Source organism: Triticum urartu, chromosome 3A (assembly GCF_056163025.1).
Source record: "Triticum urartu cultivar PI428250 chromosome 3A, HENAU_Tu73, whole genome shotgun sequence".
In the NCBI taxonomy this organism is placed as follows: domain Eukaryota; kingdom Viridiplantae; phylum Streptophyta; class Magnoliopsida; order Poales; family Poaceae; genus Triticum; species Triticum urartu.
In genome coordinates this window covers 409,623,265-409,695,353 of record NC_141875.1, presented here as the reverse complement: position 1 = coordinate 409,695,353, position 72,089 = coordinate 409,623,265, and the positions used below count along the sequence as shown (strand labels likewise).

Here is a 72,089-nt window from a genome sequence, read left to right as displayed (position 1 = left end):
AGCAAGACATTAATAGCACGATTCATGGTCCTACTAATAAATAGCATCGATTACATCGAAGTTGAACGACTGTCCGAACCAAAGAGACATACAAGTTCATTAAAGTTTAATTACAACATGAGCCAATCGATGTTTCAGAACTACACATAGCATCACTACTTTCGACTCGACTCAAGGGACCGGAGCGTGGATGAAGCCGCCATCTCTCGTGATGGTCATGAAATCGCGGGCGTTGTCAGCCTGCATTTGTAGCGTTGTGTCTATCTCACTGTTGGACGGTTGATATCTGACGTTGAACTGCCCCGAGGTACGAAGGACATCTTGATGGATGATTTCTGCAAACTCCGACTGGATGTGAAAGAATTCTTGTCTGATGTCCGCGTCCTGGATTGCCGACAAGCTCGCGGCCCAATCTTTGAGATTATTTGGTAGCAGAAGGTGATTATGGTCCCGTACGATCCGCCGCATGTGATGGAGGGCGTAGTAGGCATCCTTCTGACCGCCAGGCGGCTGCTTGACGCAGCAGAACATCGTATTGTGGGCAAACACGTGCTTGTCGTACCTATGAACTGGCCTGGTGAAGGTGCCTCCAGATTTGGCGTAGCCGAGCAGAACATCATCAAGAACTTTCTTGATATTTGTGTAGTCTTTCTTCGACTGACGGTCCGAGTCGAAATAGGTGGCCATGGAATATTTCGGGCTTAAGAGGAAGAGTGTGCAATGTGTGTCACTGCACAAAACACGGAATGTTAGAAAAAAACGATCGAAATCTAAGAAATCATATGTTACGGGGCGGTGAGGGGATGACTTACTCGGGAAAGTAAGGCACGAGGAAGTTATCCTTATCTGGGTTTGCCAGAATGACGCCTTCGAGGTAAGAACTCACAACTTGCCGGTCCCCAGCGCTGCCCAAGATCTTGGCACGCATGTAGAAGGGGTCGACTATCACGATGTCCGGGGTCTTGTCTCTAATGATCCGCATCTCCGTACTCAGCGAAAATAGTCGAACGAAGGTGTAGTGCAACGGATGAAGGTTAAACATAGCGAAGATGTCATCAAACCGCAAGACGATCGTACCCCCGATGGAGTTATCCACAAAGCCCTTGCCCTCTAGCACCTTGGCCACGAAAACTGGGTATGCCACATCATTCTCGGAGAGACGCCGCTTCTCCAAAGAAAGAACACTGTCATGCAGACTCCGCATAGCACCGGTTGCAGCATTGAACATATTAGTCGGTAGCATCAGCCTACCCGCCACATGCACCCTCCTCGAGATATCCTTAGGTGAAGGTGGCCCGTCCTGAGCACGAATCGTACTCGGTGTCGGCTGGCTCGCACCCTTGTTACTCTTTCTTTTCCGTCCCTTCTTCTTCTGCTGTAATGGGACCGAGTTCTGCTCACAGACCGCCTTCTTGAGTGTGTTGGGGCTGATAATATTTTGCACCTCGGCTATCTGAGGCTCGGTGAAGTCGGCAGCTGGAGGCGTCTCCTGAGAACTGAACGCCAAACGACGCCTGATGCAATTGGGTTTCTCCACGGTACTAGCTAGATCGCGATCGTCTTTTGTAGGGTTGGGTTCTTGAGAAGGAGGCCCCAAGAATTCGTCATCGTACCCATGTTCGGCAAAGTACTTATCGACGTTGGTAAATGTACCGTCGTCGTTGTCATCATTGTTCGGATCCTGTGCCATATGCATGTTCGGATCCTGTGCCATAGGGATGTCCGGCATGTCCGGTAGCGTTGCGGCGGTCTTGCCATGGCTTGGCGCCGGCACGACTAGCGGTGTTGTCTTTGGGGTGGTGTCCCCCGCCTCCAAATGAATCTGGCTCTTCGGCCAAAGCGGGGGCCAGCTTAGGCAGGCGCTGAGGGTCATCACATCATCTTCGTCGGCCCCGGCGGGTCGAATCGGAGGTAACAACTCGTCGCAGCCTGGCAGCACCCGAACCAGTTGAACCCTATACACGGTGGGTGGCATCGGATTACCGTGGAACACGGGGTTGCCCGATTGAACGATTCTGCCCTTGGCGACATCGACCAACTCTGTCACAGCCCTAGAATTTGTTTGTAATTAGTTGCATTTGAGAGCATCATGCATCATGTTTAAATTCTGAAAGTTGAATTGAGGTTAGTTGAAGACCTCAGAAGTCACTTCAGAAATAATCAACATTAAAATCTTTTCAAATGGGTCCAAGAAAATGTTCATGTTTCTCTTTGAAAATATTGGCCAGAACTAAAATTCAAACCAATATTTTCAGGAGCTCATAAATATTTATTTTGGGCATTTGGAATTGATTCAATAATTATTTGCATTGGATTTATATTTGATATATTTCAAATATGATCCAATAATTCTGGAAATTGTTGTGGGAATTAATATTAATGTCACTAGTCCATACAACAATTTACGGAAGCTCAGAAAATGATTTGGGTAAAATCAAATCAAAACATATTTAAAGAAAATAGGAAACATAAAATAAAAGAGAAGGAATCGTACCTGGCCTCGCCTGTGCAGCCCACCAACTGGCCCAACATGGGGCAAAGCCAGCCCAGCCCACCAGGGGCTCCTCCTGTCGTCTTCCCCCCCTCGCCCCAAAGTTGTTGCTGTCGTCGCGAGAGAGCGCCCACGCAGGTCGCAGGCTCCAGCTCCTGCTTGCCACCTCCTGCCTCTCCCTCGCGCCTGGAGACGCCCAGAGACCCCTGACCTCTCTCCCCCTCGCCCGCAACCTCTCCCCTCTCCTCTGCTCTCTCTCCCTTGGCCGACCGAACAAGCCGGAGCGCACCGACGCCGTTCACCGCGGCCACAACCACTCCCTCGCTCCCTCTCCGTGATCCCGAGCTCCGCATCTTCACCCTCCTCGTCCACGCCGAGCCAAACAACCGGGGGAGCACCGCATCGCCGTCCCGGACGTCTTCTTCAACCTCGGTGCCGGAGATCCCCACCGCTTGTTTCGTCACCATCAGGCCGTCCCCGAGCCTGCTGAGACCGCCGCCCGACTCCCTATGAGCTCCGCGTCGTTACCCATTCTTCCCCGCGTCGTTTCCTTGCCGTAGCGCCGTTCCCCGCCATGACCGAAGCTCACCGCCGCCTGGCTTTGTCGCCGCCGTGGCCTAAGCTCAAACCACCCGTGCCCTTGCACCGCACCGCACTCCTGGTGCCTCTAGTAGGCCGCCTAACCCCTCTACTCGCTCGCCTGCTTGCTGCAGCCCCGCGCCCGCCTCTAGCCGAGCTCCGGCCACCGCCAGGGTTGCCGTGGCCATCGTCTCTGGCCACCCCGCAGCCTCCCGCATGATCCCCTAGATGCACGCGAGGATGGGCATCGCTCTGGCACCTCCAGCGCATCGAGCCGACCCCTGTATCACCGTCCCGAGCAACTCCGACAATCCTCCGCCGTCGGGATTGGTCGCCGGCGTTCAACTCCGGCGTACTGATTTGGTAATGTCATTAGTGGCTAATGACCCACTAAGTAACCCCCTGGCTCACTGACATGCGGGCACCACTGCCTAACTAACCAGCTAACAAAAATAGTTAAGTTTAATCTAAACACAATGGCCCCACTCGTCGGCGTTGACCTCGCTGACGTGGCCGTTGACCGGACCCACCTGTCTGTGACACTAAGTGTCTCAGGGTCACTGACCAGTGGGTCCCACTAGTCAGGTTTGACCTGGGCGGCGCCTGTTGACCTGTTGAGGCCAGCATGACATAATGCTGACGCTATAAATCATTTTCTGGATTTAAGTTTATTCAGGAAATTCCAGACAATGCCCAAAACTTCTAAAAATCATAGAAAATTATCTATAACTCCAAATGAAATAATTTATATATGAAAAATTATCAGAAAAATTCAAGGAATCCATCTGTACCATTTTCATGCATGTTTGAACAATGTTTGTCCTCTGTTTTGGACAAAACAAATAAAGGGAATTTAAATAATCATATATGGAGTTGGAATTTGAATCATGTATTCAAACCAACTTCATTTAAATAATAGCTAGATGCATTAGCTCAAATCACAGCATATTGCCATGTCATGATCATGCATCATATTGTGGCATTGCATTGATTGTGTTCTTTCACAGTTGCCGGTGTTTGTCCCCTCTCGATAGATGTGGTTCCGACGATGTGATCGATGACACCGATGAAGAACTATACTATCTTCAGAAGTGCCAGGCAAGCAAAACCCCCTTGTTCATTCCAATACAATCCCACTCTCTCGCTCCTGCTCTCTTTTACTGCATTAGGACAACAACGATTCAACTGTTACATGCTGCGGTAGTTGAACCCCTTTCCTTTGCATGACCTGTCATTGCCACAGTAAATAGATGAAACCCACTAGCATGAGTTGGAGTTGTTTGAGCCCTGGTGTGCCTACTCATTCATGCTTGTTTGTCATGCCTTCTATTGCTTAGAGTTGATTCAGGTATGATTCATCGGGGATGAGCTAGAGGTGTGAGAACATGTCCTACTGTTGTGAGTTAAGCGTGTGAACACGATTTGGTGAAGGTATCGGTGAGAGGCCATGTAGGAGTACATGGTGGGTTGTCTCATTGAAGCCATCCTTAGGAACTGAGTTTTGTGTTTGTGATCCATGAACAGCTACTACCACGCATTGGAATGCTTAAGTGCCCCTCTCGACTTATTAATCAACCTGATCTCTGTCCAGGAGTTGCAACTAGTTTCTGGTGTTTGTAGGTTGTGTTAGTAGTCTACCAAGTGGCACCCGGTACAGGTGGGCTTGGGACAGACTAGGCACAGTGGCACGGTGTACCAAGTGGCACCCGGATGGTGGGCTTGGGAACCCTGCTCACATCGTTTGGGGCCGTGAGCGACACCCCGGCCGGATCTCCTTGCGGATGGAACCCGAATAGGCGATAAACCTGGACTAGAGACTTGTTGGTTAGTCAGGTCATGGCCAACTCCCTCGTGAGGCTTCCGCTTGAAGGTTGCCGAGATACACAATGTGTACATGGTGGTAAGTGGCGAGAGCGTGTGTGAAGACGTACACCCCTGCAGGGTTATCATTATCTATTCGAATAGCCGGATTCCTTGGATATGGAAACTTGGACCCCTTGCATAGTTCATAAACAAGTGAAAGTGGATACTTTAAAATGTGCAAGATAAGCGTGAGTGCTATGGATGGCGTTCTCATAGGGAGACGGGAGCGGATCCATAGTGGTGTATTGATATGGTGAATTTGTGGACTCGTGTGCGCCACCTCAAAAGAGTTGCTTGTAGTCGTAGTTCAGGTTAGCCACTGAGTCAAAGCTGGCTTGCTGCAGTTAAACTCCACTGCCCCTTTGTTGATACCGATGCATATGTAGTTAGTTCTGATGTAAGTCTTGCTGGGTACATTTGTACTCACGTTTGCTTAATTTATGTTTTGCAGAGAGACTTCAGTCTCGCTAGTAGTTCCATGTGGACTTCGACGTTTAGCTTGTTACCTCAGCTACGATCTTGTGCCCTCGGCAGGATCTGGTAGATAGTCAGGCTTCTCGTCCTTTTTCATTTGTAGAAGTCTGTACACAGAAATTTTAAGCTTCCGCATGTGCTTTGACTTGTATGCTCTGAATGTTGGGTCATGAGACCCATGTTTGTATTATCTGGCTCTTCGGAGCCAAATGGATAAATACTTGAGTCGTAGAGTTATGTTATGATGCCTTGTTGTATTTACACATATCGAGCATATTGTGTGTATGATTGAAATGCTTGGTATGTGTGGGATCCGACAACCTAGTTGTTTATCCTTGGTATCCTCTCTTATGGGGAAATGTGGTCTTGTGCTTCCATGAGCCATAGTAGTCCGCTACAGCCCGGTTCACCGGAGTCCTGCTAGCCCAGCACTACTGCTCCGGAACACTTGACTGGCCGGCATGTGATTCACTTCGTTCCTGTGTCTGTCCCTTCGGGGAAATGTCACACGGTGACATCCGGAGTCCTACCTAGCCCGCTATAGGCCGGGTTCCCGGAGTCCTGTTAGCCCAGTGCTACAGCCCGGATTCACACGCTGCTGACCGACATGCTCGATGTTGATTCATGTATGCATGTCCCTGTAAGTTAGTGCCACTTTGGGTTCACGACTAGTCATGTCGGCCCAGGTTCTGTGTCATATGGATGCTAGCGACACTATCATATACGTGAGCCAAAAGGCGCAAACGGCCCCGGGCCATGGTAAGGCGACACCCGTGGGAATACCGTGCGTGAGGCCGCAAAGTGATATGAGGTGTTACAGGCTAGATCGGTGTGACTTAGAATCGGGGTCCTGACAGCTTTGGTATCAGAGCCTGATTGCCTGTAGGATTACCAAGCCAAGCTGGTCGAAGTCGTGTCTAGAAATGCTTTAGTTATGTAAGGGAATTGATTGTGGAAGGGAACGTAAGGCTCTTTTTACTCCTTTACCCTATGGCCTTCTAATCTGAGTCATCCTCTTCTCTTCTACGGGGATTAAGAACTAGGCTTCTCATCTTTCTATCAGGATCACGTGTTACTAATCCGTAGGCTCTTAGGATTGTTGGGTTCCAGCCTCAGTTCAGTTCCTAGTACTTCCATATGTTCATAGCTGGCCACAGAACCTTGATATTGTGATGTTGAGTGGTTATGCCACCCTTTTTGCAGGATGTCTCAAATAATTTTGAGCATTTACAGCCGTTATGTTGTCCGAGTCATCCCAGGCTTCTAAATAGTCTGATGCACTTGCAAATCTTTCCTCCATGTTCCCGTTGTATTTTGGGCCAGATTAAGCACACTAATCGGTGAGTTGAGGTACCCTGTTGCCTCGGCATATATGTTGGAGCTATTATTATGACCCTAGGTATTTTAGGGAGTCACCTAGTAATCTAGCCATGTTTTGTGTTCCCGGTGTGATGATTCTGGCCACCATTCTTGAAAGCATCCCGTGATGCCATTTAGTAGTAGGTATTCTACTCCTGGGTTCTTGACCCAAGATGCACTATACTTACCTCATGTTGACATTGTTGCTAGTTACTTTAGGATATTAGTAACCTCTTGATAGTCCTCGAGGTCCGTGGTATATCGTTCTTCCAATACCATGAGCCAATATGGCAGAAGTTCTTTTGAACCAAAAGATCACAACAAGAGTGCTCTTGATGAGTTCTCCATTTTATTGTGAATCTGCCAGTTCTACCTTTCTGCATGGGTTATTTGGAAGAAACCTGTTGAACTTGGTTCGACATATTAATCTATGCATCCACAACTCAGAAATATATATGTCCTCTTGAGTTGTCCCTCTTCTTTTGTATTCCGACCATCGTCTATCAATTGATAGTCAAGAGTAATTGTGCATCCGTGTTATCGATGCCTATTATTCTTGTGGTCCATTAAGCCATTCTATTTCAGAATGACTAGGAGAAACAAACTCCAGTACCTTGTCCATATCTAGGATTGGGTCAAAGCAATTGCATTCCGCAGATCAAAATGCCAATCCATCTTTTATTCTGTTCTACCCTGGAATATTACCCTCTTTATGTCAAGAAAGTCATAGGAATTGCACACCATCCTATGAATTCTTGGTGCAGCGATACTTCTCGCCATCATTATTCATTCCTCGGTCTCTCTGTTGTGGTGACCGGAATGCCGACAAGTGAACCGTGATGTGTGAAAGCAATATTCCTAGCAACTCTGTTGCTTGGTAGTTAATGGACAATACTCTCATTCTTAGCGTGCTGGTTATTAAATCATCATCCTAAGATTGATCGTGCTACCTAGTCCATATTTCCGGGTGCACTCATCGACCAATGAGTTAGGACTGTGACAATCCCTCGCTGCTTGATCATATCGTCTTGCCCTGAAAAGCAAGATTGTTCTCGAGCTTAATAACATATCGGTGGTTCGTGATTTTCCGAATATCTTCTCGGAAGTATTACCAGGTGTTCCCTGATCGCTATGTTGAGTTCGTGATCGTGATGGTTTTTCTCTAAACCATCCATTCTCCAAGAATCTGTGTTGGATACCCCGAGCTAGTTGGTTAAGCTAAACAACAACTTGGAGAGTTGGAAGATGGAAGCTTGTCCGACTTAGTTCATCACTAAGGGATATCCTTGTGTGTGTGTGTGTGTGTGTGTTTGTGTGTGTTGAAGAAAGATGATATCTTCATCGACTTATCCCCGTGATCAGTTGTTGAACCTATTGTCTTGTCCAAACCTTGATTTGAGTGTGGGCTATCGTCAAATCAAGTTAGGACCAACGATATTCGTAATGTTGTCTTACTCGTGGTTGATCCCTCGAGCATACACCATTATATCTTTTGGGTCTGATAAATGCTATCACATTGTTCACATAATGGTGGAAGTCCAGTAATATGGAAATTCCGATGAGTTGCTATTGAGCCCATTGACAACATTTCATCTTGTCCATGATTCGTGTTGAACATCCAGCTAGTATCGGAAACTTCTATAAGCATTATCTTCATGCCCCGTTCATGAAGCATATGCTTGGATGAAAATTCTTGTGCAATTGATGCAAGTTGCCGCCATGAAGTTGAGAAGACTTGTTTTACCTCCTATGGAATCATTTCGAGTCAGCCACGCACGTGCAAAGTATTCTGTGGTTTGTTAGACTGATCATCTTCATTCCATATGAATTCCGTAGCACACTAAGCCACTGATTGATTTGTTCAAGGATAATAAGTTCTAAGTGCTAGTCCTGAAGGTACCAGACGGATTTGTACAAGATTACGTTATCCTCGATGATGGTTCCCAACCAGAACTCGGTAGTGTTTTATTATAAGACTACCATGTGGTCATGCTTGTCTAGGACAGTGTGTTCACAGGTGTGTAGCAGAACCAGCTCATATTTTGGAGCTTGCTATCGTAGTTCATTTCCCGAGAATCTCGCAACGTTATCTCGTCGATTTGTGTTGCAACCTTCCATTCTTCTTTCCAGACCTGATGAGTCTGGATTATTCTGACACCAGCCAGATCTAAATCTCAGGCAGATATGATGGTTGGAACATTTCCTAGGAACTATAATACTGGTCTCTCTGTAACCCGGTAAAGTGGATGTCGTGGCCGACACACCCAGCCGGAAGATCTATCATTGTAGTATCTTGATTGAGGAAGTTGGCCACCTCCCCATAAGGATTTCGTAATCTTTACTCTAGTAGTTGTTCCTTATGGATTTTTGTGCTCTCGAAGTCTGAACTTTACTTGATGGCCATGTTGATGCTTTTAAGCATTAACCGTGGTACCTAGTACATCAAGGAGAACATTAGAAGCGGAGTGCTAAATGTCTCTCAGTCGATCATCCAGATTTGCTCCTTTGGCATTGCTAAGGAAAAATCTGAGAAAGTGATGTCCTCCTTGCATCTACATCCTCCATCACTGTTCCTTATGGTAGTAGGATGTGTTGCCAGGATCCTCGGCATGGATGTTGGTAAAACCTTGATGAATACAGAAATGCTCAAGTTCTTGAGAGCACGCTCAGTCACTGGGTTATATCCTCGGTATAAATTGGAATGTGCCTTCCGTTGCCGAGTTGTCCTATAACCCTAGTTTCCTCTCCAAACTAAGTATGCCATTCTTTCGAATTCATTCAAACGATCAATTGTGATTTTCCTTAGGCTGGTATAGAGAGTTTCAATGATCTATATATCAAAAGTAATTCTTTTTGCCACTTAAGGGAATAATTCTACGAGTCACCTTCCCCGAGGTGTCCCGTTATGGAATCATGGCAATTATCTCCTCACTACCTTGAAAACCATGCACTATCCTACTCCAGCATGGAATTGTCGCCTACCAATTTGAACCTTTGTCATATGTTTCTCATCCATCATCTCTGATGTGTGTTTTGCATCTTAGCTCAATGGATGTTTCTACATCTCATTCCGTGAGTTGATCTTGTGTTCATTAAGATGGATGATCCATTCTTGTGAGGTTGTCTTGCTCTCTTGTCGCCATGTTGGATGAAGTTCTCGAGGGTAAGGATGTCATGATCAAAGATGATGATCGAATAAACGTTCTTATGAAGTGCTACCTGGATCGTGAAGATTGTGTTAATTCGCTTTTCCCCCTTCATCTTACCCTACGCTTGAATCTCGGGATGAGATTCTTGTTTAGTGGGGGTGAGTTGTCACAACCCTAGAATTTGTTTGTAATTAGTTGCATTTGAGAGCATCATGCATCATGTTTAAATTCTGAAAGTTGAATTGAGGTTAATTGAAACCCTCAGAAGTCACTTCAAAAATAATCAACATTAAAATCTTTTCAAATGGGTCCAAGAAAATGTTCATGTTTATCTTTGAAAATATTGGCCAGAACTAAAATTCGAACCAATATTTTCAGGAGCTCATAAATATTTATTTTGCGCATTTGGAATTAATTCAATAATTATTTGCATTGGATTTATATTTGATATATTTCAAATATGATCCAATAATTCTGGAAATTGTTGTGGGGATTTATATTAATGTCACTAGTCCATACAACAATTTACGGAAGCTCAGAAAATGATTTGGGTAAAATCAAATCAAAACAGATTTAAAGAAAATAGGAAACAGAAAATAAAAGAGAGAGAAGGAATCGTACCTGGCCTCACCTGTGCAGCCCACCAACTGGCCCAACACTGGGCAAAGCCAGCCCAGCCCACCAGGGGCTCCTCCTGTCGTCTTCCTCCCCTCGCCCCAAAGCTGCTGTTGTCGCAGCGAGAGAGCGCCCACGCAAGCCGCAGACTCCAGCTCCTGCTTGCCACCTCCTGCCTCTCCCTCACGCCTGAAGATGCCCAGAGACCCCTGACCTCTCTCCCCCTCGCCCGCAACCTCTCCCTTCTCCTCTGCTCTCTCTCCCTTGGCCGACCGAACAAGCGGGAGCACCGCATCGCCGTCCCGGACGTCTTCTTCAACCTCGGTGCCGGAGATCCCCGTCGCTTGTTTCGTCACCATCAGGTCGTCCCCGAGCCCGCTGAGACCGCCGTCCGACTCCCTATGAGCTCCGCCGTCGTTACTCACGCTTCCCCGCGTCGTTTCCTTGCCGTAGCGACGTTCCCCGCCATGACCGAAGCTCACCGCCGCCTGGCTTTGTCGCCGCCATGGCCTAAGCTCAAACCACCTACGCCCTTGCACCGCACCGCGCTCCTGGTGCCTCCAGGAGGCCGCCTAGCCCCTCTACTCGCTCGCCTGCTTGCTGCAGCCCCGCGCCCGCATCTAGCCGAGCTCCGGCCACCGCCAGGGTTGCCGTGGACATCGTCTTCGGCCACCCCGCAGCCTCCCGCATGATCCCCTGGATGCGCGCGAGGATGGGCGTCGCTCTGGCACCTCCAGCGCATTGAGCCGACCCCTGTATCACCGTCCCGAGCAACTCCGGCGATCCTCCACCGTCGGGTTTGGTCACCGGCGTTCAACTCCGGCGTACTGACGTGGCAATGTCATTAGTGTCTAATGACCCACTAACTAACCGCCTGGCTCGCTGACATGCGGGCCCCACTGCCTAACTAACCAGCTAACAAAAATAGTTAAGTTTAATCTAAACACAGTGGCCCCACGCGTCGGCGTTGACCTCGCTGACGTGGCCGTTGACCGGACCCACCTGTCTGTGACACTAAGTGTCTCAGGGTCACTGACCAGTGGGTCCCACTGGTCAGGTTTAACCTGGGCGGCGCCTGTTGACCTGCTGAGGTCAGCATGATGTAATGCTGACGCTATAAATCATTTTCTGGATTTAAGTTTATTCAGGAAATTCCAGACAATGCCCAAAACTTCTAAAAATCATAGAAAATTATCTATAACTCCAAATGAAATAATTTATATATGAAAAATTATCAGAAAAATTCAAGGAATCCATCTGTACCATTTTCATGCATGTTTGAACAATGTTTGTCCTCTGTTTTGGACAAAACAAATAAAGGGCATTTAAATAATCATATATGGAGTTGGAATTTGAATCATGTATTCAAACCAACTTCATTTAAATAATAGCTAGATGCATTAGCTCAAATCACAGCATATTTCCATGTCATGATCATGCATCATATTGTGGCATTGCATTGATTGTGTTCTTTCTCAGTTGCCGGTGTTTGTCCCCTCTCGATAGATGTGGTTCCGACGATGTGATCGATGACACCGATGAAGAACTATACTATCTTCAGAAGTGCCAGGCAAGCAAAACCCCCTTGTTCATTCCAATACAATCCCACTCTCTCGCTCCTGCTCTCTTTTACTGCATTAGGACAACAACGATTCAACTGTTACATGCTGCGGTAGTTGAACCCCTTTCCTTTGCATGACCTGTCATTGCCACAGTAAATAGATGAAACCCACTAGCATGAGTAGGAGTTGTTTGAGCCCTGGTGTGCCTACTCATTCATGCTTGTTCGTCATGCCTTCTATTGCTTAGAGTTGATTCAGGTATGATTCATCGGGGATGAGCTAGAGGTGTGAGAACATGTCCTACTGTTGTGAGTTAAGCGTGTGAACACGATTTGGTGAAGGTATCGGTGAGAGGCCATGTAGGAGTACATGGTGGGTTGTCTCATTGAAGCCATCCTTAGGAACTGAGTTTTGTGTTTGTGATCCATGAACAGCTACTACCACGCATTGGAATGCTTAAGAGCCCCTCTCGACTTATTAATCAACCTAATCTCTGTCCAGGAGTTGGAACTAGTTTCTGGTGTTTGTAGGTTGTGTTAGTAGTCTACCAAGTGGCACCCGGTACAGGTGGGCTTGGGACAGACTAGGCACAGTGGCACGGTGTACCAAGTGGCACCCGGATGGTGGGCTTGGGAACCCTGCTCACATCGTTTGGGGCCGTAAGCGACACCCCGGCCGGATCTCCTTGCGGATGGAACCCGAATAGGCGATAAACCTGGACTAGAGACTTGTTGGTTAGTCAGGTCATGGCCAACTCCCTCGCGAGGCTTCCGCTTGAAGGTTGCTGAGATACACAATGTGTACATGGTGGTAAGTGGCGAGAGCGTGTGTGAAGACGTACACCCCTGCAGGGTTATCATTATCTATTCGAATAGCCGGATTCCTTGGATATGGAAACTTGGACCCCTTGCATAGTTCATAAACAAGTGAAAGTGGATACTTTAAAATGTGCAAGATAAGCGTGAGTGCTATGGATGGCGTTCTCATAGGGAGACGGGAGCGGATCCATAGTGGTGTATTAATATGGTGAATTTGTGGACTCGTGTGCGCCACCTCAAAAGAGTTGCTTGTAGTCGTAGTTCAGGTTAGCCACTGAGACAAAGCTGGATTGCTGCAGTTAAACTCCACTACCCCTTTGTTGATACCGATGCATATGTAGTTAGTTCTGATGTAAGTCTTGCTGGGTACATTTGTACTCACGTTTGCTTAATTTATGTTTTGCAGAGAGACTTCAGTCTCGCTAGTAGTTCCATGTGGACTTCGACGTTTAGCTTGTTACCTCAGCTACGATCTTGTGCCCTCGGCAGGATCTGGTAGATAGTCAGGCTTCTCGTCCTTTTTAATTTTAGAAGTCTGTACACAGAAATGTTAAGCTTCCGCATGTGCTTTGACTTGTATGCTCTGAATGTTGGGTCATGAGACCCATGTTTGTATTATCTGGCTCTTCGGAGCCAAATGGATAAATACTTGAGTCGTAGAGTTATGTTGTGATGCCTTGTTGTATTTACACATATCGAGCATATTGTGTGTATGATTGAAATGCTTGGTATGTGTGGGATCCGACAACCTAGTTGTTTATCCTTGGTATCCTCTCTTATGGGGAAATGTGGTCTTGTGCTTCCATGAGCCATAGTAGTCCGCTACAGCCCGGTTCACCGGAGTCCTGCTAGCCCAGCACTACTGCTCCGGAACACTTGACTGGCCGGCATGTGATTCACTTCGTTCCTGTGTCTGTCCCTTCGGGGAAATGTCACACGGTGACATCCGGAGTCCTACCTAGCCCGCTACAGGCCGGGTTCCCGGAGTCCTGTTAGCCCAGTGCTACAGCCCGGATGCACACGCTGCTGACCGACATGCTCGATGTTGATTCATGTATTCTTGTCCCCGTAAGTTAGTGCCACTTTGGGTTCACGACTAGTCATGTCGCCCCGGGTTCTCTGTCATATGGATGCTAGCGACACTATCATATACGTGAGCCAAAAGGCGCAAACGGCCCTGGGCCATGGTAAGGCGACACCCGTGGGAATACCGTGCGTGAGGCCGCAAAGTGATATGAGGTGTTACAGGCTAGATCAGTGTGACTTAGAATCGGGGTCCTGACAAACTCGTCGTTCACGAAGTGCAGGAGAGTGCACGGAACATCGGCGGCACCCTGCGAAAACATGTAGGGCGTCAGGGATGCCCAGTCAAAGGCAAGGAGATGAAGTCCTCGGCCGAGAGGCTTAATTAGTTACCGTGATGGCGTTGAGCTCGGCTAATGTCGAGGCACTGCCAATAGCGGGCGTGCAATTGACGGAGTGTCCGCTTGCTGCCGAGGTGTCGGCCAGCGTACACCCGGGTGCATTAAGCTCCAATGCCCGTGCCGGCGTCGGAGACACCAATACCGCCTCCGCGGGAGACACCAATGGCGCCGCATGCGTGTTGTGCGAGTTGCTGGCCGTGAAGCTGGGAATCAGGGCGGCCCCTGTTGGCCGCCCGCAATCCACGTCGTTAGCCCATGAATCAAGGTAGGCATAATGCCGGTGAGCGTCGATCCCAGTTGTTGTTGCACTTGCTCTTGGACAATCTCCGGAATCCGCGCCACTTGTGCCTTGAGTTCTTGAACCTCGCGCGACTGGCATTCCGAGCTGGTCTTTCTCTCCTTTCACCCACCAGCGTTATAGTATGACGACCATTTTGTGGACAAGCCTTTGCCGGCCACATGACCAGCTGACGACGGTTTACTGAGCTTATCCTTGTTTTTCATTATGTTCAACGCCCTATTTAGAGTGCTGTCCCAAGGGGTGCTCTGAGCCGACCCCACGCTACTGCTTTCAGTCTCCTGCGAAAGGAATGTGAACCATTTAGAAATTTGGCTTCATTAATTAGAATGCAACCATATAGAGCTAATTACGCGGGGGTGTATTTCTTACCGGAACAAGCTCAAGCGCCCTGGTCTTTGGATCCGTGGTAAGCTCCTTTGTTACCGGGTCCTCCTTGTACCGGGCCCTGACATAGTTCCTAGTCTTCTTGTCACGGTATTTCTCGAAGCGGGGCGGTAGGCCTTGCTCGGCACGCTCCGCGTCCTCCTTGTCCCATATAGGCTCCACCACTCTATAGCCGCCGGGACCGAGTTTGTGTTCCCCTAAGTTCAACTCCCGCATTTGTTTCCCCCACTGACTTGATTCGGAGGTTGCGCTACTCTCGCACTTGATCTTGAACTCCTTGTAGTCATCTTCGCTGATCGAAGGATTTTTCGCCTTGATCTTCTCATAACTATCACCTTTGTCAATCATTCTCTTCACCGCGCTTCTCCAAGTAGACAGGGCCGTGCTCATCCTCGTGAGAGCGGCACTGTTCACTTTATTCCCTGAGAGGCGTGTGTTTTCAAATTCAGCGGGGAACTTGTATCATTCATGCAGCTTCGTGAAGAGGAGGTTGAGCAAATTCCCTCGGTCCTTATGCCTTAGGTTCTCGGTGTTGATTGAGATGGTGCTCCGGAGAATGCACCCGAGCTGAACCGAGTACCCCTTGACTATTTGTTTGGGCGCCGTTGGATGCCCGTCGGTGTTCACTTCAGTAAATTCCTCCTTGACGGTGCAGAGCATGTTCGGGCGCCGGTCCTTCCGCTGCCTCTTTGGTTGGCTACCATCTGTGCGTGCGCTGCCATCATCAGTGGTGGCATCCTCGGTGGCACCATCAGTGGTGGCATCCTCGGCGGCACCATCAGTGGTGTCATCCCCGACGCCACTAGGGGTTGTGTAGTCAGGATCGGTGTCTTCCGCGGCGCCCTCATAGCGGTGAGGTTCTTCCTCCATCTCCTGGGACAGCTCCCAGAATTGCTTGCCGCCCGAACCGCCGGCCTCATCGTTGTGGGCCATGTTTTGCTCTAAATAGGAAAAAAGTTTGGCCAAAAAGTTGGTTATTGTTAAGGAACAAGATCATGGTCTCATCATTTAGGTTTTGTCGACACCGAGGCATCTTAAAAGCTAAGCTTTTATCATTTAGGGTTTGTCGATGCCGAGGCACCCTAAAAGCCTAAGCTTTCATCATTTAGGTTTTTATCGACACCGAGGCACCCTAAAAGCCAAGGTTTTATAATTTAGGGTTTGTCGATGCTGAGACCCATGCATAACACAAGAGGCAGTTGATCCTACTTAATTAAGTACTAAGATACCCCGGCCCATGCATTAGTAGCAAGTACCCCATAAGTCCGATTTTTAGCAAAGTCATGCTAAAATTCAAGGAAAATTTCAGCATGACCTTTGCTGAAAATAGGATATATGGAGTACCCGAATTTGCCGGAAAGGAAGTTAATCGACATTCCGGCAAACTCAAGGGCCTCTCGGGGTACCTGCAAAATCATCACAACACGATGGTCAGAGACAAACCCCAGCAAACTAGCACCACAATGTGCCTCTACTTTCATATGGATGAAAAGGCCACAGGCCATATGGTCCTCTGCTTTCATATGGACAAAAATCAAGTACCTCAGCAGCAATGCCAGACCAAGACTTTCCTGGAAAATATGACAGTAACATGTGAGCAGTGGGAAAGGGAAACAAGTCAGGGAAGACGCTGGCCAGCCAGCCAGCACAGTAACATGTAACAGCCAAAATGAACAGTCCATAAAATCCCAACCGCAATCTCTAACGGTTGATTTGCATCATATGTATTGTTAATCAAGCTAGCATATTATAGACAGACAGAGAAGCAATTACAGACAAGCTTTGATCATCATATTGGTTGGTGATGACTCATCAAGCTAGCATATTAATCTCTGAACATATGTATTGATCATCAGAGGAAACAAGATTGAGAAACTGGTGATGACTCATCAAGCTAGCAAGCTGGCTAGTATTGTTAATTAGCTAGTGTTGTTAATTACTCTAGTTAGTTAGGGAGGGAGGGGGCTAATTATAAGCAGTAGCAGATGCATACATTTCTTTCTTTTTTCTTTTTGGAAGGGAATATATGTGTTGTTATCACCAACTTGAATCTTAAAACTTCTGGATCAGAGTTGATGACCAGCCTCATAGGATTATTGTTTGTGTGCATACATGCAGAGTATCAGCTCAAAGGTCTCTGTTTAACAGTGATAAGTCAACGACAAGGAACATCAAGCTTATAATAAAATCTCTTAGAACCTTATGAGAGTATGTACATATACAGATTTTGTTTACTAACTTGGCACATGTCAAGTCTCACTTGCAGGTGCACATTTTTTTCTTTCAAAGCACACCTCTTTGTTTCAGCTATCTATATATCTTGTTCTATGCTGCATTTTTAATTCCTGGTGTTAACAAGTGTTTGTCAAAAGGGAAAACAAAGTTCATGGCAGTGTAGCTAGCTTCCCATGCATCCCTCTTATCAACTAGTTCCTTTCCCTAATCTTTCTAATTCTCGTAGTTCACAAACTTCACAAGTTGACATATCACATAAATATGTTTCTATACAATATTAGAATTGGTAAACAGAGAGAAGAAGAGAGAGTTCATATTACGAACGTCCTGTTCAGCAGCGGAGGGAGTCGACCATCAGTCGTCCTGTCTGGAGTGTGGAGTGGAGGGAGGCAACCGGAGGAACGGCTGGAGTAGCTAAAATTTACCTGATATGTTCCATGAATGTGGAAGAACTATGAGGAAAGAACTTGAAAAAAAGAACTATGAGTAGAGAGGAAGAGGTGGGAAATGGAGGCGGGGTGAGTTGGATGGGGCACCTGCGGGCGTAGAAGACGGGTGCGTCGTCGGGGACGAAGACGTCAACGCTGTGGATGTTGCCGCCGCGGGAGGCGATGCAGTCGGAGATCCGGGACAGTGAACTGCGCGCGGAGGCCAGGGGAGTCGAGTCAGTCAGGGGGAGGGGGCTTACGGGCGGAAGAGGATGGGCGGAGGAGGAGGGGGGCTTATGGGCGGCGGTGGGACGGTTGCGGGTCGGCGGCGGTCGTCGTCCTGCACCCCATGCGGTCGTCGGCGGCGAGATGGTTGGGGGCCGCGGCGGGATGGTTGGGGGCTGCGGCGGCTTGCTGTCCGGTGGGCGGCGGAGGAGCTGTAGTGGTGGGGGCGTGGGGGCGGTGGCGCACGTAGGGGTGGCGGCGTCGTGGGTCGTCGGGGCAGCGGCGCGCAGGGGCTGAGAGATGTGAGATGGGATCGGCCGGGGATTGGGGCCGAGATTTTAGTCAGGGGAGGTATAGCAATGGTGCACCACCTAGCGGTGCGCCATAAGTAAGTTTTTTTAGATAGCAATGGCGTACCCCCCCAGCGGTGCGCCATAAGTAACTTTTTTTGCATAGCAATGGCACACCAGCCAGCGGTGCGCCATAAGTAATTTTTTAATTATTTTTTGTTGCTTTCATTAAATTTGTTATTTGGAAATATCATCCAATTTGTTATTTGAAAATATAATCAAATTTGTTTTTTTGGATTTTTAGTTGCATTCATTTGTGACGGTGGAGCGGGGGAGGGTGCGGGGGGTCATCAGCGGCGGTGGAGCGGGGGAGGGTGCGGGGTGTCGGCGGCGGCGGTGGAGCGGGCCGGGGGAGGGTGTGGGGGGTCGGCGGCGGCGGTAGAGCGGGGGGAGGGTGCGGTGGGTCATCGGCGGTGGTGGAGCGGGGGAGGGTGCGGTGGGTCATCGTCGGCGGTGGAGCGGGGGAGGGTGCGGGGGGGCGTCAGCGGCGGTGGAGCGGGGGAGGGTGCGGGGGGGCGTCGGCGGTGATGGAGCGGGGGAGGGTGCGGGGGGTGCTCGGCGGCGAGGGGGATCTCGCAAGGGGGATAGCGATCGAGATTGAGGGGGATCAAGATCGAGTGTCCTCATGAATATTCAATATTTTTTCATATTGAATATGAAAAAATATCATCAAATTTGAAAAATATTCATGAATTCAATAAGTGCTCATGAAATTTAAAAATATTCATGATATCAAAAAGTGCCCATGAAATACAATTGAGAAATGAAGACTACGATTTAAATACAATCGATCTTAGCTAGCTATCTGTTCACAATCTTCTTGCCCTTCTTTTTCGCAAATGGAGTTCTTCTGTGGAACGGACGTCCTTTAGGTAGGGTGGTCCTGCTTCTTCTTTTGGTGTATGCTGCTACTTCATCGTCGTCGTCATGTTCCATCCTCGGGTCGCCGTACTTGTCGAAGTCTTGCTCATTGGCGACTCCATCCATTCCGATGATCTTCCTTTTGCCTCTCCTCACGACAACACGACTGGACTTTGACGGGTTGGTAATGAAGAAGCATTGGTCCACTTGGGAAGCCAGTACCCATGGCTCATTTTTCGCGGTGACATTTGCGCCCGCAGTCTTGGATTTGGCTTCGGGTATAACCATGGTGGTGAAATACCGGTCTTCTTTTAGGACGCTCTTGGCCCATCTGACACAGAACACCGGGACCTTCTCTCCAGCGTAGCTCAGCTCCCGGATCTCCTCGATCCTTCTATAGTATCTGTCCTTGTCATTACCGGTGTAGGATTCCATCGTTACCCCGGAGTTCTGATAACCATCGCTCTTCATGTCCTTGTCCTCGGTGTAGAATGTGTAGCCATTGATATCGTACGCCTCATAGGTCTTCAGGTTGTGCTCGGCGCCCTGTGACTAGGCGAATATGAGTTGTTCTTCCACGGAAGAATCCTCATGTAAAGGGTACGACAGAAGCTTCTGCTTGAACCAACGCGTGAAACATGAGTTGTGCTCTTTGATTATATCTCTGTCCGTCCTCTGTTGGCCTCGGCCATTGTACGTCTTCTCAATAAAGGTTTTGTGCTCTACCACCCAAGGATCGACCATGTCTATGTGTTGTAGCGCGACTAGATTTGCTCTTTCAAAGTCGGCGAGTCGACCCTCGAAGTCGAGATGCATTTCGCGGCGACCCTCACGGTGACCCCATCCAGCGAGCCTGCTGAGGTGCCTGTTGACGGGCAGACCAACGGGGTTCTCGATGCCTAGATAATTCATGCAGTAGGAGATGCACTCTTCGGTCAGAAAGCCCCTGGCTATGCTTCCCTCTGGACGTGACATGTTGCGAACGTATCCTTTGATGACACCATTCATCCTTTCGAACGGCATCATGCTGTGCAGGAACGTCGGCCTGAGTTGGATGATATCCTCCATGATATGGACCAGTAGATGCACCATAACATCGAAGAATGCGGGCGGGGAGTACATCTCAAGCTCGCATAGTATCACCACGATCTCTTCATGTAGCCTTCTGAGTTGCCTCACGCCAACCGACTTCTGAGAGATGACGTCGAAAAAGTTGCATAGGCCAAATAGCGTTTCACGGACGTGCGCGTCCATGATCCCACGGATTGCAACTAGAAGTATCTGCGTCATCAGCACATGACAGTCGTGAGACTTCATCCCGCTGAACTTCTGCTTCGCTGGGTCTAGGTATCTGCTTATCTTCCCCGTGTAACCGTAAGGAAGTTTTACTCCTACGAGACAGGTGAAAAACTGCTCGATCTCCTCCTGACTTAGAGTGAAGCACGCGGGAGGGTAGTCATTTCTGGTATTCTTGTCCTTTTTGCCTTTGCGACGACTTTCTGTGTCCTGCTTCGCCTCATCATCATCATCATTAGCATGAAGCTCCTCCCTGATGCCCATTGATTTCAAGTCTGCCCTTGCTTTCGGCCCATCTCTGGTCCTCTCTGGCATGTTGAGCAGGGCACCAAGCAGACTCTCGCATACGTTCTTCGTGATATGCATGACATCAAGGCTGTGAGGCACACGGTGGATCTTCCAGTACGGCAAGTCCCAGAAAACAGACCTCGTTTTCCATACCTTCAGCAACGGCTGTGGCACCTTTCGCTTCTTTCCCGGCTCTGGCGCCTTTTGCTTCTTTCCCGGCAGTGGGCAATCTTTCCAATTTTTCAACAGCTCGTCTATTTACTCGCCGCTCCTCGTACGTGGGCGTCTTCGGGGTTCGGTTTCACCATCGAACAGATCCTTGCATTTTCTCCACGGGTCATCGTCGCGAAGCCACCTTCGATGTCCCATGAACATGGTTTTCGAAGACCCGGGATCACTATCTAGCTGGCGATACGTTGTGTCATCCATGCACCTAATGCATCCAGAAAATCCGTGGACCACCTGCCCCGCGAGATATCCGTAACCGAGATAGTCGTGCACCGTCGTGAGTAGTGCGGCTCTCATAGGGAAATATTCTTTCTCTGCGGCGTCCCATGTATTGGCTGTCATTTTCCACAACATGTCTAGCTCCTCTTTCAGCAGCCCAAGATGCAGATTGATGTCGTTCCCTGGTTGTTTCGGCCCTTCAATTAGCATACTCATGTGAATGTACTTCCTCTTCATGCACAACCAGGGGGGAATGTTGTACATCCACACAAACACAGGCCAGGTGTTATGTGTGCTTCTCTGGCTGCCAAATAGATTGACTCCATCGGTGCTCACGCCCAGCACGATGTTCCTTGGATCGTTCCCAAATTCTGGGTCTTCGAAGTTCAACGCATGCCACTGGCTCGCATCCTTAGGGTGACTCAGCATCTTGTCTTTTTATTTATCTCCGGATCATTTCCATCATCTTCTCGCTTCTTCTCCTCCCTATCCGCGTGCCAACGTAGGAGCTTTGCTACCTTAGGGTCCATGAAATACCGCTGCAAATGAGGAGTGATCAGAAAGTACCACACCACTTTTCGAGGAGCTTTCTTCCTCTTCTTGTATCGAGTGACACTGCACACCGGACATATGGTAGACTCCGCGTGCTCGTCCCGATAAATGATGCAATTGTTAATGCACACATGGTGTTTCACGTGCGGTAAATCCAGAGGACACACGATTTTCTTCGCCTCCTCGAAACTGGTTGGGCACTTGTTCCCCTTGGGAAGACATTCGTGCCAGAATGACATGTTCTCGTCGAAGCATGCGTCGGTCATTTTGTGTTTTACCTTCATCTCTAGAGCCATGAGCGTTACTTTCAGGCGGGTATCCTCGGGCCTGCATCCTTCATACAATGGAGTAACCGCGTCTATCTCCAGTTGATCCAGCTTGGCTTTCTCTCGGGCGGCAGCTCTTGCATTATCCATCTGCTTGAGAAGCAGCTCTTGAATATGACGGTCCTGCACCCATCCTCCATCGTCGTCTGCTCCGGCATCTTCATCTTCATGATCATGCCCTTCGTCTTGATCTTCCTCATCATCATGTCCGGCATCTTCTACATGATGACTGTGTACAGCATCACCGTCGTGATCATGTCCTGGAGATTCTTCGTCTTCTCGCCCGCCCTCGCCGCGGTGTTTGTCTTGCTGCACTTCCTCATTTCTTGCCCGACCCCCATGGACGACTTCATAGTCATCTTCATCACCTTGCCACCGATAGCCATCCATGAAACCACGCAAGAGTAGGTGGTCCCGCACCTGCCCGGAATCCGGGTCCGCAATAAGGCTCTTCAGCTTGCATCTTCAACACGGACATCTTATCTCTGTCTCGTTCTTTGAAGCATCTCGGCCTTCGCGGAGCTCAAAAACCTATTCACGATGCCTTCGGTCATCGTGCGGACCATGGTCGCCTGCGGGGTAGAGCAAAACGATATTGTAGAACCAAGAAAAAATTTGGCATGACTTTCCCTAAAAATAGGACCAAAAAGAATGCATAGTGCCAAAATTCTCGCCGAAACGGAAATGAATCAACATTCCGGCAAAATATTGGCAACTATCGCATTTCAAATACCGATACCTGCAAACACAAACATATATGCAACACCACAAACATATGCAACACCACAAACATACATAGATCTAGCTAGGCCATAAAAAGTGCATGTGCACGTTGTTGGAGGGAGAAAAAAAGTAGATCTACAACATAAAGATAGCTTTCCCCTTACTTACCTATCAAAAAAGGTAATTTAACCACTTAATTTGGATGAATCTATGGTGCAAATGAGGTGAGGAGGAGGAGGCAGCCGACACAAGCTTGGAGGAGGAGGTGGAGAGAATGAAGTGGGGAAAGTGAGTGTGTAGGTGTGGCTGTCCAAAATATCTAGCTGGTCCTAGGTTACTAATGGCGCACCACCCACAAATGCGCCATTAGTAACCCTGGTTACTGACGGCGCACCAGCTTGAGATGCGCCATTAGTATTTTTGCAATATATATATATATATAGGGTGGGTCTATTCTAATAACACCCTTAAGACCCTTATTCTGCTAACAAAATCTGTTATTCTGATAACACCACCACTACCCCACTTCCTCCTCACGCTCGTGCCCAACCTCCTCACCCTCCACCCACGAGCCGCCCCACCGTCCCACCTTCTTCCGGCGTGCTCCCAGCACACCCGAGCCCCCGACCCACCCTCCCACCTTCTCCGGCGTGGCGCCCCACCCGAGCTGCCGCCCCACCCTCCCCACCTTCTCCGGCATAGTGCATCCACCGAGCCGCCGCGCCACCTTCCCCGGCCGCTACGCCACCCCGGCTCCTTGCCGCCCCATATCCTTCCCCACCGCACAACCACCTCCCGTCCCAGATCCATGGTCGCCGCGCCACACCGACCAACTACCAACCGCGCCGCCACGCCCCTCCCACTCTCCAGCATGGCCAGATCCCATCCAAATCCTCCCCTTCCAAAGAAAACCACAGCCACCCCCAGATCCCCACCGCGATTCCCCTTCTGCTGCTTCCACCTTCTCCTTCCGGCCACCCCTGCCGCCGCACCGGCCACTCCCCAGTGCCGCCGGCTCCTATCCTCACGCCGCCGCCTTCCCGCGCACCGTCGCCTCCGGGATCCGCTCCAGCCTGGTCGCTGCTGGATGGCATCGCCATCACATGATGCAGGGAGCTCGGGAAGTCGATGGTCTTCCTCTACTAGATCCCCTCCAACAAGTTCCCCTGCCTCCCCTCCCCTCCGACGAGCTCTCCTGCATCCCCTCCCCCCATGTGAGCTGCCTTGTGTTGGGGAACGTAGTAATTTCAAAATTTTCCTACGCACACGCAAGATCATGGTGATGCATAGCAACGAGGGGAGAGTGTGATCTACATACCTTGTAGATCGACAACGGAAGCGTTTGGTTGATGTAGTCGTACGTCTTCACGGCCCGACTGATCAAGCACCGAAACTACGGCACCTCCGAGTTTTAGCACACGTTCAGTTCGATGACGATCCCCGGACTCCGATCCAGCAAAGTGTCGGGGAAGAGTTCCGTCAGCACGACGGCGTGGCGACGATCTTGATGAACTACTGCTGCAGGGCTTCGCCTAAGTACCGCTACAATATTATCGAGGACTATGGTGGCTGGGGGCGCCGCACACGGCTAAGAATAAGATCACGTGGATCAACTTGTGTGTCTCTGGGGTGCCCCCGCCTCCGTATATAAAGGACTAAAGGGAGGGGGTGCGGCCGGCCAAGGAGGGCGCGCCAGGAGAGTCCTACTCCCTCTGGGAGTAGGATTCCCCCCCCCCCCCAATCCTAGTTGGAATAGGATTCATGGAGGGGGGAAGAGAGAGAGAGGGGCCGGCCCCCTCTCCTTGTCCTATTCGGACCAAGGGAGGGGAGGGGCGCGCGGCCCATGTAGGGCTGCCTCTTCTCTTTTCCACTAAGGCCCATCATGGCCCATATAGCTCCCGGGGGGTTCCGGTAACCTCCCGGTACTCCGGTAAAATCCCGATTTCACCCGGAACACTTCCGATATCCAAACATAGGCTTCCAATATATCAATCTTTATGTCTCGACCATTTCGAGACTCCTCGTCATGTCCGTGATCACATCCGGGACTCCGAACAAACTTCGGTACATCAAAATGCATAAACTCATAATATAACTGTCATCGTAACCTTAAGCGTGCGGACCCTACGGGTTCGAGAACAATGTAGACATGACCGAGACATGTCTCCGGTCAATAACCAATAGCAGAACCTGGATGCTCATATTGGCTCCTACATATTCTACGAAGATCTTTATCGGTCAGACCGCATAACAACATACGTTGTTCCCTTTGTCATCGGTATGTTACTTGCCCGAGATTCGATCGTCGGTATTCCAAATACCTAGTTCAATCTCGTTACCGGCAAGTCTCTTTACTCGTTCTGTAATACATCATCCCGCAACTAACTCATTAGTTGCAATGCTTGCAAGGCTTAAGTGATGTGCATTACCGAGAGGGCCCAAAGATACCTCTCCGACAATCGGAGTGACAAATCCTAATCTCGAAATACGCCAACCCAACATGTACCTTTGGAGACACCTGTAGAGATCCTTTATAATCACCCAGTTACGTTGTGATGTTTGGTAGCACACAAAGTGTTCCTCTGGTAAACGGGAGTTGCATAATCTCATAGTCATAGGAACATGTATAAGTCATGAAGAAAGCAATAGCAACATACTAAACGATCGGGTGCTAAGCTAGTGGAATGGGTCATGTCAATCAGATCATTCACTTAATGATGTGATCCCCTTAATCAAATAAAAACTACTTGTTCATGGTTAGGAAACATAACCATCTTTGATTAACGAGCTAGTCAAGTAGAGGCATACTAGTGACACTTTGTTTGTCTATGTATTCACACATGTATTATGTTTCCGGTTAATACAATTCTAGCATGAATAATAAACATTTACCATGATATAAGGAAATAAATAATAACTTTATTATTGCCTCTAGGGCATATTTCCTTCAGTCTCCCACTTGCACTAGAGTCAATAATCTAGATTACACAGTAATGATTCTAACACCCATGGAGCTTTGGTGATGATCATGTTTTGCTCGTGGAAGAGGCTTAGTCAACGGGTCTGCAACATTCAGATCCATATGTATCTTGCAAATCTCTATGTCTCCCACCTGGACTAGATCCCGGATGGAATTGAAGTGTCTCTTGATGTGCTTGGTTCTCTTGTGAAATCTGGATTCCTTTGCCAAGGCAATTGCACCAGTATTGTCATAAAAGATTTTCATTGGACCCGATGCACTAGGTATGACACCTAGATCAGATATGAACTCCTTCATCCAGACTCCTTCATTTGCCGCTTCCGAAGCAGCTATGTACTCCGCTTCACATGTAGATCCCGCTACAACGCTTTGTTTAGAACTGCACCAACTGACAGCTCCACCGTTTAATGTAAACACGTATCCGGTTTGCGATTTAGAACCGTCCGGATCAGTGTCAAAGCTTGCATCAACGTAACCTTTTACGATGAGCTCTTTGTCACCTCCATATATGAGAAACATATCCTTAGTCCTATTCAGGTATTTCAGGATGTTCTTGACCGCTGTCCAGTGATCCACTCCTGGATTACTTTGGTACCTCCCTGCTAGACTTATAGCAAGGCACAAATCAGGTCTGGTACACAGCATTGCATACATGATAGATCCTATGGCTGATGCATAGGGAACATCTTTCATATTCTCTCTATCTTCTGCAGTGGTCGGGCATTGAGTCTTACTCAACTTCACACCTTGCAACACAGGTAAGAACCCTTTCTTTGCTTGATCCATTTTGAACATTTTCAAAACTTTGTCAAGGTATGTGGTTTGTGAAAGTCCAATTAAGCGTCTTGATCTATCTCTATAGATCTTAATGCCTAATATGTAAGCAGCTTCACCGAGGTCTTTCATTGAAAAACTCTTATTCAAATATCCCTTTATGCTATCCAGAAATTCTACATCATTTCCAATTAGTAATATGTCATCCACATATAATATCAGAAATGCTACAGAGCTCCCACTCACTTTCTTGTAAATACAGGCTTCTCCAAAAGTCTGTATAAAACCAAATGCTTTGATCACACTATCAAAACGTTTATTCCAACTCCGAGAGGCTTGCACCAGTCCATAAATGGATCGCTGGAGCTTGCACACTTTGTTAGCTCCCTTTGGATCGACAAAACCTTCTGGTTGCGTCATATACAACTCTTCTTCCAGAAATCCATTCAGGAATGCAGTTTTGACATCCATCTGCCAAATTTCATAATCATAAAATGCGGCAATTGCTAACATGATTCGGACAGGCTTAAGCATCACTACGGGTGAGAAGGTCTCATCGTAGTCAATCCCTTGAACTTGCCGAAAACCTTTTGCGACAAGTCGAGCTTTGTAGACAGTAATATTACCGTCAGCGTCAGTCTTCTTCTTAAAGATCCATTTATTCTCAATTGCTTGCCGATCATCGGGCAAGCTCAACCAAAGTCCATACTTTGTTCTCATACATGGATCCCATCTCAGATTTCATGGCTTCAAGCCACTTTGCGGAATCTGGGCTCACCATCGCTTCTTCATAGTTCGTAGGTTCATCATGATCTAGTAGCATGACTTCCAGAACGGGATTACCGTACCACTCTGGTGTGGATCTTACTCTGGTTGATCTACGAGGTTCAGTAGTATCTTGTTCTGAAGTTTCATGATCATCATCATTAGCTTCCTCACTAACTGGTGTAGGTGTCACAGAAATAGTTTTCTGTGATGTACTACTTTCCAATAAGGGAGCAGGTACAGTTACCTCGTCAAGTTCTACTTTTCTCCCACTCACTTCTTTCGAGAGAAACTCCTTCTCCATAAAGTTTCCGAATTTAGCAACAAAAGTCTTGCCTTCGGATCTGTGATAGAAGGTGTATCCAATAGTCTCCTTTGGATATCATATGAAGACACATTTCTCCGACTTGGGTTCGAGCTTATCAGGTTGAAACTTTTTCACATAAGCATCACAGCCCCAAACTTTCAGAAATGACAACTTTGGTTTCTTGCCAAACCACAGTTCATAAGGCGTCGTCTCAACGGATTTTGATGGTGCCCTATTTAACGTGAATGCGGCCGTCTCTAGAGCGTATCCCCAAAAAGATAGCGGTAAATCAGTAAGAGACATCATAGATCGCACCATATCTAGTAAAGTATGATTATGACGTTTGGACACACCATTACGTTGTGGTGTTCCGGGTGGCGTGAGTTGCGAAACTATTCCACAATTTTTCAAATGTACACCAAACTCGTAACTCAAATATTCTCCTCCATGATCAGATCGTAGAAACTTTATTTTCTTGTTACGATGATTTTCAACTTCACTCTGAAATTCTTTAAACTTTTCAAATGTTTCAGACTTATGTTTCATTAAGTAGATATACCCATATCTGCTCAAATCATCTGTGAAGGTGAGAAAATAATGATATCCGCCACGAACCTCAATATTCATCGGACCACATACATCTGTATGTATGATTTCCAACAAATCTGTTGCTCTCTCCATAGTACCGGAGAACGGGGTTTTAGTCATCTTGCCCATGAGGCACGGTTCGCAAGTACCAAGCGATTCATAATCAAGTGGTTCCAAAAGCCCATCAGTATGGAGTTTCTTCATGTGCTTTACACCGATATGACCTAAACGGCAGTGCCACAAATAAGTTGCACTATCATTATCAACTCTGCATCTTTTGGTTTCAACATTATGAATATGTGTGTTACTACTATCGAGATTCAACAAGAATAGACCACTCTTCAAGGGTGCATGACCATAAAAGATATTACTCATATAAATAGAACAACCATTATTCTCTGATTTAAATGAATAACCGTCTTGCATCAAACAAGATCCAGATATAATGTTCATGCTTAACGCTGGCACCAAATAACAATTATTTAGGTCTAATATTAATCCCGAAGGTAGATGTAGAGGTAGCGTGCCGACTGCGATCACATCGACTTTGGAACCGTTTCCCACGCGCATCGTCACCTCGTCCTTAGTCAATCTTCGCTTAATCCATAGTCCCTGTTTCGAGTTGCAAATATTAGCAACAGAACCAGTATCAAATACCCAGGTGCTACTGCGAGCATTAGTAAGGTACACATCAATAACATGTATATCACATATACCTTTGTTCACCTTGCCATCCTTCTTATCCGCCAAATACTTGGGGCAGTTCCGCTTCCAGTGACCAGTCTGCTTGCAATAGAAGCACTCAGTTTCAGGCTTAGGTCCAGGTTTGGGTTTCTTCTCTTGAGTAGCAACTTGCTTGCCGTTCTTTTTGAAGTTCCCCTTCTTCTTCCCTTTGCCCTTTTTCTTGAAACTAGTGGTCTTGTTGACCATCAACACTTGATGCTCCTTCTTGATTTCTACCTCCGCAGCTTTCAGCATTGCGAAGAGCTCGGGAATAGTCTTATTCATCCCTTGCATATTATAGTTCATCACGAAGCTCTTGTAGCTTGGTGGCAGTGATTGGAGAATTCTGTCAATTACGCAATCATCTGGAAGATTAACTCCCAATTGAATCAAGTGATTATTATACCCAGACATTTTGAGTATATGCTCACTGACAGAACTATTCTCCTCCATCTTGCAGCTATAGAACTTATTGGAGACTTTATATCTCTCAATCCGGGCATTTGCTTGAAATATTAACTTCAACTCCTGGAACATCTCATATGCTCCATGACGTTCAAAACGTCGTTGAAGTCCCGATTCTAAGCCGTAAAGCATGGCACACTGGACTATTGAGTAGTCATCAGCTTTGCTCTGCCAGACGTTCATAACATCCGGTGTTGCTCCTGCAGTAGGCCTGGCACCCAGCGGTGCTTCCAGGACGTAATTCTTCTGTGCAGCAATGAGGATAATCCTCAAGTTACGGACCCAGTCCGTGTAATTGCTACCATCATCTTTCAACTTTGCTTTCTCAAGGAATGCATTAAAATTCAACGGAACAACAGCACGAGCCTTCTATCTACAAACAAGCATAAACAAGCAAGATACTTATCAGGTACTAAGTTTCATGATAAATTTAAGTTCAGTTAATTTACTTAAAGAACTCCCACTTAGATAGACATCCCTCTAATCCTCTAAGTGATTACGTGATCCAAATCAACTAAACCATGTCCGATCATCACGTGAGATGGAGTAGTTTCATTGGTGAACATCATTATGTTGATCATATCTACTATATGATTCACGCTCGACCTTTCGGTCTCCGTGTTCCGAGGCCATATCTGTATATGCTTGGCTCGTCAAGTATAACCTGAGTATTCCGCGTGTGCAACTGTTTTGCACCCGTTGTATTTGAACGTAGAGCCTATCACACCCGATCATCACGTGGTGTCTCAGCACGAAGAACTTTCACAACGGTGCATACTCAGGGAGAACACTACTTGATAATTTAGTGAGAGATCATCTTATAATGCTACCTTCAATCAAAGCAAGATAAGATGCATAAAAGATAAACATCACATGCAATCAATATAAGTGATATGATATGGCCATCATCATCTTGTGCTTGTGATCTCCATCTCCGAAGCACCGTCGTGATCACCATCATCACCGGCGCGACACCTTGATCTCCATCGTAGCATCGTTGTCGTCTTGCCGAGCTTTGTGCTTCCACGACTATCGCTACCGTTTAGTGATAAAGTAAAGCATTACAGCGTGATTGCATTGCATACAATAAAGCGACAACCATATGGCTCCTGCCAGTTGCCTATAACTCGGTTACAAAACATGATCATCTCATACAATAAAATTTAGCATCATGTCTTGACCATATCACATCACAACATGCCCTACAAAAACAAGTTAGACGTCCTCCACTTTGTTGTTGCAAGTTTTACGTGGCTGCTACGGGCTTAAGCAAGAACCAATCTTACCTACGCATCAAAACCACAACGATAGTTTGTCAAGCTGGTGTTGTTTTAACCTTCGCAAGGACCGGGCGTAGCCACACTCGATTCAACTAAAGTTGGAGAAACTGTCACCCGCAAGCCACCTATGTGCAAAGCACGTCGGGAGAACCGGTCTCGCGTAAGCGTACGCGTAATGTCGGTCCGGGCCGCTTCGTCCAACAATACCGCCGAACCAAAGTATGACATGCTGGTAAGTAGTATGACTTATATCGCCCACAACTCACTTGTGTTCTACTCGTGCATATAACATCAACATATAAAACCTAGGCTCGGATGCCACTATTGGGGAACGTAGTAATTTCAAAATTTTCCTACGCACATGCAAGATCATGGTGATGCATAGCAACGAGGGGAGAGTGTGATCTACATACCTTGTAGATCGACAACGGAAGCATTTGGTTGATGTAGTCGTACGTCTTCACGGCCTGACCGATCAAGCACCGAAACTATGGCACCTCCGAGTTTTAGCACACGTTCAGTTCGATGACGATCCCCGGACTCCGATCTAGCAAAGTGTCGGCGAAGAGTTCCGTCAGCATGACGGCGTGGCGGCGATCTTGATGAACTACTGCTGCAGGGCTTCACCTAAGCACCGCTACAATATTATCGAGGACTATGGTGGCTGGGGGCGCCGCACACGGCTAAGAATAAGATCACGTGGATCAACTTGTGTGTCTCTGGGGTGCCCCCGCCTCCGTATATAAAGGACTAAAGGGAGGGGGTGCGGCTGGCCAAAGAGGGCGCGCCAGGAGAGTCCTACTCCCTCTGGGAGTAGGATTCCCCCCCCCCCAATCCTAGTTGGAATAGGATTCGTGGAGGGGGGAAGAGAGAGAGAGGGGCCGGCCCCCTCTCCTTATCCTATTCGGACCAAGGGAGGGGAGGGGCGCGCGGCCCATGTAGGGCTGCCTCTTCTCTTTTCCACTAAGGCCCATCATGGCCCATATAGCTCCCGGGGGGTTCCGGTAACCTCCCGGTACTCCGGTAAAATCCCGATTTCACCCGGAACACTTCCGATATCCAAACATAGGCTTCCAATATATCAATCTTTATGTCTCGACCATTTCAAGACTCCTCGTCATGTCTGTGATCACATCCGGGACTCCGAACAAACTTCGGTACATCAAAATGCATAAACTCATAATATAACTGTCATCGTAACCTTAAGCGTGCGGACCCTACGGGTTCGAGAACAATGTAGACATGAACGAGACATGTCTCCGGTCAATAACCAATAGCGTAACCTGGATGCTCATATTGGCTCCTACATATTCTACGAAGATCTTTATCGGTCAGACCGCATAACAACATACGTTGTTCCCTTTGTCATCGGTATGTTACTTGCCCGAGATTCGATCGTCGGTATTCCAAATACCTAGTTCAATCTCGTTACCGGCAAGTCTCTTTACTCGTTCTGTAATACATCATCCCGCAACTAACTCATTAGTTGCAATGCTTGCAAGGCTTAAGTGATGTGCATTACCGAGAGGGCCCAGAGCTACCTCTCCGAAAATCGGAGTGACAAATCCTAATCTCGAAATACGCCAACCCAACATGTACCTTTGGAGACACCTGTAGAGCTCCTTTATAATCACCCAGTTATGTTGTGACGTTTGGTAGCACACAAAGTGTTCCTCTGGTAAACGGGAGTTGCATAATCTCATAGTCATAGGAACATGTATAAGTCATGAAGAAAGCAATAGCAACATACTAAACGATCGGTTGCTAAGCTAGTGGAATGGGTCATGTCAATCAGATCATTCACTTAATGATGTGATCCCGTTAATCAAATAACAACTACTTGTTCATGGTTAGGAAACATAACCATCTTTGATTAACGAGCTAGTCAAGTAGAGGCATACTAGTGACACTTTGTTTGTCTATGTATTCACACATGTATTATGTTTCCGGTTAATACAATTCTAGCATGAATAATAAACATTTATCATGATATAAGGAAATAAATAATAACTTTATTATTGCCTCTAGGGCATATTTCCTTCACCTTGAAGGCGGCCGAGGCTCCCGATGCAGTTCGATTGGTGGTGTGGTGCGGTGTGTGCGGCTTGCAGCTCGGAGAGAGCGGGCATGCAGTTCGTTTGCCCATCTGCAGTGTGGTTTGCTTGGTTCGACCACCACGAGCTGCTCTTCACTAGCAAAAAGACTCCGACCAGCAAAAAATTCTTCATCGTCCAGCGCGGGATGCAGCCCATCAGGGCGGCGATGTGCAGCCCACGACAAGCCCCAATGCAGTGCAGTATGTTATCTGAGAAAAGGCCCAAACCTCACTCCGTTTTTGTTGTTGCTATAGTTCACTTTTTTTTATTTTTGATAGGGAAAATCAAACCCACAGCAGTTTACTATTCATGTTCTTTGGTTCAGTTTGCCAACTTTTTGCAGGAGAGGAAAAACATCAAAAAAGAGAGAAAAGGGTATTTTGCTCCTGGCGATCAGTGCGGTGCTCCTGATGCAGTTTGACAGCTCACAAAAGCAGTCCACAACACCAGCATCATGTTTGAGAAAAGTTCTTTTTTTTGCAGATTTTGGATGAGCATCTGCCATGCGGTTCCAGTGCAGATGATGTTCCGGCGCGGTCCACTGATTTTTTGCTTGCAGTGTAGTGTCGTGAAATTATACTCGTCCTCCCCCGTCATCCTTACCACTTTATACTTAGTCCAATGCTTGCAGTGTGGTGTGGATTTTTTTTTGTATAAATATTATAGGGACTCATTTGATTGCAGCGAAACATGGTGATGTTCAGGCATGAGCATGCGGTTTCGACCATGTGGACATGCAGTGCAAAAATGGTGTTTTCTGTGTTTGATGATTTTATGTATAAAAGTTATATGGACTCATTTGAAAATTGTTTACCAAAGAAGTTCATTTCGAATTGTGTTGCGTCTCATTTCCCTCGACCATGCGGTTCACTTCTTCGCACGTGTACAGCTCGCCAATGTGGAAACCCAGAACTCCAAACAGAAAAAAGAAAGAAGGAAACAAAGTGCAAACATGTGTTAAACGAAAAATTGTAGAGAAATGACAAAAAAGTAATGCCGTTCACTTGACCATTTGATGCAGTGCGGTTTTCTAACTGAAGCAGCGTGGTCAGGTGTCTAATGTTGTTCATCTTCTAAGTGACCATTTGATGCAGTGCGGTTTTCCAACTGAAGTAGTCCAGTCGGGTGTCTGATGTTGTTCATCTTGTAATTGCAAAGAAAAAATGTTACCGAAACGACAAATAAAGTAATGCGGTTCACTTCTCCATATTTTTGGGGTTCACTTACGCCCGATGTGAAGTCCCGTCCACTTCCTTGCATGAGAAAATTTACGTGTAAATAGAAGAAATCAAGCAGTTCACTTGCCCATCTGATGGGGTGTGGTTTCCTGTCCGAAGCAGTATGTTTTTCTGTCCGATGCGGTTCACTCGTCAATATTAGTGTCGCGAAAAATAGAGTGTCCGCGTTTTCGTATTTTTAAAATTGCTCTTAAACCATAAGGAATTAGAGAGAGTGTTCTACATGAAAAAGTTGCGTCTCGGCGATATCTTTCCAATGGCATATCATTTGAATCATTTCGACAACTGGTTTGTAAAAATTTCGCGAAAAACGGCCGCTGCCTCTCGTCGTCCGCCGCATGATTTTCAAAATTAACTTAAAACTGTAAGGAATCTCAAAACCATTTCTACATATGAAAGTTGCGCCTTGTCCATATCTTTCCAACGACGTATTACACGCCTCGTTTCGACAAACGGTTCAAAAACTAGAGCAAAAACAGTACCAAAAAATTGAAAAAAATTCAAAAAAACAGAATTTCGCGATTTAGTATATTTGAAACTGTTCTTAAACCGTAACGAATTAGAGAAAATAATAGTTATGAAAAAGATGCGCCTCAACGATATCTTTCCAACAGCGTATCATTTACTTTATTCCGATCAGCGGTTTTGAAAAAATCATGAAAATACGATCGCTGCCACTCGTCATCCGCCGCACCCTTTTTGAAACTGCTCTTAAACCGAGAGGAATCTCGAAAAGTGTTCAACATGGCGAAGTTGCGTCTAATCCATAGCTTTCCAACGGTATATCATATGACTTGTTCCGATAAACGGTTAGAAACTAGAGCAAAAACAGTACCGAAAAAACACTGCGTACAGTTTTTTACGACACGAAGTTCACTAGTCTCTGTAATGCAGTGCTCTAGCTAAAGAAAGTTCAGTGCCCTCACGTTGAGCATGCAGTGCGGAAGTGTTATCAGAATAGTTATTCTGATAATATTATCAGAATAGACGGGCTGTATATACATAAACACTATTCTGATCACAACATGAACTTCCCGAGTAACGCGACCGACCTTCCCCGAGTACTAGGTTGAACTTCAGCTAAAAGGTGTCCAAATGGGGATTGCGATATACCGTTGGATAGCTATGGACATCAGTATCATGACCCAAGTTAAATTTTTGGCAAAATGTAAGCGGTTTAAGAGCAGTTTTGAAAACCGTTTTTTCTTCATACAAAAAACGTGAATTGTATTTTCGATCGCATTTTTAAACTGTTTATCGGAATGAGGCAAATAATATGGCGTTGGAAAGCTGCTGCAAAACCGCTCCTTCCACATGTTGAAAGTTTTCTCTAATTCCCTATGGTTAAAGAGTAATTTGGAAAATCGTAAAATTTCGTAAACCGAACACCCGAGTTCGTATTTTTGATGTCATTTCTAAACGGCTAATCCAATTGAGGCAAATAATATGGCGTTGGAAAGCTTATGAAAATGCGCTACGTTTTTATGTTCAAAGTTTTTTCTAATTTTGAATGGTTTAAAAGTAATTTAGAAAATGGTACAAGTTCCACCAAGTTCGTATTTTCGAGCTAATTTTTTAACCGTACGTCCAAATGCAGCAAATGATATGGCGTTGGAAATCTTGAAGAAATGCGAAACTTTTTTGTATATATTGTTTCTCCTAATTCATTACGGTTTTATGTCAGTTTTGAAAATGGTTAAAAACGTATTTTTGCCATAATTTCTACAAACTTTATCGGAATGGGGCAAATAATATACCGCTGAATAGCTACGGAAAATGCGAAACTTTTTCATGTTGATGGTTTTCTCTGAATCCTGGCCGTTTTCAAGTAATTTCGAAAATGGTGAGATCATTCGTTCTGCCTTTATCGCGAAACAAATTCTTTGAAAATGCACCGCGTGAAGAACCTGAACTTCTCGGCATGTCTACTTGAACTTCACTCTGTTTTTCACGTGTTTTTTTGCTTGTAGCTCTCCATCCACTGCTCGTAGCTCTCCATCCACTCACCGGAATTGAGCAAGTGATATACCAATGGAAAGCTGCTGTAAACACGCAACTTTCCCGTGTTGATCATTTTTTCATACTCGCGGCGATTTTAAAAGTTTTTCATCTGATATTCATTCAGTGTAGTAGGTGAACTTCCTGCTGTTTTTACGTTGAACTTCTGTGACATATTTTTCATTTGTAATTTTCTCATCCATTTGTCAAGTGTTACACAAATGGTATTTCTTTTGTATAAACCTCTCTCACAATATTTTTTAAAATTTCTCCGAAGGAGGACTTGAACTTATATCAACACACTTTTAGTCTTTGCTTTTTTATTCTTTTTAATACAAAATACACACCGTGTAGTACGTGAACTTCTGGCAGTTATCAATCTGAACTTCTCTCGGTTACATGAAAATATATGAGTTTTTTATGAATTTTTAATATGATTTTTAATCCTTTTTTATGAAATTTTGAAGCGCTCTATTTTTAATAGTTTAACTTCTTGTTATTTTATTTTTGAACTTCTTGTTTTCATTCTTTAATAATGAGGAAAATCAGAGTTTTCTATAATCATCGAACTTCTCCGTCTTTTTAATATGGACTTCCTGGTTTTTTCTTAATCTTTTTTATGAAATTTTGAAGCGCTCTATTCTTAAAAGTTGAACTTCTTGTTTTTTATTTTTTGAACTTCTTATTTCCATTCTTTAATAATGAAGAAAATCTCAGTTTTCTATAATCATTGAACTTCTCCATCTTTTTAATATGGACTTCCAACTTTTTTCTTAATCTTTTTTATGAAACTTTGAAGCACTCAATTTTTTTTAAAAAGTTGACTTCTTGTTATTTAATTTTTGAACTTCTTATTTTCCATTCTTTAAGAACAAGGGAAATCTGAGTTTTCTATAATCATCGTACTTCTCCATCTTTCTAATTTGGACTTCCTGGTTTATTTCTTTTAGTAACGGAAAAAACCTACTTTTTGATAAACATCGAGATTCTTCATTAAATTTAAACTTCTAGGTTTATTTTAATAGAACTTCTTCATTATTTCGAATAGAACTTGTTGGGTCTTATTCTTAAGTAACCGAAAAAATTGAGTTTTCAAATAAAGATAAAACTGCTCCGCTTTTTAAAAATTGAACTTCTTGGTTTTATTATTTAGTAACAAGAAAAAACTGAGTTTTTAATATGCATTAAACTATTTCATTTTTTAAAATTGAACTTCTTGGTTTTTATCTTTAGTATTGGGGAAAAATGACCAAAAATGACATTTTTTTTGTTTTTGTTTTTTGAACTTCTAAATCCTAGGTTTTAATATACTTTGAACTTCTGTGTTATTTTAATTTGAACTTCATATTTTATTTTTTATTTTTACATAAACATGATTTTAACTATTGTTTTAGTTTTGATCTTCATGGTTGTTTTTTTAATAACAGCAGATATCTATGTTTTTTAAGAAGGTAAAATCCTAGACTTTTTTAATAAACATCAAACCACTTTGTTATTTTTTTTGTATCTAGTTTTAAAAAAGTGAGAACATTTTTTTATTTTTTAGCTTTCCCTTTTTATTTTAATTTGAACTTTATTTTATTCTTTAGTAACGAGGAATCATCTGAGTTTCTTTAACCTTCGTACTTCTCTCTTATTTTACTTTGAACTTAGAAAAAAATATTTGAACTTTTTCATTTTTTGATATTTTATTTTCTGCACATGAATTTTATACACGAACATTTTATCGTATTACATATTTTGACCTTTTTCATTTCTTATATTTGAACTTCTTTCTCTTTCTTTTATATACACAAAAAGAAAATAGAATCACATATTCTTTGCACGACACAAACGGGCTACACCTACCTACTTACGTCATGTAGATGCATAAGTTGTCTGTACGTATATGCCGATGAATGATTGAGTTAACTCAGCTGCTCACTGCACTTTATATAGAAGAAACACACCTAATGGAGGGACATGCAATGCAAGGAATCATACAGTCACACTTGAACTTTTACTGTTACAGCTCGTTTGGCTCCCCTGATTTCATTTCATTTGGTGGAAATGAAATGAAATGAAATCTCCATTAAGATTTTATTTGCCTGAATCCAAATTACAAATCCAAATTTCATGTTTAGCTGGCACTAGCATTTTGAGATGAAATCCTTACCAACACCAAAATGAGCAAGAATGTAACACTGAACCTTTGATGTTCACACGTACAAAAATGGTTTGCATTAAATTGAACCGTAGAAGTACACATAAATGAAAAACAGAAGGAGGAGCTTCAACATAGGACTTTGTGAAAAGTTCAATCTTAACAGTACAGCAGAGGTTCATAACAACATAAAATTATCACAATTTAGCCAAGATTACATAAAACTGAAGCTTTGCAGCTTTTTTGCAGCTTTGCATTACTAGCTCCACCAAGGAAGATTTCCATTGCTTGATTTGCTTGAGGATCCTTTTTTTCCTCATTTTTTCATTAAACACCATACTTCTTCCAAAACTTGATGCCCTTTTGCATGTAGAAAGCGGTTTCTTTTATTTTTCCTGCAAACTAACATGAGAAATGGTCTCATACTGTACATGTAAACAGTCATCAATGGAAACTGCAGTTTGTAAGCTATAATGGCGACATTAGCGAATTGTATATTTTCTAATAATGGTAGAAAAAGAGTAGAATTTTACTTGAGATATTGCGTACAATATACTGGTTTGAGAGTACAACAAACAAAAATGGGATTCTAAGTTCTGAACTTCCAACTTTGACAACAAGATTAATGTAAATTGCAGATACAATACAAACAAAGCAGATCATAACAACATGGCGATATTGGCTATCTCTTCAGGTGCCCGAGGGGACGTTTACATGTTTTATAGCTGATCATACACAAGTAGCAAGCTTCAGTTTAGCTTATAGGATATGTGTATTTATCATCTATGGTCACATGTACTACTCACTTTGTTTACACAAGCATGCAAGCAAATATACAAGACAAGCACAATTTAAATTTTGTGCCACAAAGAGAGGTGTGCAAATGTGCCATACAGAAGAGAAATGAACATGTTTTGAGGTATGGAGGAAATACACTCCCAAGGACAGTAGCAGAAATGACCATATTTCTTTTGCCTAAATCTGAACGTATACTATGACAATATACTACTACTAATATTGTTTCAGCGCAGTCTAGTAAAAGGAAGCAGCAAGGAAAAGTAACAACATTTTCAGAGAGCATTTCAAAGAACATTTTCAGAGAACTCCAAGCAAAAGTAATATATCTCTGCAGTTTCATTCCTCAAAGGGAGATAGAACAAAGTAAATCTGGGTCACTACTAGCGCACGATCAGTACATACATATCTACTATTGTTAAATGTAGGCCACGGCTACAATACTACAACAGAAAACGTCATCCATGGCAATGAATATACAACTGAACTTCAGACACTAGCCACCTACACTGCCGTCCTAGTGGGAGAGAGGAGGGAGGTCTGGTGCTCGGTCGTTGCACCGACGGAGCAGAGTGCAGGCGCGCTGGAGGAGGGCGGGCCGTACCAGAGAGCAGGTCGCACCAGAGGGGAGGGCAGGCCGCGCCAGAGCGCAGGGCAGGTCGCACCCGGGCGGAGGGGAGGGGAGTCCACGAACGGGGCATGTCCTCTGCTACGGCGGGCGGAGCTGGTTTCTGTCGCCGGAGGGTGGACGGGGAGGCGCCCATGTCCGGGGCAGAACATCGAGGAGGCGTGCGTCGCAGGGGGTCGTCATGTGAGGAGGAGCTGGGCGATGTCAGGGGCACCCTAGGTGGCAGCGGAGGCGCGACGGCGTACCAGAGGTAGGTGACAGGGTCGGGCGCCGGCGCTTCATAGAGGGAGGCGGCGTCGGGGTCGCACGCCAGTGCTTGGTGGTGGCAAGCGGCGGTGGGATCAATCCCGGCCGGATCCGGGGGAAGGAGGCAGTCCGGTGGCCGGATCCGGGGGAGGTGGTGTCGCGGCGGCCGGATCCCGGGGAGGGAGCTGCGCGGCGGCCGGATTTAGGACCGGCGGCGGACCGGTGGCTGGAGGGGGTGGTGCGGGACTGGGTGGGTTTTATTATTTATTTTTCTCCGTGGCTTCGTAAGTTCGGGAACGCCTCTTCGGGCCCTATACGCAGGATTAGAATAGTGTTGTCTTATATATATATATATATATATATATACCTCTTCGGGTCCTATACCCAGAATTAGAGTAGTATTGTCTTTTATATATATATATATATATATATATATATATATATATATATATATATATATATAGTGGCGCGCTGTGTGGCAGGTGCATCATTACTAGTTAAATTAGTAATGGCGCACTGTACCCTGATGCGCCATTGGTATTTCTTTTTAAAAAAAAATTGTTACTAATGGCGCACCGTGGGTCTGGTGCGCCATTAGTGTCTACCACACTAATGGCGCACCAACTCATGGTGCGCCATTACTATATAGTAGTGGCGCACCACATGTCTGATGCGTCATTAGTGGTCATATCATCTATAGCCCTTTTCCTAGTAGTGATGCCGTCGACGAAAGGATTCGATGGCCCCTTCGATCGTCAGTAATGACGCCGTCCAAGGAGAAACCTTCCTCCCCAGACAAATCTTTGTGTTCGGCGGCTTCATACTGCGGGCCAACTCTTTTGGCCGTCTGGAGCAGGCCGATAGCTACGCCCCTGGCCATCAGGTCAGATTTGGAAACTTGAACTACGTCACAGATATCCGTGGAGACTTGATTTTTGATGGATTTGAGTCTGCGACGATCGCCCCCCCTCTCTCCGATGAACATGACTTAAATCTGTCATCGGAGCACACCCAGGAGATGAATCCTGCTACTGCAATGGCCTGAGTACCAAAGCAGATTATCCCCTCCGAGGCCATAAAGTCCGCAGCGTTGGAGCCGCACATGGACTCGACATCCTACAATGCTTGCGTCGACGGAACTCCGGACTGGTCTCCGGCTACACATTCCAGATTAAGTGCGCCTGCGGACACCGAGCTGGATCGGTTATCGATTTTCGAATTTAGCGACGCAGACATCTTCCAGCATTCGCCTTTGGGTGACGTACTAAATCTTTGAAGAACTTGTCCTTGGAGGAAGACTCACAGCCGAACTATGTTCTGTTCGAGCTAGAGGCGGACGACGAGGAATTTTGCTTCCCACCCGCCACCCACTTCATAGCCACCGTCGATGACTTAACCAACATGCTTGACTATGGCTCCGAAGACATCGACGTTATGGACGACGATGCCGACAGGGAGCAAGGCCAAGACCCGCCATTCACTGGGTGTTGGACGGCCACCTCTTCATACGATGTGTACATGGTTGATACACCTAAAGGATCTGGCGACGACAAAGAAGAGCCGGATAAGAACAAACCCTCTGAGACGCAGTCCAAGCGCCGACGCCCCAAACGCTGTTCTAAGCCTCGTCGCTCAAAGGATGGCAACACTGACATCGGAGAAAATAGTACTCCGGGCGACGCCGAAAACAATGAAGACCCTTTCGGCGCTGCATCCGAACAGGAGGAACATGACAACACACAAGACAACCCCGATGAACAGGCCATAGAAGATAACTCGGAGGACAATAGTTACCATCCACCCTCCAAAGAGGAGACAAGACTCGGCAACGAAGACTTCATCGTGCCGGAGGACCCTCTGGAGCAGGAGCATTTTAAACTCCAGCTCATAGCCACAACAAGGAGCCTAAAAAAGAAATAGCAGCATCTTCAAGCTGAACAAGACCTGCTCGTCGACAGACGGACCAACGTCATGACAGCCGAAGAATACAGCCTTAAGCGCCCAGCCAAGAGCTACCCGAAACGCAAACTGCTACCTCAATTTGATGAGGAGGCACCGGAACACACATCTCCCTCGCGTAATGCAGAACGACCACCGCGTGGTCGAGACAGGACGGCCGACCGGCCACCCCGCGGCCGGGACAAAGCGGCGACTCAGGCCGAACAACAGCCTGCCCCACCGCCTCGCAAAAATAGAGAAGGAAGAGTTCAGGATCACACATACGACCTATGTCAAATCATGGCGATAGAATAGGACACACAAGATCGATCTACGGATTGCGAGGGCGTGCCTCGAGGCACGAGGAGGGCTACTTATTCGGACGTGATAAATCTAACCACGCCCGGGCCGAACACCGCAGACGGACTCCATCGGAACTACGCCACGACGCAGCCCGACATAGAGGCGCCACACACCCCCTCTGCTTTACAGATGAAGTACTAGACCACGAATTCCCCGAGGGGTTCAAGCCCGTCAATATGGAATCATACGACGGCACAACCGATCCTGCAGTATGGATCGAGGACTTTATCCTCCACATCCACATGGCTAGAGGAGATGATCTCCACACCATTAAATACCTCCCACTAAAGCTCAAAGGGCCAGCTCGGCACTGGCTTAACAGCCTGCCTGAAAATTCTATCGGCAGCTGGGAGGACTTGGAAGAAGCTTTCCTAGACAACTTCCAAGGAACCTATGCCCGCCCACCAGACACCGATGACTTAAGCCATATAGTTCAACAACCTGGAGAATCAGCCCAAAAATTCTGGACTAGATTCCTAACCAAAAGGAACCAAATAGTTGACTGTCCGGACGCCGAGGCCTTAGCAGCCTTCAAACACAGCATCCGTGATGAATGGCTAGCACGCCACCTCGGCCAAGAAAAGCCGAAGTCCATGGCAGCCCTCACGGCACTCATGACCCTCTTTTGCGCGGGAGAGGATAGTTGGTTGGCCTGTAGTAACAACACCGCCAGCGAGACAGACCCCTCTGAGGCCAAAAATAGCACTGGCAAGTTCCGGCACAAACGCCGAAGCAATGATAACAACACCGATGACACCACAGTTAACGCCGAATTCAGTGGCTCCAAGTCCAGCCAACAGAAGAAGCCCTACAAAAGAAACAATGAAGGACCTTCCAGCCTAGACCGCATACTCGACCGTCCGTGCCAAATACACGGCACCCCGGATAAGCAAGCTAATCATACCAACAGGGATTGTTGGGTTTTCAAGCAGGCTAGCAAGTTGAATGCCGAAAACAAAGAAAAGGGATCACAAAGTGAGGACGAGGATGAAGAGCCTCGGCAGCCGAACACTGGAGGGTAGAAGAAATTTCCCCCTCACGTCAAAACAGTGAACATGATATACGCTACACACATCCCAAATGGGAGTGCAAGCGAGCACTCAGGGATGTCTACGCGGTAGGGCCAGTCGCTCCAAAGTTCAATCCGTGGTCGTCATTCCCGATCACCTTTGATCGACGAGACCACCCAACTAGCATCCGCCGTGGCGGTTCAGCCGCACTAGTCCTGGACCCAATTATTGATGGGTTCCACCTAACATGAGTCCTGATGGACGGTGGTAGCAGCCTTAACCTACTCTATCAAGACACGGTGCGGAAGATGGGCATTGACCCCTCATGAATCAAACCAACAAAGACTACCTTCAAAGGAGTCATTCCAGGCGTCGAGGCCCGCTGTACGGGCTCAATCACGCTGGAAGTGGTCTTCAGCTCTCCAGACAATTTCCAAAGCGAGGAGTTAATCTTCGACATCGTCCCATTCTGCAGCGGCTACCACGCACTGCTCGGACGAACAACGTTTGCTAGAATCAACGCAGTGCCACACTACGCTTATCCCAAGCTCAAGATGCCCGGCCCACGCGGCGTCATAATAGTCAATGGCAACACAAAACGCTCCCTCCTAACAGAGGAGCACACCACCACCCTAGCAGCAGAGGTACAGAGCGGCCTTCTCAAGTGGCACCATAGTGCGGCTGCCGAGCCCCCGGACGCCATCAAGAAGTTCTGAACTACACTCCAGCAGGACAGCAAGGCTCGTCAAGAGCTCGACTAGCAATTTGGCCTTCGTCCCAGCCCCAATAAAGTAGTGGCATTCGTACCACGCGTACATAATTACGCACTCGAAATTCCATGGACATCGACGGAGGCACAAGCTAACCCGGGATCTACACTTCGGCTAGACCGACCCCGGACACACCTTTTTTTCTCTTTCTATTTCAGGTTCCTTTTCCCGCGAGCCTGATCACCAGCCCCTTCGAAGGATCGACATAGAAAGGGGGTATGTAGCATAGGTACACACGGTAACCTCCATACGTTCTTCTTAACGATATTTTCACTTATTTCCCAGGACCCGCACGCTGCTCCTTCTCGATCCTGGCATGTTAAATAGTCCGGGTGCTTATCGCACTATTTGTATACGATATGCCTTGGCGTATCCATTCAGTTATAATAAAAATGATCTGCGGCCCAGTTTCTGTGGTTTTTGCTTCTTACTTCATTTTATTTTGATCTGCTTATCACCCCGCAATACGGCAGCAAAGTCCGAACACTTCTTATATGTAAGTTCGGCGCCTTGAATTTAGCATTATATGCATTGGCTCTGAATCATGTCTTTGGTCAATATTGGGTTGCCCCGCTCCTGTGCTTGCTATCCTATGTTCCGCTCTATCGGCTAGGATAGTAAAGGGAGAACTACTGCGATTGTGCCCTGGCTTTGACCGGATGAGCACCTCAGTAGAGAAAGCCGAAAACTGACTGTCTTGATACGGCGAGAGCCGGTCAGCTGTTCGAGGGTTATAAAATCATTGGAGATTTTTTCCGCGTGACGCGAAGGATCGGCACTTCTCGATAAGATGCCGACAGCACCCTGGCTTGGACCAGGGGCTGCGCACTTGCTTAATTATAAAACTCCTATGGCTAAGTGAGGGCGTTTAAGCCATATAGTCTGATTTCCTTGTTCGCTGTGCTAAACAACTCCTTCAAGGACCATATAATTGGATCAAGATTGTTTAGATCCCATCCCGAACACCTCTGTACTCATTAAGTGGGGGCAGAAGCCAACGACTGGCCAACCCTCAGATTGCATGTAACACGGCCGCACAGGAGGAAACAGTTTAAAGCATAACGAAATTACATTACAAAACAAAGCTTTGTCTTTATAATACAAGGCAAAGGACAACACGAATGTATTCATTCGAAAATAACGTCCTGAGAACATTGAGCTGCCACAAGTCGAGACCCTTCTGTGACATCCGCAAAATATTTCTTGGGTGTGTGGTGCTCCTTGCCCTCCGGCGGCCCGCTGGCCACTTCAACAGCGTTCATCTTCGCCCACCACATCTTGGAGCGAGCGAAGGCCATACGGGCACCTTCAATACATACAGAGCGCTTGATGACGTCCAGCCGTGGACAGGCTTCCACTAGCCGCCTCACATGTCCAAAGAAGCTACCGGGCATAGCTTCGGCTGGCCATAGCCGGATTGTTAAATCCTTCATGGCTAGTTTGGCCACCCGGTGCAGCTCCACTAGCTGCTTCAGCTAATCGGTGAAGGACACGGGATGCGCTAGCCTCGCATACTACGTCCAGAATAACTTCTCCGTCGAACCTCCTCCTTCGGCTTGATAGAACTCTGCAGCGTCTGATACGATACGTGGTAAATCCGCAAAAGCCCCTTGGGAACTCCGAACCCGGGTTAGTAAAAGGTATTGCTTCTCCGCATACTTGCTTTGCATCTTAAAAGCCTTACCCGCCGTGATCTTCCTAGCCTCCTGGATCTCCTGGAGGGCGGCCCGGGCCTCATTCCGTGCGGTCTCCGCATTCCGACGAGCCTTGGAGAGTTCGGCCTTTTGAGCCGACGCATCATTCTCCAGGATCTCACATTTTTTACCGCGTCTTGGAGCTCCTGTTGGACCTCCTTGACTCGGGACTTGAGCTTTTTTAGAGAGGCTTGCTGCTCGACGGCCTTCCCCTCGGCTTCGGCCAGAGCCTTTTTCAGGGCCTCCACCTCGGTTGCGGCTCCTATACACATTTCGACATTATGGTCAGTATGCAACACTTGTTCTTTCCGAACACACAGCAAGATGATACCTACCTTGCTTCTCTCGAAGCCGCATTGTAACCTCGCCGAGCTCGTTCTCGGTCCGCTCCAGCCTCTGCTTCAGTTCAAAGACTTCGGCAGCATGTGAGGTCATGGCCAACAGCGACGCATGCTCATGCAAACATATCACGTTAGTATCCTACACTAGAGGATTGATCCTCTGTCCGGTTCCTCTTGCCGAGCACCGGACAGTGTCTCAAGGGCTACTGACTACATGGTTTTTTTCTCTTTCTATGTCACTTACCTCAAAACCTGTTAACAGGCTGCCACATGCCTCATTCAGTCCGCTCTTGGCAGACTGAACTTTCTCGATCACCGCACCCATAAGGACACGGTGCTCGTCCACGACGGAGGCGCTTCGCAGCGCCCCCATCAGGTCATCCAATGCTCCTGGATGGACAGGAGCCACCGGTGGAGGCGGCACTTCCCCCTTCAAAGGGAGCTGCTCGCCCAACTCCGGAGCCATAGGGGGCTCCGGAGCCGTATTCGGTTGAGGGCCGATCTGGATACGACCCTCTTCACCAGTCTCCATGGGGATGGGATCCCCCACGTGTCCGGCAGGGGAGGTCTCGCCTTGTGGCGCCTCCCGAACAACGTCCTGGGCTCCTCCCTTCGAAGCGGTCCTTCGGGACAACACTTCGGTGTCGTCCCCGGCCCCGGGGGAGTAAGCAGGCGGTGGCAATCTGCTCGCCATCTCCGATGAAGCCGATGAACCTCTAGAGGAGGATTGCTGGATAAGATCACTGGCCGGACTGTAACAGTACAGCTAACTTTATCAAGATAATGGTGAGAAAGGGCTGGATGTGTGCATAAATAAGCCATGTCACTTACGATGCGGCCTGGGGCTTTGGGTGAGGGCGTCATTCCGGACTATTGTCCACGTCCCACGTAGTGTTGGCCGCCGGAGCGCCCTTCCCCTTTTTGGGCGCCTCCGCCTCCAAATGCGCCGGAGCCGCCCTCTTCTTCTTCCTCTCCTTAGGGGCAGGAATGTTTTCTTCCTCCTCCTCCTCTTCCCCGCCATTTTCCTCAGGGATAGAGGAATGAGTTTCGTCTTCTTCGGACGCCGCGTCCGAAGTACCCTTACGACGGAGGCCACTCTTGGCCTTCCCTTTGGCCTTCTTCTTGGCCTTCTTCTCTGGCGCCTTATACGGCACCGGCACCAGCATCTTCGCTAGGCGCGGGATGACTGGTTCTTCAGGCAGCGGAGCCGGACACTGGATCCGCTTCACCCTCTCTGTCCAGTCCTGAAATAGCGATAATAAAAGCTCAGGCATCTCCCTAGCAACACACAAGCAGGGAATACATTAAAAGAGACATACCTCACTGGCAGGATGACTAGCGTCGTGTCCGCGATCTGAATCTGCGGCCAGTGGTTTTTCATTGCCCTTAAAGAGCAACTTCCACGCGTCCTCGTGAGTAGTCTCGAAGAGCCTCACCAAGGTATGGTGCTTCTTCGGATCGAACTCCCACAAAGGGCGGCTTCAGTGTTGGCACGGGAGAATTCGGCAAACTAACATCACCTGGATTACATCTACAAGCTTGACGTTCTTGGCTATCATGCTTTGAACGCGCGTTTGCAGCACTATTACCTCGTTGGACGAACCCCAATCGGGACTCTTCTCGACCGAAGAAGTGAGTTGCATAGGAGCACTGGAGCGGAATTCGGCAGCCGCGGCCCAGGAGGTGCCGCGGGGTTCTGTGATGTAGAACCACTGCTTCTGCCACTCCTTCACTGTCTCCACAAAAATACCTTTTGGCCAGGGGATGTTGGGCAGCTTGCTCACCATGGCTCCACCACACTCTGCGTGCTGGCCATCCACCACCTTCGGCTTCATGTTGAGGACTTTGAGCCATAGCCCAAAGTGGGGTGGGATGCGGAGGAAGGCCTCGCACACGACGATAAACACCGAGATGTTGAGGAAGGAATTCGGCGATAGATCATGGAAATCTACCCCGTAGTAATACATTAGCCCGTGGACGAAAGGGTGGAGTGGAAACTCAAGCCCGTGGAAGGAATGAGGGAGGAATACTACCCTCTCATTCAACTCCAGCGTGGGAATGACTTGACCCTCGGCCGGCAAGCGGTGTGCGATTCTCTTTGCCAAATATCCGGCTGCCCGGAGCTCAGTAATTGCCTCCTCCGTGACGGAGGAGACCATCCACTTGCCCTGACCACCGGATCCGGACATAGTTGCTGGGGTGGAAAGGATATTGGAACTTGGGCGCTGGAGCTCGAGATCGGGAAGGTGGAGACAGAGAGAAAGAGTGAGAAGAGGAAGAGGGGATCCTTATCCTCTTATAAAGGCAGCAAACATTAAACGCCTCCTCGCTCGCCTTAAGATTTGCCTGTTTCTGAAGGCCGTGCAAATGGCACGGTTGGGTTACCCATTCCCGCATTGATGAGAATCCCGCAATAAGGGGACACGATCTGTGCTTTGACAAGATGTGCCAATAGCAATCGCATCTTGAAACGTGGGACAAACGGTTTGAAATTATGACCGGACGGGCGTGATATCACGTTGCCGGAAGCTGCCAGCGGATAGAACTCGTGTGGAAAATATATATATATTCTCTATGCGGTTATGTATGGTGTGTAACAGGTCTGAATACAATCATCACGTCCGAAGATTGTCTTGGGAGTTCGGAAGAAGGGGAACCCGCCTTGCAATGCCAAAGACAATCTGCGCGCCAGACTCCTCGTCATTGAAGCCAGGTTCAGGGGCTACTGAGGGAGTCCTGGACTAAGGGGTCCTCGGGTGTCTGGCCTGTTATCCGTGGGCAGGACTGATGGGCTGTGAAGACACGAAGACCGAAGACTATACCCATGTCCGGATTGGACTCTCCTTGGCGTGGAAGGCAAGCTTGGCGGCCGACTATGAAGATTCCCTCCTGTGTAACCGACTCCATGTAACCCTAGATCTCTCCGGTGTCTATATAAACCGGAGGGCATAGTCTGGATAGGATAGATTCATTACCATATACTCATAGGCTAGACTTCTAGGGTTTAGCCATTACGATCTCGTGGTAGATCAACTCTTGTAACACTCATATTCATCAAGATCAATCAAGCAGGAAGTAGGGTATTACCTCCATAGAGAGGGCCTGAACCTGGGTAAACATCGTGTCCCCCGTCTCCTGTTACCATCGATCCTAGACGCACAGTTCGGGACCCCCTACCCGAGATCCGCCGGTTTTGACACCGATAGTGGTGCCTGCTCATTTTCCTCGTCGACGAGGTTGATGGCGGAGGCAACGCTTTGGTGGGTTCGCATGCTTGGAAATTGTGGATGTGCTACAGGCTGCACTTGTTGCCTCCGTGCGTCGCGTGCCGCCTAGGTTTATGCGCAATATCGCTGGGTGGCGGGAAACCGGTGAGGAAATGGCAGGAAATAGTGGCATGTTCATAAAATGCCATCAATTAATGGAAACTTAGCATAGAAGGAACGTCGAGCTAGCACAAGAAGTAGATGATGGTTAGATGATCGTTTATCCTAGTTAATTATGCATGTAATAGTTTACTTTGGCGTGTGGAAATGTCATGTGTGTACTAGCACCTATGTAATTGTATGTTTGCCGCGTATTACACACATATTGTTTATGTGTGAAAGTGCAACTATCCCTAGGTGGTTTTGGTAATTCATAACAACATATAGCTCATTGAGCTAATGCTATTCCAAGATGATTATTTCAGGAAAGCTCAATGATTGGCATGGCATGGATATGAAAGTGGAACCCTCAAAATGCTAAGGACAATGGATTGGCTCAAACTCAAAAGCTCAAGAATCTTCATTTTATATTTTAGTGATCCAAGATCACATTGAGTCCATAGGAAAAGCCAATACTATTAAGGAGGGATGAGGTGTTGCTTAATGAGCCTCTTGCTTCATGTGCTTAGTGATATGCTCCAAAACCCTCAACTACTTTCCCATATCCACATATGACCTAAACTCTAAGCCAAACTCGGTCCTACCGATTTTTCCTATCCGGCGCCACCGAGTTTCACTTGTCATTAGCCACTGCCAAAACCCTAGCAATTCGGTTCTACCGATAAGGTTCTCGGTCCCACCAAGATGGGGTTGCAATCTCTCTGTTTCCCTTTCGTAACTTTTCGGTCTCACCGAAAGAGCGAATCGGTCCCACCGAGATTGCAATGTAAACTCAGTTTTCCCCTTTGTAACTTTTCGGTCTCACCGAGTTCCACTCGGTCCCACCGAAAGAGCAAATCGGTCCCACCGAGTCTGCCTGACCAACTCTATGGTTAGCTAATTACCAAATTCGGTCTCACCGAGTTTGTGTAATCGGTCTCACCGAGATTACGTTATGCCCAAACCCTAACCGAATCGGTCCTACCGAGTTGCATGTCAGTCCCACCGAAATTCCTAACGGTCACTAGGTTTACATTTTCGGTCAGACTGAGTTTTATGATTCGGTCCCACCGAGATTGGAAAACTGTGTAACGGTTGGATTTTGTGTGGAGGCTATATATACCCCTCCACCTCTTTCTCATTCTAAGAGAGAGCCAACAGAACACACACATCATTCCAACTCATTTGTTCTGAGAGAGAACCACCTACTCATGTGTTGAGATCAAGACATTCCATTCCTACCATATGAATCTTGATCTCTAGCCTTCCCAAGTTGCTTTCCACTCAAATCTTCTTTCCACCAAATCCAAATCCTATGAGAGAGAGTTGAGTGTTGGGGAGACTATCATTTGAAGCACAAGAGCAAGGAGTTCATTACCTACACACCATTTATTACTTCTTGGAGAGTGGTGTCTCCTAGATTGGCTAGGTGTCACTTGGGAGCCTCCGACAAGATTGTGGAGTGAACCAAGGAGTTTGTAAGGGCAAGGAGATCGCCTACTTCGTGAAGATCTACCGCTAGTGAGGCAAGTCCTTCGTGGGCGATGGACATGGTGGGATAGACAAGGTTGCTTCTTCGTGGACCCTTTGTGGGTGGTTGCTTCTTCGTGGACCCTTCGTGGGTGGAGCCCTCCGTGGACTCGCGCAACCGTTGCCCTTGGGTGGAGCCCTGTGTGGACTCGCGCAACCGTTACCCTTCGTGGGTTGAAGTCTCCATCAACGTGGATGTAGGATAGCACCACCTATCCGAACCACGGGAAAAACATCCGTGTCTCCAATAGCGTTTGAAATCTCCAAACCCTTCCTTTTACATTCTTGCAAGTTGCATGCTTTACTTTCCGCTGCCAATATACTCTTTGCATGCTTGCTTGAATTGTGTGATGATTGCTTGACTTGTCCTAAAATAGCTAAAATCTGCCAAGAACTAAAATTGGGAAAAGGTTAAGTTTTTATTTGGTCAAGTAGTCTAATCACCCCCCCTCTAGACATACTTTCGATCCTACAATGTGAAACATTTATGTTCTCTTGCCTCAACACAAACAGTTTATCGGAATGAACTGTATGCCCTCAATTGCACACACCTTGATCTGGTTGAACCGTTTCTGTTGCGTTGCCTAATTCGAAACAGTTCATTCGAGTGAACCGTATGCCGTATATCGCACACACCTTGATCTGGCTGACTATTTCTTTTGTGTTTCCTAATCACAAATAGTTCATCCAAGTGAACTGTATGCATTATATCACACACGCCTTCATTTGGTTGTCCGTTTCTTTTATTCTGCCACATCATAAATAGTTAATTGAACTGAACTGTATGCCGCTCATCGCACACGCAACTAAAATATGAATCGTGTTTGATGTAGCCTTCATCACAAATGTTTTGCATATTTTTGACTGGTTTTTTATATCACCATTTGCGATTAATGCATCGCACACAGTTTCATCAAAGGGTCTTTGATCGTAGTGTCGCAGTAGTGTGAACAACTTGCTAGGGTTAGAGAGAATGAAATTACTGAAATTGATGATATTATTGAAACTGAAGATTATGATTCTCCCCCTAAATATGAATTGCATGTTGTACCTGAGGGTTATATTATGGATTAAGAAACTGCTAGAGACTTTTTGCTTACAATGATAGAGAGGATCTTAAGAAACTGTTAGCTAAGCTGAAAGAAAAATCTTTGAATGCTAGAATGCAATATGATCCTAAATTTGCAACTTCACCTATCTTTGTTAATGATAAGGATTACTAATTCTCTGTCGATCCTGAGTTAATTACTTTGGTTGAATATGATCCTTTCCATGTTATGAATCTGAAGCTGTTGTGGCACATCTTACTAAATTGAATGATATAGCTACCCTATTTGCTCATGAGGAAAAAATCGCTATTACTATATTCTTAAGTTCTTTCCTTTCTCATTAAAAGGTGATGCTAAGTTATGGTTTAATTCTCTTGCTCCTGGTTGTGTGTGTAGTCCCCAGGATATGATTTACTACTTCTCTGAAAAATATTTCCCTACTCATAAGAAATAAGTTGCTTTAAAGGAAATATTTAACTTTGTGCAATTTGAAGAAGAGAGTCTCCCACAAGCTTGGGGGAGGCTTATCCAATTACTTAATGCTTTGCCTGACCATCCTCTCAAGAAAAATGAAATACTTGATTTCTTTTATAATGGACTAATCGATGCTTCCAGAGGCCATGTGGATAGTTGTGCTGGTTGTGTTTTCAAGGAAAGAACTATTGAGCAAGCTGAATTGCTATTGAATAATATTTTGAGTAATGATAATGATTGGACACTACCTGAACCAACTCCTAAGCCAACTCCGAATAAAAGAGGTATTCTATTTCTCAATCCTGAAGATATGCAAGAGGCAAAGAAATCTATGAAAGAAAAAGGTATGAAAGCTGAAGATGTTAAGAATTTACCGCCTATTGAAGAAATACATGGTCTTGATAACTCGACACAGGTATTAGAGGTAAACTCTCTTTATAGATTTAATGAAGGTGATATTCCTCATAATAAGTCTGCTAGTCAATGCTTGGATGAGTTTGATAATTTTATTGTGAAACAAGAAAATTTCAATGCTTATGTTAGTAGACAATTGAAACATAATGCTCACATGCTTGACCACTTGAGTGATTATATGAGTAGAACTGTTAATGATCTTAAGCTTATTAGTAAACATGCTTCCATGGTTAGAACTCAAGTAGAACAAGTACTTAAGGCACATGATGATTTGCTTAATGAGCTGAATAGTAAGAATAATGATAATGTTGTTAGGGTTATGACTAGAGGTGGTAAGATGACAAAGGAACCTTTGTATCCTAAAGGCCATCGTAAGAGAGTTGAGCAAGATTCTCAAAGAATTAATATTGATGCACCTAGTCCTAGTGATAATAAGAAAAAGAAAACTGATAGGACTTTGCATGCTTCTAGTGAACTTGTTATAGACACGCTTAAGAATCCCAATGATATTTCTATTTCTGATGCTGAGACACAATCTGGTGATGAACATGAACCTAGTGATAATGTTAATAATGATGTTCATGTTGATGTTCAATCTAGTAATGATAATGATGTAGAGATTGAACCTGTTGTTGATCTTGATAACCCACAATCAAAGAATCGACCTTATGATAAGAGAGACTTCGTTGCTAGGAAACATGGTAGAGAAATAGAACCATGGGTTCAGAAACCCATGACCTTTCCTCCTAAACCATCCAAGAAAAAGGACGATGAGGATTTTGAGCACTTTGCTGAAATGATTAGACCTACCTTTTTGTGTATGCGTTTAACTGATATGCTTAAAATGCCTTCGTATGCCAAGTATATGAAAGATATTGTTAAAAATAAAAGAAAGATACCGGAGGCTGAAATTTTCACCATGATTGATAGTTATACTTTTAAGGATGGAATACCAAAGAAACTTGGAGATCCAGGAGTACCAGCTATACCATGCTCCATTAAAAGAAACTATGTTAGAACTGCTTTATGTGATCTTGGAGCTGGTGTTAGTGTTACGCCTTTCTCTTTATATCGTAGACTTGAATTGAATAAGTTGACACCTACTGGAATCTCTTTGCAAATAGCTAATAAATCAACTGCTATACCCATCGGTATTTGTGAGGATGTGCTTGTTGTGGTTGCAAATGTTACTATCTTAACGGACTTTGTTATTCTTGATATTCCTGAGGACGACAATATGTCGACCATCCTTGGTAGACCCTTTTTGAATACCCCAGGGGCTGTTATTGATTGCAAAAAAGGCAATGTCACTTTTCATGTTAATGGTAATGAGCATACGATACACTTTCCGAAGAAACAACCTCAAGTTCATAGTATCAATTCTATTGGAAAAAATCAACTAATTGGAGGTTTTGCCTCTTCCTACTATCAAAAAGAAATATGATATTCTTATTGTTAGGGACATGCATATTCCCATTGAGGTAACCTAGTGTTATTCGAAAATTCTCCGGTTTCATGTCATTCGGAAGAAGTTTGTTATAAGACTTGATCAACCTTGTTAATGGATTCCTTTTGATGAGCATGAGATGGATGAATCTAGAAAGCACAACTTTCTGTACCCACTTTTTACTTTCTGTTATTTAGATTAAATAAAGCAAAATAGTATTTCTGTGTATTTTCTGAATTATTCGTGAAATAAAAAATGTCCTGAAAATAAAAGTTCTCCAAATGCCCTAAAAATTTAGTATGATTTTTTATAGAATATTTGAGAATTTTTGGCACTAAACTTGCACCAGTGGGCCACAAGGGTGGAGGGCGCGCCCCTGCCTTGTGGGTCCCACGTGGGCCCCCTCCACTTATTCCAGTACCCCTCCACTTTGTCTTCCTCTAGAAAAAATTATGTCGTAGCTCAAACCCGTGTTCTTGCTCATCTTGTTGCCATTTTCGATCTCCTTGTGCAAAGCTCCATTTGCAAAACAGTTTTGGGGGATTGTTCTTCGGTATGTTACTCCTCCGACGGTCCAATTAGTTTTTGTTCTAGTGCTTTATTTATTGCAAATTTTTGCTGCTGTAGTGACCTTTTTCTTGAGCTTCCATGTCAAATTTATATGGTCCAAAGTAGTTTTGATGCATGATATAGCTTCTAGACACTTGTAGGAGTAGTTGCTATCAATTTTCTTGAGTTCGGTTCACTTTTATTTTGAGTCACTAAAAATTTCAGAAATGTTCAGAGGAAGAAAATGATGAGGAGATTGTTAAGAGGATCTTCAAGTCGGGGTTCTAAGGAAAAAGAGAAAGAAAAGCCCAAGTACAATCTTTCTGACACAACGGAGGTTCGTCCGTGTGAATGGCCATGTGAAGCATTATTGGAGGCGGCCATAATTTATGAGGATTTCTATTATTTGGCTAGGAATGCAGGCATCACTGACTTTGTCGATGATAAGTGTGATCAGTACCTCCTACTCACTAACACTTTCATGCAAAATTTTCATTTTCATGCTAGGAGATCACCACCCACGGTAGAATTTTACTTATATGATGAGCATAAGGAGATGACACTTTATGACTTTTGTGAGGTTTGTAAATTACCTTGTGAGGGCAGCATCGACGAGCCACGTCCTAGAGATGTGGAAGATTTTATTGATGAAGTTACCATAGGGGAAAGCAGAAAGGTGTCGGAAGCGAGAGTGTCTAGTTTACATTTTCCTATTCTGCGCTACTACTCATTATTTGCGGGGAGATGTTTAATTGGTCGCGGGGACAATGGAGGCCTTAGTGCTCCTGACCTTGCCATTTTGCGCCATGCTTTACTTCGTGATAGAACTTTCAGTTTAGGTGCTATGGTTGCGAGACGGTTGAGTTTACACCATACGAAGGGTCCTATCTTTGGAAGTATCTATGCTTCCCGCCTTGCTAGACGCTTTGAGATACCTATTAGGCACGATGAGAGAGAGGAGATGCTACTACCCACTTCATACTTAGACTATAACAGTATGGTAGCACATGATTTTATTCGCTATGATAAGGAAAAGAGACTCATTTATATCCTGGTATTTAACGAAAAGACTTGTCAGATTATTACCTTGCCTGCACCTTCCTTGTTCAATATTCATTCAGGCACATACCTCATCATGCCCGCGGACATTTATGCATACTGGGAGCGGACGCGATCCCCAATTCACGAGCCAGAGCCATCACCTGATCCATATCAGGAGCCTGTTTATCAGTGGGAGCCGTAGGAGCTCGCTAACCAGTGGAACCCCCAGGATCCTCCTCCGTACAATGGAGAGGGCTACTTTGATCCATGGGCTTACACCAACTTAGGCCAAAAGCCTAAGCTTGGGGGAGTACGTATTTCTTACCGACATTACATTCATGTTCACACACTCACTTCAGTTGCCGGTGTTCATACTATCCATATTAGTTTATTTCTTTTTCTCGCTTTCTTCTTGTGTGTTTGAAAAACTTTGAGAAAAACCAAAAAAATTAGTTGTAGCTTAGTTTCCATTCCATGTTTATTTAGTAGCAGTATTAAAGAAAACCCAAAAAGATTTCTCGTTCTTCTTTTTTGCTTGTTGGGAGCTTTCCCGTGTAAATAGTTTTTCTCGTTCTTGTTTTACCTTCTTCAGAAAAACAAAACTCCAAAAACATTTCAGTGTGTTTCTTTGAAATTCTTTTCTTTTCTTTGGGGGTCGAGAGGAGAAGACCACGATGAAAATGTTGAGTGGCTCTCATATGCATTATTGTTGATCTAACAAAGAGCCCATATTACCTTTTCTTCTCCTTTGAATAAATGTTTGCAGATTCCAGCTTAGTCCAATGCACGTGCACTATTATTATTATTCACACCGTTCGGTCGTGCAAGTGAAAGGCAATAATGACGATATATGATGAAATGATTGAGATGAGAAAAAGCTGGTATGAACTCGACCTATCTTGTTTTTGTAAATATGATTAGTTCATCGTTCCTGATTCAGCCTATTATGAATGAAACATGTTTTCAATGACAATTAGAGATTATAGTTACTCATGCATGCTTAATTAGCTAGGTGTTTATAATGGTTTACCTTGCGTGCCAACATGCTTTTCAAATGGTTGTGATATGGTATGATAGGATGGTATCCTCCTTTGAATGATTCGAGTGGCTTGACTTGGCACATGTTCACACATGTAGTTGAAACAAAATCAACAAAGCCTCCACGATATTTATGTTCATGGTGATTTATATCCTACTCATGCTTGCATTCAATGTTGGTTAATCTCAGTGCATGTTTATGACTGTTGTCGCTCTCTAGTTGGTTGCTCCCTAGTCTTTTTCTAGCCTTCACTTGTACTAAGCGGGAATACTGCTTGTGCATCCACTTCCATAAACCCAAAGTTGTTCCATATGTGTCCACCATACCTACCTTTATGTGGTATTTACCTGCCGTTCCAAGTAAATTTGCATGTGCTAAACTCTAAACCTTCAAATGATAATCTGTTTTGTATGCCCAAATCGATCATGTAGCGACTGGGGGCTATCTGTATCTTCCATGCTAGGCGGGTTATTCTCACAATGAGTGGACTCCGCTCATCATTCATGAGAAAATGGCTGGTAACTAGGATGCCCAGTCCCATGCTCAAATCAAATCAAAATATAATTGCAAACAAAACTCCCCCAGGATTGTTGTTAGTTGGACGATACTCGTTGTTTCGGACCAGCCGTAGAATGTGCTTGGGAACCACCTATAATGTATCCAGTATGGAAGATACCGAGATCTCTTGGTTGTTATGTTGACAATGAAAGCATACCGCTCAAAATATTATTTATCTATGTTTCAAAAACTCGAGCTCTAGTACCTCTGCAAATCCCTTCTTCCCTCTACGAAGGACCTATCTATTTAATTTTATTGTTTAGTCATCATCCTCTTATAAAAAGCACCAGTTAGAGAGCACCACTATCATTTGTATGTGTTGTTATTAATTTATATTGAGTATGACTGTGACTGGATCTCTTTTACCATCAATTACAATGTTTAGTCAGTCCTTGATCTTCAGGGGTGCTCTGCATTTATGTTTTGTGGTCTTAGAAAGGGCTAGCAAGATACCATCTTGTTATATCCTATCATGATTGTTTTGAAAAAGTGTTGTCATCCAAGATTCATTATTATTGCTCGCTTGTTGATTATGCCATTGATATGAGTAAATGTGAGACCTAAAGGTTATTGTGAATATGGTTAGTTCATAATATTTGTTGAAAATATGAATGCTGGCTTTACATATTTGCAACAACAAGATCAAATAGAGTTTGTAAAAGTTTTCCTTTATCACTTTCAGTTTGTCAACTGAATTGCTTGAGGACAAGCAATGGGTTAAGCTTGGGGGAGTTGATACTCTCCATCGTCTCTACCTTTCCAAACTCTTTTGCCATTGTTTTGGACTCTAATATGCATGATTTGAATGGAACTAACCCGGACTGACGTTGTTTTCAGCAGAATTGCCATGTTGTTATTTTTATGCAGAAATAAAAGTTCTCGGAATGACCTGAAAATCCATGGAGAATATTTTTGGAATATATAAAAAATATTGGAGAAAGAATCAACTATAGGGGACCCAACACCTGTCCACAAGGGTGGGGCCCGCCCTACCCCCTGGGCATGCCCCCTGTCTTGTGGGTCACACGGAGCTCCACTGACCTCAACTCCAACTCCATATATTCACGTTCGGGGAGAAAAAAATCAGAGAGAAGGATTCATCATGTTTTACGATACGGAGCCGCCGCCACCTCCTGTTCTTCCTCGGGAGGGCAGATCTGGAGTCCGTTTTGGGCTCCGGAGAGGGGAAATTGTCGCCATTGTCATCATCAACCATCCTCCATCACCAATTTCATGATGCTCAGCGTCGTGCGTGAGTAATCCCATCGTAGGCTTGCTAGACGGTGATGGGTTGGATGATATTTACCATGTAATCAAGTTAGTTTTGTTAGTGTTTGATCCCTAGTATCCACTATGTTCTGAGATTGATGTTGCTAGGACTTTGCTATGCTTAATGCTTGTCACTAGGGCCTGAGTGCCATGATTTCAGATCTGAACCTATTATGTTTTCATGAATATATTTGTGTTCTTGATTCTATCTTTCAAGTTATAGTCACCTACTACGTGTTATGATCCAGCAACCCCGGAGTGACAATAGTCGGGACACTTCCCGGTGATGACCATAGTTTGAGGATTTCATGTATTCGCTAAGTACTAATGCTTTGGTCTAGTTCTCTATTAAAAGGAGGCCTTAATATCCCTTAGATTCCAATAGGACCTCGCTGCCACAGGAGGGTAGGACAAAAGATGTCATGCAAGTTCTTTTCCATAAGCACATAAGACTATATTTGGAATACATGCCTACATTATATTGATGTATTGGAGCTAGTTCCGTGTCACCCTAGGTTATAACTATTCCATGATGAATGCCATCCGACATAATTATCCATCATTGATCCATTGCCTACGAGTTCGTTTCATATGGATCTTTGCTCCATTACTTTTCCGTTGCCACTATTACGATTGCTACAAAACTGCTATTGTTACTTTTTCCACCGTTACCATTACTTCCATACTACTTTGCTGCAGATATTAAGTCTTTCAGGTGTGGTTGAATTGATAACTCAACTGCTAATACTTGAGAATATTCTTTGGCTCCCCTTGTGTCGAATCAATAAATTTGGGTTGAATACTCTATCCTCAAAAACTGTTGCGATACCCTATACTTGTGGGTTATCAGAGGCCACCGACAAGGATGAAGATGTTGACGGCCCTAGAGAGACCACTTCTTCGCTGACAAACACCGACAAGTGGACTGCAACATCTATCCAATGATGTTTACATGGTTGATACCCCCAAACCTCCTTCGAGACATCGACGTGGACGTAGAAGGGGCTCCAAATACTACAAAAAAATACACTTCCGTGATGATACGTGTTTGTCACAGTAGGTCACGTTTTCTGTCATGCATGTACATCCATGACAAATTTATGACAGAATCAAGACAGTCATACCTGTGCTGTCGTAGAAGTGTTCCGTGACATTACCAAATTTATCATCACGGAAGTGTCCACTTCCATGACGATAAATCGCGCGTCATGGAAGTGCTTTCGTCAAGGGTGACCGACACATGGCATCCACTGTAACGGAACGACGTTAAGCTATCGGGTCCGGTTTTGGATCCGATAACCCGTTAACAGCCCGGATCAATGGGGATTCTCCACGTGTAAAATCATCATTAGCTATAGGAAACACGTGTCAGCTCTATGTTGGCCCACGTGTCACTCATCCAATGGGCGAGATGCGCCTATGATATGTTAACACGTGGACCGGCCCAAAAGTGGCCCATAAAGTTTAAATGGGCCGGCCCAACTAAAGGCCCACAAGATTTTGTGGACCATAATGGGCCGGCCCAGCTAAAGGCCCACAAGATTTTGCGGGCCGTAATGGGCCGGCCTAGCTAAAGGCCCACAAGATTTTTGCGGGCCATAATGGGCCGGCCCAGGTGAAGGCCCACAAGATTTTTGTGGACCATAATGGGTCGGCCTAGCTAAAGGCCCACGAGATATCGCCGACATTAATGGGCTGGCCCAGCTGTAGGCCCACAAGATTTTGAGGACCCTAGTAGGCCGGCCCATTAACTGGCTGCCATGTTTTGGGCCAAATGCCAGCCCATATTTGATCCGGTCCATTAGTGGCCTGCCATGTTCCGGGCTTAATAATGGCCCATATGAGATCCGGCCCTTTAAAAGCATACCGCGTTCTGGGCCAAATTACGGCCCACATCAGGTCCGGCCCTTTAAGAGGCTTTGGGCTAAATTATGGCACATATCAGATTCGGCTCGTCAACTGGACGCTATGCTTTTGGGCCCACTTGCTAAAGGCCCATTTAGTAATTCCGCGTGATATTAGTTTCGGCCTATTAAAGGCCCATTTAACATTTCGGCCCTATATTAATTTCGGCCTGTTAAAAGCTCGTCATATAGTTGGGCCTAACTACGGTCTGGTTTGCATCCGGCCTGCTCGCAGCCGATAATCTGATTGGGCCAAACAAGGACCGAGACAATTTTGGCCTGTTATAAGCCCATGATTTGATTGGCACATTCATGGGCAAGGGTCTATTTCAGCCTGCTGCTGGCCCGTGAGCTGTTCGGCACGTTTCAGGCCCAACCTACTTTTTAGCCTCCTAAAGGCCCATTGAGTTTTCTTGAGAAAATAGGGTCGGCGGTTTACTCGGCCTATTAAAGGCCCGAATCTACTAGTGGGCTAGTTTACATTTAGGCCTATTAACGGACGAAGATGACGGGGCCCATGATGCGGATCATACAAGGTGATTTGCATGATGGCCCGATTATGTATCGTAATTTTACGGTTAGGCCATTTTACTGCGAAGACATGATATGTATACAGTAAAATAACTGCAGCATCGTGAATAATAAAAAACCTAGACTATACAATAAAGAAATTACGGCATATTACATCCACTGGGCATCAAAGTTCGCCAATATGATAATAAAGCACAAGCAGACAGTAGATTACATACACTGGGCATCAAAGATCGCCACCAGTGCAACTAAACACGCCGACAAAATAATATACAAAACCAACAACACTTCAATAGAGTTCAAGAAAGGTTAGCCCTGCTCGGGAGCTGCAGTGCAAGCAGCTGAGCAAGCTGGTGAGAATGCACTTATTTGACACTTATATCCTCCTCACTCTAAAAGATAAACAAGCAGACAGATGATAGGTTTTGCACATATAAGTATCAGTGCTGACAATTCATCACATTTCTTACCGACGAATAAAGTGACATAGTTTAAAATAGCATTAACACAATATGGTATTGTTCAGGTCAAGACATGGCAGGAAATGACATTGTGAAGGAGTTGGCAGCTTCACGACACCACTGAATTACAGATCAAGAACTCATAAGTATCAATGGTTAGTGTGCTGTCAATTTATCCCATCTCAGATTGGCAAAATAAGATCACTTGCTCTGTATAGTTTAATTTACATGGTATGAAGAAGGAACTTGGTTGTATAACTGAAAACTTAAATTGAGAAGGACAAACTTTTGTTTATGAACTGGAGTACATAATAAACTTTAAACATGCAATTTGATGCAAACACCAAAAATAAAAAGCTATTGCAGTCATGCCTAACCAAATATACACAACAAAGTTTGAAGGCTTGAGAAGGACAAACTTACATTATTGGTGAAGGCAGGCTCTATAAAGCCCTTGTCCATGCTGATGGGGGGGGGGGGCAATTCAAGAAGTTTACCACAGAATCTGCTTCATAAGCATTGCCTTTATTCTACATTTTGTTAAGAGTAAATATAGATGTGACAATATAAGAAAAATGGAGAATATTTAAGATAAGATGAAGAGTGATGCTACATAAGCAAGGAGCTATAAATGTAAGTACATCGATACAGGCAAAAGGTACAGCCAAGAGCAATGCAGAGCTAAACTTCTTCAGTACCATCGGTGTTATCCAACCTTATGGTAAGAGTAAATATAGATCTTATGTGTAGAAAATGGAGGGCAAAGGAAAATAAGCTGCAGAGTGATGGTACATGAACAACTACCTGTCAATATAAGTACACTGATAAAGGACAGAAAGTACTTACAAGAACAATGCAGAGCTAAAAATTTCCATTGGCATTGGATATATTCTACACTAATGTAACCATTCATACAGATCAGATAATTTGGAGCGAACAATTGATAAGCAAGCTATCATGCATACTGCTGTCACATAATGAATCAGATATGTATGCAAGTACAGTGACACAGGACAACAGGTACTAACAAGTGCAAAGCAGCGGGCAGCATATTTGCGATATCCTGTCATTCTTTTCAAATCAGAATTCTTTTTCAAGCAGATTTCCTGCAAAAAAGATCCGTAAGGCACATGCGGAAAAGTAGAAGGTCAAATTGTCATGCGATATCATAGACAATACTTCATCCTCAGAACAAGACCAGTGCATAACAAGGTTTTTCCATTCAATGTCTTCTAAATTTAGCACATGAGACTTCACCAGAAATTCGTTTATAGACTTGCCATCAAAGTGTGATTTCCTCAGGTAACACAATACTGCTGCAATGCTTCCTTGAAAAGCGCAAGCAAGCTTTGCTCGTCATGACTATCCAGATTGACCCTCACCTACTTACAACAATGTAATGTAAATCATTGATGTGTTCAATCAACAGAAAACAGGAAAATAATCACCATGAATAATATCACTTACACGTAAGTGGGATAGGAAGATGTGAAAATGGTGTTTGTCTTCACTATAATCTTCCCATGATGGGAATATATGCACGTAGTCCCTAACAACATTGAAAGCATTGTCTTTTAAACTGGGAATAACTGGAATGGGGTTCCAATCTGCAGGAATTGGCCGTCTCTGCAGTTGGGATAGGTCTTCGGCTGGTGGACTTGCTGCACTTTTTGCTGGAGTGGGATTTTTCTGTGGTACGGCTGGTGCTATGGCAACTGAAATCGGCATACCTTTTGCTGGAGTGCAGGTCCTGTGTGGTGCGGCTAGTGGTGTGGCCAGTGAAGTATGGGTACAGTCTGCTGGAGTCAGTCCTACGTTTTGTGTCATAGGTTGTACAACCAATATAAGTGGGGTGATGTCTGATTTCTCCGGCACAGCCACGTTTTTCAAGGACTATGCTGGTGCTCCTTCAGGTTCGGCAATCACCCTCTTCCTTTTTGATGTCTGATGCACAAGAACAACGTTTGAGTGAAAAAACATGGTATGATGACAGATGGAAAATGTATTGATAATGGATTGGCATGGCATCTCGACATATATGATGAGTAAACTAAGCAGATGGCGGTGCAACAAAGTAAAAGAAATGCAAGACAACATATGCAAGATACGTGAAATCAATAAAACCTTGTGAAATTAGAACAGACACCTTGATGGGTGAACAGGACAGGCCATCTGCCTTTGACTCCTTGAGGTTAGAATAGTCATTAGGATCATATTCTGAACAAGAATCAATAGGTGGGGAGTGTATGAGTTTCATTGCATCCAGAATGGCACTCAGTGCCTTGGTGCCAATTTTATAAGTCATTGCGGTGTTTAGCTTCAAGAGTGGACTGCTGCTAGTGCGACACAAAGCAGCTACACAGATAATAGTGTAGATATAACGGGAAAACCATAAGCATCAGAGTAAAATCAGCAAAGTGGAACTTACTGGAATATATGTGCTAGTATTGCCGGTATGGCTAGAAAGGCTTTGGATACCAGCTCTCTTCAACTGAAGGTGTGGTACTATTAATATCAGTGTAACTCTCAAAGGCGACACAACTCCTCGCATTTCCTTGCTATTCTTATAGGATTCAAGTGGGCATGCCACTACAAATCATATTCCCATGTTTACAAAATCCTACGAATCAAAGAGGCCCGAAGAGTTCAAAGTGTCCATACCAACCGACCGTATATACCTCTACACTGCAAATGTCCCTACTCATCTTCACTACAAGGAACATACTATACTACTATCATACTCCCTCCGTTCCAAAATATAAGTCTTGGTAGAGATTTCCACTATGGATCACATACAGATGTATCCAGATACATTTTAGAGTGTAGATTCAGTCATTTTGCTCCACATGTAGTCCATGGTGGAATCTATACAAAGACTTGTACTTAGGAACGGAGAGAGTACTTATTAAAGAAGAACGGAAGAGGAACATGATAAAGAAGAGCAAGCAGATTTTGGATAATAAAATGTTCGTTGCGCAGTGCCCACACATGATGAACCAGAGCGCATTAAGAAAGCAACTCCATGTTGTCTCTCTATATGTGGTGCACGTGCTTTTTCAAAAGTAAAGTAGGAACATTAGCTGACCAATTAAATGTTATCTGTTTTAGTAATGTCAGCATCATATTAGATTCATACTTGAGAAAAAAGTTTGGAATTATGACTGGCATGTTGTTTAGCTTGATGGATTCAGGAGCAGTGCTAAGCAGGTACGATGATGGTACTGAATATAAAGGCATGTCTGCATGCAATTCGCGTGACTTTTGTCATTTGGGTTAGTCGACCATTTTAGGCGGTTGGATGAAGATCGTACGTCTCCTAACCCTTCTTCTTCCTCATCTCTGGTTCTTCCCATACAGAACACCGCACGGGCCGTCGGCCGGACCACCGGCCCCCACCGCCTGTGTTCCTCCGCCACCCTCATCCCCACCCCCGCCCCCACCCGCGTTGAGTTTTCTTCGTTCGGCAAGGCCCCACCACCGCTCCCACAACCAAAGTCCCCACCCGAGCCCCTTCGTTCGCACTGGCGAACTCCAGCGAGCTCTGAAAAATCGACTAACCCAATTTTGAAATTTAGTCTACTGTGATTTAACTAGTGTGGAATATAAAAGGGGAAAACCATAAGCATTGGGAGTATAGTGTTGAGCGTGCCATGGCGGATCTGAAGGTGCAAACCGGACAAAGGCAACTTCACAACCAATGTTTACTTTCAACTAGCAAGTAAGTGATGGACAAGAAATCAGAGTAAAGCATTGCCGATCTATTTTCTTGCTGCGATAAATAAGTTGAGCAGATAGGAAAGAGTACCGCCTCTGGTGCGGCGTCGTGTATGCATCTGCTGAGAATTTGACGGTGCTGTGGTAGCGATGGCTGTCGGCGGCATGGAAGCAGTTCTAGGAGGGTAGACGATGGCGGCGGGGCACGGTGGACGAGACGGTCGTAGGAGCGGCGCCGGCAAGGTGGACGATGGCGGGGATGAAGCGAGAGGACGGGATGCAAGGATCCCGGTCCGAAGCCGTGGATGAGAGAGGTCGATTTCTTGTAATGGACGACAGCGTCGGGGTATCAGCTCCGGCATGGTGGAGGAGGACGACGGTGGATGGGGTGGCGGGTGGAGGAGGCTGGGGTGGAGAGGGTGTTTTGGCGCCCACGGAGTACGAATGGGAAAATGGGGGTGGAGTGGAAGAGGGGAACCATGTCTTCAGGGCGTGCTTGTCTCAAATGCGGGGAAATTTACAAACTTAGCCCCTGTTTCAAATTTCCTTCATCACAACAATATTAGTCGGTTGGGGATAGGACAGTAATCTCGCATACACGAAATATTTGCCGACAAGAGTTTGTTTTTGGCACCCACCGTGTATGAATCAGGGAGGGAGTCAATTTCGGCCGAGGACACACTGTGTTTTGGCGCCCACCGTGTATGAATCCGGGTGAGAGGCGGTTATGTCACATTTGAGTGAAATTACAAACCTACCCCTATTGAAACCTATAGAAATCGAGCAGATAGGCTTTGCGTGGCAGGGATAGGCAGTAGTAATTTCCATCTCGCAGATTTTTGTTTTGGGCGGTTACTGCGACTTTCCCCGCTTCGTTCAAATTTTGCAGAGTGCACGTTTACCGTGCCAACTCAATTCGAATCCCGTTTGTATTCTAATTTTTTGGGTGGGATCCATTTTCGATTGGAATAAAATTCTATATACATCATTTTTTATATATACTTTCAAAAGCACAACACCCTTTATACATATATGGTTTACAAATGGCATGATCTTAGATTCATAAGGTTGTATCCATCAATTTGGATTTTCAAATATTTGAAACCACTTTATGTTGAAATCCAATGTATGCATTCCTCGCTAACTGACTTCAATTAATGTGTGTTTCATGCGTTGTTTTTTCACTTCTCAAACATGTATAATGTGTTTTCACACATGCAACATATAGTGTAATCCCGTTTAGACATTAATTGCATATAAACCATGCATTTTTTTCTAATTAAAGAATCTATGGATCACCAATATTGATAAACTATATAACATTACACGTGTCCCCAAATTCAAATGAATATGCATGTTTGATACACCAATTTGCGTTATGATATTATCGATGTCGTGATCTCCAGTTTATATATTTGAATCCCATTTAATCCAGATATTCGTCTCATATAACTATCACTCATGCTTATATAGGACTATCTCTCTAGACCTATACGCGTTCATCGTCTCTCGGGTATCTCTTGTGCTACTTGTATGTCGACAATGATATTTTATCTTCGTAACACACTAACGGTACTCTCTCCCTAGACCTTCATCACTCTATCTCTCTCTAAGTATATCTCGCTCCCTGCTATGTGTCTCTAACTATGATTCTCCATGTGGAATCTCTTTGTCTCACACAAACACAAAACTTTGTCTTCCGGGGTCTCATTTGTCTCTACTATTCCCCTGTGTGCCACTCGCACACCCCTCATACAGAGATGTCTTTCGCTCCTTAGGTATGAGAACCTATGACTCTTCCTCTTAAATATCTCTTTCTCACACACAAACACAAACTCTGTCTCCAAGGGTCTCATATTTCTCCACTGTTCTCTTGTATGTCGCTCACACACACTCTCTCCCTAGAGATATCTTGCATTCCCTCATATGTTTCTCTAGCTATCACTCTCATTTTGAAATATCTTACTCTCTCGCAGACACAAAACTCAGTCTCTCGGGATCTCATTTCTCTCCGATATTTGTTTGTATGTGAGTCACATGCACCCTTTCTTCATCTCTCTCACACCCACACCCATAACTCAGCCTTCTGATCCACTCGACTCCTATCTCTAACGCACACTAGCAGCATCTTTATCTTTCTATTTATCTGTTTCTCCATCAACCTTCTTTCATTTATAGGTTGATCTCTTTTGCACAATCGTTGTGCCTCACTCCCTCTGCTCGCCATAGATGCATGCTCCAGCCCACGCCACTATCTCTTAAAGACAAAAACACATGCTCAATTGTCGGGCCTTCTTCCCTGCATTCTCGCATGCATGCATATTGTCATACCGATCCGTCTCTCCCATGTCGTTGATCTTAGCTTATGACTTATGTCTTCTTTCTTTTATCTCGATCATGCGTGCACGCACACACACACATCCCACGCATACATGTATACCTCTCACACATGCACGTTGAAGGTCTCTATGTCTCCATATGTAGTTAATTACCCTCAACCCTAATGCCACATCGAATCGTTCTCTTCTTGTGTGCACATAACTTCCGCCTGGATGGGTAAAGCACACACTCACACTTAACAATCTCCTTGTAGCTACCCCCCTCTCACTCTTCCCCTATATCCCCGAAACCAATAAGACCATCGCTTCGTTTAATTCCCTCCTACATGCACCATCGATATACAGTAGTCTTCCTCGGTGTCTCTCGAACAAACACGTTCTCTCGATGTCGACTGCTCTCACGCGCACACACCTTCTCTTCCCTCTCTACGGGCATTTTCTCTCTCGCACCCCATCGTTGGTGGCCTCTGCCATACACATCACCTCTCTATGATGAAGCCATGCAAACTTAAATTACATCCACCATCGAGGACCCCGCGACACACAAACACACACGCACGCACGCACGCACCCCCCCCACACACACTAAGACTCCATCTCTCTCTCTCTCACACACACACACAGAGACAAACACAGACTCCATCTCACACACACATGCTCTAGGCGGAGCATTTGTTCCTACCACCCTTCATCCACCCTTACCCGTATGATAAACAATCACCTTAATTTACTTGTATAACATGGACAAATTCCACTTTACTTTACTAGTTAGCAAACTTATAATCTGTACCCTTATAAAAAACCGAGTTGGCGATGATGGTGTGCCTGCCATCTTGTAATATAGACCGTTTGATCTATATCTGACGGATAGAAAGCAAACTATGATAATTTTACAAAAGATAGCCGCACCTCTCTCCACATCCTTATCTCCCATACCTCATTGCTGAGCAATTAAAAAAGAGAGTCTCCGGAACAATCTAGCATGGTGGCCGCTGCCGCCTGCCGGCGCCGTCCATCCCCATGCCTCCGCCCATTCTGACCACCAGTCACCACCACGCTCCACTCCTCCTCACCTTATCTCTCATCTTTCATTTTTCGATGACATTCTCGAGATACCAGTTTTCCGATAAAACTCTCGAAATATCATTAGTTTTTACACATGGGATTACTCCTGCATGGGTAAATCACAACATGTGTTTTGTAAAAAAAATGCATATTGATGTTCCGTGCAATGCACGAGCATCTTGCTTGTAATTATATAACGCAAATCATGAGCAGGAAGTGACATTTTTTTACACAACCACGTTAACATGGCCACGTAAATCACTAGCTAAAGTAAATACCATTATACTTATATCCCGATGCAAAAGGTTGAGTACATGTCCGAAGAGTAGAGTCACACACACGCACTCTATCTCTCAGAATCACACACACACACACACACCAGTTACGTGACGCCCACTTAAGCAGACACATATGTTACAATTTGTGCACCTGTGGGTACACGTGATGCTGCGCATTTATTTAAGTCGGACGACGAACCCAAACAGTAGCTGCATTCAATCCCCTCCCGCCGCCTCTTCTCTAGTCGCCGTCGCTCGATAGCCATGGCCTGACCGAAGGTAACAACATAGGCCATACTCCCGCCGGAGCGGCTCTTTAATCTGGAAATTTTAGTGGCCATGCATGCATCTTTTTGTGCTAGCACTCCTATATAAGGGTTGACCGGTCGCTTCACGCAGACGTGCGCGGGCGGTGGAAGAGGAAGGAGAAGGGAAGCGGGCTGTGGAGTAACGTTTTTTACCACAATTTCTTAGGAAACTGAGTGCAATAATTGAGTAGTTTTGCAAACTACCAGTACTACACATGAAACGGTTCAAAACCTATACTCCCTTGCCAGCGCGTGCTTCCCGCGTGAAATGGTCAGCGTCGCCCTGGAGTGTCAGTGCCGCAGTAATGCCCGGCCAGAGCGAAGGTGACCTCTCACTGGCGCCGACTTTGAAGCGGCGTGACGGTCGAGAGAGCGCCGCTTCCCGGTGCACCAACTACTCCGCGTCGAGGCTGGCCATAGGCCCTGTTTGGATCCATGGGTTAGAGTTAGTTTGAGCTAGTTGGAGCTCAAATAGCCCTAAAGTATCCAAGCATGAGAGTTTAAATTGGAGCAAGTTGCACCGAACCCACCAAAAAAAACTATCCCACCCAAGAGGTGCTAACTGGAGATAGTTCTCATTGGGACCACTGAAAAATCACTTCTCTCTCTCCATCAAGTGCTTTTATTGTCAATCTAACCCTGTCACCCAAACACCTCTTTGGCTATAGTTAGTTCAGGGTTAGTCATGAGTTAGTCTAACCTCTAGCTAAGTTAGAGTATCCAAACAGGAGCAGTATAGGACATGCAAGTTTCTCAAAGCATACGGTTAAATTCGTACGTGAAAGGATTTTTTCTTTTTGAAAACGGAACATGAAAGGAAACTTTTTTAGAATGCTCTTGGCATGTCGCTAACATGTGATGAGTTAACCTACCTCAATAGACGGCAAAACGCCAGCCCGCCGCACTTTGAGAGAGACGAGGAGGGAGAAGCGCTACGGGCTGCTAGATTACTAGAGATAGGTGTCGCACGGAAGCCAAGAAATATGGTGATAGCGTGGGTTAGCCATGTACTAGTATGATGTAACTACACTGGGCTGCTGTGTTTCATACTCTTCTAGTCCACTGTGGAGATGATTTGTTGATTTTATATCGCTGAATAATATAAAATATTATGAGTGCAAGATGCTCCACCCCGAGGTTCCTTGCTCCTTCTCGGTCATTGGGAATCTATGTTCTTCCACTCTATTTTTTGCGTGAGCTTTGTTCATCCTTTTGCCAACACGAAACACATCTAGCATCAAGGTGCATGTGTTATGCAAGGATCATTCCATCTATATGAAGAACACGTGGGACTGGAACTACGAGACGGACATCTACCCAGGAGTGGACGTGTGAACCTATGTAATGTAGCACAGTAAGTGAAGTAGAAAGGCACAAATAGTAAGAGAATGCATGGCATGTAGGCATTTGTCTCTTACTACCACTAAATGTTGTATGTGCAATGCCCGGTGATGTTATGGAGTACGTGACTAAGTACTCTACTAGTACTATATTAATTGGAGGCACATATTAGGTTTTATATTTGTTTACGTGTATGCCCCGAGACCTTCCAACTAGACGTGTCTTTCTCTCCGGGTCACACTTTATATCGTTCATACCACTAGTATAGTAGTACTACTACGTGTGGTCTCCGACCCAGAAGTGGAGACGCTCTACCACGTTGTTCATGTCCCACTCCTTTCACTGACGTGTGCGACATCCAGCACGTGCCGTGTGTTTGGCACTCCTTTGTCATAAGAGTTGAAACGCTAGCATTCATTAGAAATAAAAAATAAATATAAATCACCAGTGATACTATACCATGTGGTTTCCTTGCTCCTCGATATCGGAAAGAATACTTCCGCTCGCCGACATGTGGGACGTCGACCATCCTGGTCCACTTGCCATGCCCGCACTGTAGTAATTACTAATGAGCCATCAAATCACAGGCCCAACCTTACCCACCGTGAAGTTGCTCGGACGAAGGAACCATCATGACTTCGTTGAATTCCGCTTCTTGAAGAAAACTACTATACCAGCAGTACTGCTAGCTACAGTAGTTACTCCAGCAAAGGCCTCCTTTGGTTCATAGGATAGGAATTTTATAGGAATATGAAAATCATAGGAAGTGAGATGACATGCATCTCAATTCCTATAGAGAAAGAGATGCCATTTGATACATAGGTGCTACCTCTTGAGCACTGCGTTGGTTTCCCTCGAAGAGGAAAGGGTGATGCAGTAAAGTAGCGTAAGTATTTCCCTCAGTTTTTGAGAACCAAGGTATCAATCCAGTAGGACATCACGCTCGAGTCCCACACACCTATACAAACAAATAAGAACCTCGCAACCAACGCGATAAAGGGGTTGTCAATCCCTTCACGGTCACTTATGAGAGTGAGATCTGATAGATATGATAAGATAATATTTTTGGTATTTTTATGATAAAGAGAAATAAAGATGCAAAGTAAAATAAACGGCAATAGAAATAGCTAAGTGTTGGAAGATTAATATGATGGAAGATAGACCCGGGGGCCATAGGTTTCACTAGTGGCTTCTCTCGACAGCATAAGTATTACGGTCGATAAATGAATTACTGTCGAGCAATTGATAGAATTGAGCATAGTTATGAGAATATCTAGGTATGATCATGTATGTAGGCATCACGTCCGAGACAAGTAGACCGAAACGATTCTGCATCTACTACTATTACTCCACACATCGACCGCTATCCAGCATGCATCTAGAGTATTAAGTTCATAAGAACAGAGTAATGCTTTAAGTAAGATGACATGATGTAGAGGGATAAACTCATGCAATATGATATAAACCCCATCTTTTTATCCTCGAGGGCAACAATACAATATGTGCCTTGCTACCCCTGCG

General features: G+C 45.5%; 1 long non-coding RNA gene and 1 pseudogene across 1 annotated transcript; one reads left to right on the top strand and one right to left on the bottom strand.

The window, feature by feature from the left end:
• Positions 1–38,154: 38,154 nt before the first annotated feature.
• On the bottom strand, positions 38,155–40,083 carry LOC125544183 (uncharacterized). The gene is made up of 2 exons (XR_007299309.2): positions 39,507–40,083; positions 38,155–38,509 (listed from the first exon to the last, which is right to left on the bottom strand). It is a non-coding gene; the product is annotated as an uncharacterized LOC125544183 (long non-coding RNA).
• A 432-nt stretch (positions 40,084–40,515) lies between these two features.
• Positions 40,516–43,803, top strand: LOC147979883 (uncharacterized; annotated as a pseudogene).
• The last annotated feature ends 28,286 nt before the right edge of the window (positions 43,804–72,089 follow it).